The sequence below is a fragment of the Mytilus trossulus genome, chromosome 7 (genome assembly GCF_036588685.1).
Source record: "Mytilus trossulus isolate FHL-02 chromosome 7, PNRI_Mtr1.1.1.hap1, whole genome shotgun sequence".
NCBI lineage: Eukaryota > Metazoa > Mollusca > Bivalvia > Mytilida > Mytilidae > Mytilus > Mytilus trossulus.
Window position 1 is genome coordinate 58,678,658 of NC_086379.1, and position 72,089 is coordinate 58,750,746.

At 32.8% G+C, this 72,089-nt stretch overlaps 4 protein-coding genes across 5 annotated transcripts; all 4 read left to right on the forward strand.

The window, feature by feature from the left end:
* Nucleotides 1–13,545: 13,545 nt before the first annotated feature.
* LOC134726549 (uncharacterized) lies at nt 13,546–15,484 on the forward strand. Its single transcript, XM_063590955.1, has 3 exons — nt 13,546–14,040; nt 15,063–15,440; nt 15,478–15,484. The coding sequence occupies exons 1-3, from the start codon at nt 14,033–14,035 to the stop codon at nt 15,482–15,484; spliced, it is 393 nt and encodes a 130-aa protein (XP_063447025.1). The 5' UTR covers nt 13,546–14,032.
* A 15-nt stretch (nt 15,485–15,499) lies between these two features.
* LOC134727176 (clumping factor B-like) lies at nt 15,500–19,510 on the forward strand. Its single transcript, XM_063591555.1, has 5 exons — nt 15,500–15,601; nt 16,068–16,561; nt 17,113–17,155; nt 18,706–18,807; nt 19,273–19,510. Exons 1-5 carry the CDS (start codon nt 15,541–15,543, stop codon nt 19,386–19,388), a joined length of 816 nt encoding a protein of 271 aa, XP_063447625.1. The 5' UTR covers nt 15,500–15,540; the 3' UTR covers nt 19,389–19,510.
* Nucleotides 19,511–33,412: 13,902 nt separating this feature from the next.
* Nucleotides 33,413–36,327, forward strand: LOC134725414 (zinc finger protein 708-like). 2 transcript variants are annotated; one of them, XM_063589218.1, is made up of 2 exons: nt 33,413–33,560; nt 34,872–36,327. In XM_063589218.1, exon 2 carries the CDS (start codon nt 34,874–34,876, stop codon nt 36,044–36,046), a length of 1,173 nt encoding a protein of 390 aa, XP_063445288.1. In that variant the 5' UTR covers nt 33,413–33,560; nt 34,872–34,873; the 3' UTR covers nt 36,047–36,327. The 2 variants fall into 2 exon arrangements, with proteins under 2 accessions (XP_063445288.1, XP_063445289.1); XM_063589219.1 differs by lacking the exon at nt 33,413–33,560 and adding an exon at nt 33,630–33,661.
* A 15,566-nt stretch (nt 36,328–51,893) lies between these two features.
* LOC134726550 (uncharacterized) lies at nt 51,894–53,244 on the forward strand. Its single transcript, XM_063590956.1, has 2 exons — nt 51,894–51,946; nt 52,259–53,244. Exon 2 carries the CDS (start codon nt 52,264–52,266, stop codon nt 53,242–53,244), a length of 981 nt encoding a protein of 326 aa, XP_063447026.1. The 5' UTR covers nt 51,894–51,946; nt 52,259–52,263.
* The last annotated feature ends 18,845 nt before the right edge of the window (nt 53,245–72,089 follow it).

The window sequence follows — 72,089 nt, forward strand, 5'->3', positions numbered from 1 at the left end:
TTTTACAGAATATATTTCATCTATCACAAAATGACTTAAGCAGAAATCTTAACCATGTAAAATTGCTTATTGATTCGATGTCACCGGACCTAGGGAACAATGCCTCAAAATAGTCGTCAAATGATATCATGAACTGATCTTAATGCAACTTCATACAAAATGTTATTGATTTATTACAAGTACATTTGTAGTTCTTATCAAACTGACGTAACCAGAAAACCAATGGTGGATCAAAAAAGGGGGGATGAAACCCCCTTTTTTTGGAAGATCAAGGCATTTTACATAATGGGGACATAAAGATAAACCCTTCTTTATCCTGATTTGGGATCCCCCTTTAAAACTAGCTGGAACCGCCTGGAAACTTAATCATTGTTGACGCTAACTACGTCGACGTGTGTCATCATCGAAAAGGTAATACTTAGGGAGCTACCATTTGATTTTTAGGGGGGGGGGGGGGGGGGGCTAGGATGAAATTTGAAAAAAAAATAGGCAGGACAGGAGTTTTGAGTAAAAAAAAGGCAGGATGAGACACTTGCAAAAACAAAAAGTCAGGATGACAATTTATGTAAAAAAAAGTCGGGATAAACTAAAAAAAAGAATAGCAGGACCGGATAGAGTGAAATAATAAAAAGGCAAGACATAGATTACAACTAAAAAAAATGCAGGACAAAATTTTTCATCCTAGCCTCCCCATAAAAATCAAATGGTAGCTCCCTTATGTCTCGCCATCAGAGACTTTTTTACGGGCGAGACAAACAACTTGGTTTGAATATGATTACTAGAATATCCATGTATAAAGCATGTATCGCTCTTCTTGATCCAAAAATAAAACATCAAATAAAACAAAAACAAAAATAAGACAGTATGTGTTGATTATGAGCAACCTGACTTTGATAGTGAAGAGTTGTCTATTATTTTTGTATAAATTAGATCCCGTTTACACTGACAAAAAAGAATAGGATCGATCTTCAATCGGACTTAAAAAGTCTACCTATAGAGGTGGTTTTAAGGAGATCGATCTTAATATTTGAATCGAACATTATTTTTTTGGTGTCGAAATGTAAGTTGAGAATCGGAGGTTAATTGCGTACACTAAAACATGAACTCGTGTAGAAACCTTTTCACAATATGTAGCACAATACTACAGACATTAATGATTTCCCGCTCTGTCAGATTAATTATAAATGACACTTGTTACAGAGGAAACTAGAGTGGAATGTTTAAAAGTGAGAGAGATGATAAACATAACCCTTCCCAGTTTCAAATAGCCGTGAGAAATGCTTAATCAGCATTTTCATTAAATGTTATGTAGAGCTATCGTTCCCGCTCTTGTCATATTGTACATGAATTTAAAACGCATGAACATATGTCTTTGTTTTTGTTATAGTAAACTTATTGTTGAAAATAAGGAAACAGTCTTTTTCTGATAATTGTCTTTTCTAACAACGATTTGTCAATACACTTTGTTATGATCATTTTATTTTGTTCAATATATAGTTATATAGTTCATGACAGTAAAAATTATCATCATCATAGCGAACGTATTTTCATACCCAACCACACATAATCTTTACTTTGTGTTAATTGCTTATCATTTATTCTTTCTGCCTATATAACATTTAATCCATGCCTCCATATTATAAGTGATTGGATTATAACTTTCCTGTTTTAATTACAAAATAACAAGTTGTTGAATGAAAAAAGAGACAAAAAGATATGCTAGATATATGTTGCTTATCTTGCAGTAACCCAACGAAACGAAATAAAACATAAAAGCCACCTAGCTATATGTCAACATAGGTCTTGTAACATAAGTAAACGTCAAGTTTGTGTATGCAGTCCATACGTAGTTCTCGGATTATAGCATGTTGTTTGGTGTAAGCCAAGGCTCCGTGTTGAAGACCGTACCTTCACCTATAATGGTTTACTTTTATAAATTATTACTGAGGTGGAGAGATGTATCATTGGAACTTATGCCACAACTTCTGTATATCTAATTCGATTCATAGGCCGTCAAAAATGTAATATAGTTATCTTGAGAAATGTGTCTTCTACTAAGTAAGCGTTCCTTTTAGGTAGTAGCTATTCATCCGGCTACCGGACAAACAGTAAAAATATGTCTATTCATCCGCCAAGCCGGACAAATAGCACTTTAACAGTCTTTTGCTATTTGTCCGGCTAAAAATATAATGATAAAAAAATAGCATCGTGATTTAAGGAGATGAATAAACGCTTTGAGTAGTTATGAGCAATATATAGTCTAAAATTGCATATCAACATCTATGCAGCTAATACACCTTTAAATTAGTTACTTGGCTAAAAAATGTTCAAATTATTTTTATTCATTCATTAAAACAAATCAAAATCCAAATGAATATACTACAAAGTATATATTTTATTTAGATTTTTTTTTATTCTATATGAGTTAAGGGCAAGGGCAAACAAGACTCTCATCTTTTTATTTGTTCTACCTGTGAATTTCATGTAAGGTAAAGAGTGTGACCACTATAGACAATAGCCAATATACATCCTTGATCCCGAAAGAAGATTTTGAATTTATTGTTTTATTGAAGTTATGTTCAAATCAGGTCGTCAAATAATGTTCAGACACGATTTTTTACTTAAATGTTCGGGGATTTTTTACTTATAGAAAATAAGAGAGAACGATAGGCACGTGTAACCTTCCCCAAAAGTAAAAATGATGTACGATAGAAAAATATAAAACCAATGTTGATTAAGTTAAATCGAATAAAAAAGGGGTTACCCCAACCCTGGTGCATGTATAATATTCCGAGTCCAGATATATCAGTACATGTTAATAGATCTCCGTTGTAGTAGAATTTAGAAATAATGCATGCAAGCATATTTGAGTTAGTCATTATCCAAATGCGTTTTGCCTCCATTTTTAGTTTGATTACAGGCTTTATTCCTCTAAGTTTTCGTGTATACTATATAAAATGAGTCTTCAATGTAGCGATTAACTCCCGCACCCAAATGCGTCCTTCCGCTGGCCCCTTAAAAATATGTATACTAGTACATATATACGCTATTATTCTGGGGTCACTATAGCTAATAAATAAAAAAAAATGGTTTACAGTAATCACATTCTCTCTAGTTTTCTTTGTAAATCTCGATCTTTATTTCTCAAAACGTCCATTGTATATGCGCGTTTGTTATCCAACACATCATCCATGACATGCACTTTCCACGCCACATGACACTTTTATAGATATTTAAGATTTTCGCATCCGCAAATGGAAGGCCGGACAAATATAGATTTTCAACTATTCGTCCGGCTACCCTGACGAATAGACACTCCATTCCTTTTAACTAAAATGAACATTGTCATGATTAAAGTATATATCATACATCGCTCGCCGCACTTTTCACGAATAAGTTACTCTCTTTAAATAAAGCTATTATTATTATTATTATTATTATTATTCACAGTAATTTAAACTTCAAAAATGATAAGTAACATGTGTAAATGTGATCTTTGACTGTGAATTTTCAAAATGGTTGCGGCTCGCCTGATATTAGATTTTGAAGAATAACAAAACACATATTCCTTCCTTTAAATCAATGGCTTCAGTATTCACTTCAACAAAAGATAAAAAAAAAAAATCTCGCTCCCAAAATAAAAGTCCAACGAACAATTGTCTATTTTGCAGTCACCGAGGCCTGCAAAAAAGTAAAAACGTTTTATAGAAAGAATTGCTACAGAAATAAAAAAGCTTTTAATTTCGAGATTCTTATAAATATCCTTTAAAGCATTAAACAAATTGTTGTGTTGTTATTAGTTTTTACGTTGTGACCCACACTCAAAAATGTGATACATAATATATATATATATGTCGTGTACAAGTTGCGATTTTGTACAGGTTATAACATGTACAAAAATATTGTACATGTTATAACTTGTATAATGCAAAAATACAAGTTATAACATGTACAAAAGTACCTCATACATGTTATAACCTGTACAAAATATTGCTTAAAAATGGTTTTAACTTGTACACAATTTAAGATAAATCTTAATGAAGTAAAATATACATTTAAATTCACCAATGCTATAAAGAACAACAATAAATAGGCCAGAGCGTGTCTTTTTCTGTAGATGACAATGATCATAAAGTTTAAGAAATATGTTTCATGACTTACAAAATGTATGTTGGCAAAATGTGTTTTCATGTGATTGTATGTTTTATGCATTCCATCTTTACTTAAATAAGTGTGACACTATTTACTAAAAGCTTGCATTTCCTCAATGACAATTACATTCGATACTAGTAGCTAAACTCTTCCAAAAAATTTAAGAACAATGGCTTATAATTTTGGGTAATACTCCTCCCTTTCGTTTTATAGCATGCAAAGACTAAAACAATGTCTTTATATGCTTACTCTGTAAAAGCAAGAGAGAGCTGAAATAGTTTTCATCTGACCACCCTTCATTATCAATATCTTTGGATCTACTCTTCAGCATTTTTGGCCTTCAGCATGACTTATGTAAATTTATAACTAATTATTTTTTAGAAACTATAAGATCAATGCATGAGGTGAATGTCATTTTGATGTTTTAAATATAAATCTTCTACTATGAAAGCATGTATTTGTGGCCTTTGGATGTTGTCTGATCCATGGACGGTTGACCGTTATGGGATAACCGTTTCACAAATGATATCGGATATGTTCCTTACGTCGGAACTCCAATCCCCGTCCCTTTCATAAATGTGACCTACCGAATGAAACTATTTACCGGATTTGTTATCACATAAGCAACACAACGGACGCCTAATCATGTGGAGCAGGATCTGCTTACCCTTCCGGAGCACCTGCGGTCACCCCTAGTTTTTGGTGGGGTTCGTGTTGTTTATTCTTTAGTTTTCTATATTGTGTCATGTGTGCTATTGTTTGTCTGTCTGTCTCTTACATTTTTAGCCATGGCGTTGTCAGTTTATTTTCGATTTATGAGTTTGACTGTCCCTTTGATATCTTTCGTCCCTCTTTGTTGCCTTTAGGACACATACCGCATTTCCATTCCCAATTTTATTTGTAGACACATCTATCCTGGCTATCCTCTTATGTCTTTTAGTGTCAACTAGAATGAAAGTAGTTTACTATTGCCTTCAAAGTGGACACTCACAATTATAATTCATCAAATAAAGATATGTCCATAAATAGTCATAAGAGGATCATAAGACATGTCCTTAAGAAATATCTTATGACAGGCCTTAGGAATGCATCGTAATACTGACCCCTGGACATTAACTGTATCATAAAAGGACAAAACACACTAACATGAAGGAATAATTAAAAAAGTTATGAAAATATTATTGAGGTTAATAACATCTGTTGCGATAATAGAACCATATCCTTATATTTCGATTTTGTACAAGTTAAAACCATTTTTAAGCAATATTTTGTACAGGTTATAACATGAACGAGGTACTTTTGTACATGTTATAACTTGTATTTTTGCATTATACAAGTTATAACATGTACAATATTTTTGTACATGTAATAACCTGTACAAAATCGCAACTTGTACACGACATATATATATCAGAGTTATTGTCCAGCCTTTCCTTTTGTCGAAAAAAAAGCGAGACATAGCGATCTTACATGCTGTCATCGTCGTTGGTGGCGGAGTCCACACATATTCACTCTGTGGTTAAAGTTTTTGAAATTTAAATAACGTTCTTAAACATCCTGGATTTCTTCCAAATTTAGCTTTTCTAAGATCATTAGATAGTATCCCGAAGTAAATTTGGTAAAACAAATCCTGTCCCGTATTTGTTTTGCTTACAAAAAGTTTTAGTTTTTTGCCAGGAAACATTGCGGTCACTTGCAACTAACAGCAAAAGAAGGCAAGACACTGAGTTTCGCGGAACTCTTACGAATCTTATTTTTCCCTACTGAAACATTGGTGCAAACACTAGGGAGAAATTTATTATCTTTACTCTTGTGAAAAATACTGTATGCAACTTATCTTTCTTGCGCTCAGGGCAGTAAATTACATGGAGACATGTTTGGCAGTTGCCTTCTTTTGCGGGCTGACAGAAAGAAAAAAAGTAAACCTGAAACCTGCAAATATAAAATAAAATGGTAAAACTCGTGCATTATTTTAATAGCTCTATTGATTTTACCCAGCAAGATTATTAATGATGATGACAGTGTTTTTTTTTTATATTTAGGTCTAGAAAATATCTCTGAACGCTATACCCAACTCCTTTGCACACGTAAAATTTGAGTCAATGCTTTAAGGATATTAGTTGCTACCACATTAATTTTGTAACTTACCGGAATTGCGAATGAGACACTATATACTAGTATAAATGATATCTTGTACCCTAGAAGTTCACAGATGGAAAAAAAATGACGTCTAAATTATCATACCGGCGTCACACATCAGCGTGAAGCTCCGACGTACGCAAGGCGTGTTAAAAAAAATCATAAACGCTGTCAATGCTTTAGTAATTTTGGATGCATTCAACCTTTCAATCATATCTGTAACGTGACCACAACAAGCTTTGAATTTCAGTGTGTATTGGGCGTACGAGAAGCGTACATAAGCGTTTATCTGGCATTCAAGAAACTATGTTGGCATATGCTTGGCGCTTGTCTAACGTAGATGGAATGCACGCTACGAAGGAAAAAAGTTTCTTGACCGTATTTTAGACGCATCCTGCTTGTATATTGGACGTTCTTTTATGGGGTGTGTGTTACACAAACACACCGCATACGTTTTAATTAAGGTCGAACAATCTTGAAGCGTAAACAACGTGCCATTAACTTGTCTCAAACTTATCTGTAGCGCGTTAAACACGCTTGTATCGTTTGTATTACGTGCGTGTAGCGTACATGTATACGGTAGACACACGTTTGAGCTGGATGAAATTTTTTAAGCTGCATACAAATTTCCTCGAGTTGTAGCGTTCATAAAGCGCATACCTTTGTTTTTCGACATACTTCAAACTTATGCAACGAGCGTTTATCGATTGCTTAGGGTTCTCTGGCGTGCAACCAATGTGTACTGAATTTGTCAATTTTCTCTGTACGTTTGGTGCGCGCCGGCATAAGGAGATTGGGTGATCTGGTTATGCTACACGTACATAGAAGTGACTCTGACAATGTTGACAATATTGAATGTATAGAAGTGCTTATTAAGAGATGGGATTCGTTTGGGCACAGAAAAATCACCTCATCATTTGACAAACTGAAACATAACCGAATAAAACTTTCGAGGTGAACAAACAGTGGTACATTATAATACTTTAAATTTGACAATTATAAAGCTTTGATTTATAATGTTTGCATTTTCATTTTAATGTTTGAAAATTGTGTCTGTGAAACGATGTAAAATTGGCTCGATCGGGACAGCCAAAGAGGGAGGATAAACCTTAAAAAAATATTTTCAAATTCAGAGGGCCTTTCATCATAAGTTCGCCAATTGTCAGTTTCCCTAAAACTCAAAACATATATATAGTTTTTGAAGAGTCATAAAGCAGGAAATCGTCAAAAAAATCTTTCTTTACTGGCACACCTAAGTAATCTAACTCCGGTTTATAACTGTATTCAATATATATCAGGCGCTTATTTATTGGAATGTAACAAAGATCTAACAGACCACAGTGAACAGACTGTGGATTCTGAGGAGATGCATTGCATACATGAAAATTTCCGGATAAATTTTCATTTTCTGCATAAAAAATGAACTTCCGCTGTAAATACATGAAGGTTTAACAGAGAAAGTTTTTGTATGATAATAATTTGAAGACACTGTAAAGAGGGAAGACATTTTTTTGGAGTAATTTGATGACGAAGCAATAACATTTAGTTCTAATACCGCGAGCCATAACCATCGTACGTGGTCAACGGAAGTACATTCCTTTACTTGACATAAATCAACATTTTCGGGATTATTTCATTCGTAGGCGTTTTTATTTATAATTTAGAGCAAACGATGCCCAATGATGGTTCAACAAAGTATCAAAATTCCTAAATTTTATTGAATTCCACTAAGATCCCACTAAAATATATGAATAAAAAAAAGGATGATGCTTTGGACCAATAAAAACTTATGTTTGATAAAGTCCTTTGAATTCTAAGAAGACCCTCCCCTTTATTGACCAGTATATATAAAGGCCGGAAAAATATATTCTTTGCGAAATTATTTCATTCCATGTTCATTCCTATATTCCATAAAGTGTTTCATTATAAGTTATTCCCGCAAGTGTTAAAATTGTGAAAGACGAAACAAAACTCAAAGTTGCAAGTGAAGAAGATCATGGCAATGGAAAGACAAGAATTTGATCGTCAAAGGTAAGTTTTTAAGTTCCTGACACAGACCTTATGATATATTTTTTTTATACCTGAAAACCTTTAAAGTGAAATAAACTTGATACTAGTAAACAAAAGTATATATTCAAATAAATAAATAGATAACTCAAGATGTATAAAATCCCCATTTTGATACCGCTATTTTGAGAAAAAAATCAATCTTCAAAATGAATTTGATGTGGCCTGAGTGCTGATTTCCAGATTTTGTACTGAAAATAGTTTAAACTGTTAAACCCTGCATATCACAAAGACTGAAGAAATATGATACTACAGCTTTTATGGAGTTTTGAATTCGAAGTCCAAACGCATTATCAACATGATCAATCTATCAAAACATGTAAAAATAATCTTTCATATGTTTATCTGTTGACATCCATGTTACGGAAATAATTATTATTTGGCAAAATGAGAGCAAATTTGATTTATTAAAAACAACATTATTTGAATAAACCCCATCTTGAAAGAATTGAAGAATATGTTTTCAAAATAGAGTCATAAAATAGCACTTATTATATAAATATATATCTTTAATCGAAAACTGTAATCAATCTATGAAGAAGAAATGCGCTGATAACATGCTGATTATTAAAATGGTGTAATTATTGTTATCTGTGAAAAGAATAGTTACTGACACAATATAAATAGATAATGGAATTAAGTCAAAACACAAACAAATTAAATAAATTTTCAAAGAGTATAATTGTCTGTAAATTAACACTGTTAGACCGACGTATGTTATCTGTTCATGCATTTGGAAATTTTATTACAAATTCACGTGCCGTTGTAGTGACATGATTTATTATATATAAGTCATCAGAAGGTTAATCCAACATGGCATACATACACTTCATAAAGGTGGTTATAGTTTTTTTGTGTCCTAGTTGCAACACTAGTCTATTTTTAGAGTTCGAGTATAGGTAGATAGCAACAAAAATGAACTATAAACATATAAAAATGCATCAAATATTACAACCAATAGGGCTACACCATAGAACATTACCAAGGAAAAAATATTTATTGAGACAAGTTTAAGTATCGCATAAAATATATAAATATACAAGGACGAGGATGTGTCTTTAGAGGGCTTATGAATTGCCATAATCCTGAGACGGCTTCAATAAACAGGCTTTTATAGTACAATCTGCCATTTTTATAAAAACAGTTTAAAAAAGAATAACACTTTTAATTTCCTATTTTTAACGGAAAATACATATCAAACTTTATATATTAAATGAAAGTTGAAATACTACTTATAAAGATGTAAAAACACAATTGACTTCATTTTATCTTTGACTTCGGCATTATCGGTTTGACGAATTATAATATCCGTTACTTAGAGTGCATTTCTTTCTAACACAAACGATGCAAACGGCTAAGCGCGCACATGTTTTGATTATTTGTTGATCAAGTTTGACAAACTATGCACCCGCTTAACATCTACTACAGTTTGTCTTTCATCGTTTGTTTGTAAAAACGCTACCTTTGTTACTAACTTCAACCTTGAATTTCAGTAAGATTATAAGAGAACATCGGAACAATCTGCAAAAAGACAAACAATGCAATGAAATATTCGCCCTAGTGCCTATCATATCGTATAAACGTAACACAAATATGACGTTTACAAAATTTAGGTTAGACAGAAATGCACTCTTAATCAGCATGAGATGACAGATTGACAGCTCCACTTTACCATGTTAACTATTTAATAATTGAGAAAAAATTTAAACTATTCACTTAAAACAGATTGAGATGAAGTACTATAAATCCTTAATCACAAACTATAAAACTTTAAATCATCATATAAATCTTAAAAATCCAATCGTGACAACGAAATATAAAATAAAATATCTAGAACAGGGACTTTCTTACGGAAACGCATTTGTGACATGCATAGACTTATGAATAGACTTATTAAGAAGGGATATAATTACGATACTGTTGTCAAGTCATTAAATATTGCATATTTTTGCGTTAATATTGAGTCACGGATAAGGTCTTTGCGTCGGAACTAAACACATTTATTCTAAAAACAGTTGTTGGCATGACACGGGTTATGTTTTTCTCATATATGTTATGATGGTATGATACTAAACCCCTAACGGGAAGGATTGTGCCTGATGTTCATATGATGAAATCATAATCTTTCAGTCAGTTTAATTGAAGTCTGGAGCTTGCATGTCAGTTAATTGTTTAGGGGACAGCTGAAGGACGCTTCCTGGTGCGGGAATTTCTCGCTACATTGAAGACCTGTTGGTGACCTTCTGCTGTTGTTTTTTTTATTTGGTCGGGTTGTTGTCTCTTTGACACATTCCCCTTTTCCATTCTCAATTTTAGTATAATGATAACGCAAGACAAACGATACAATATACAATACTAATAAAATAAAAAAACATGAAGAATAATGTTGAACTATATCATAATGCCACTGGATCTTATTCCAGAATTGAAGTGGAGAAACACATCATATTGTTGAAAACCATTTGCAGAATATGCGGAACACGTGACCTACACAGACCAACTTTTGACAAATGCGCTTTCACACCTGAAATAAAGGAAGTATTTGATGTAGACATCAAAGAAGATCAGAAGGAAATTCATCCCACGGCTTTATGTCGTTCTCATGAAATGTTACTTTTGAAATGCAGGAAATTAAAAGCAGAAGGCCGCTTGAATGAATTTAAAACTCGGGTAAATCCTGTATGTTTTAAACCTCATAATGATGACTGCAAAATTTGTAATATCAAAAGAGGGAAAAAACGAAAAATAAACAATTTACAGCCGGAAGAAGACAAAAGAAAGAGGGTGATTCTGCCTAGTAATGAACACCGGGAAAGAGAATCAAGTCCAGAGGGTTTGACGGAATCAAATGCTTCTTCAGGGAACTCATTAGAATTTCCAAGAACAATTAACACTAAAAATATGCTCGACATATTCAAAAAAATGTCGAAAACCGGACGGTCATCTTTCTTAGATCAACTTCTCCCTCTTTTAACACAAAATGAGATTGCGTCTTTAGCAATAAACCTCGGATCAAAACAAGCAAAACTTCTAAAAGCAGACGCTGAACTTATGTCTCAAGATTCCCTGGAAAAGACCAAAATAATAGATTTCAATCCAGATGAATGGCTTTCAAAGCGAAACAATGTATTGCTTAACTTCCTAAAAGGAATCACACTGTTCGATCCTAACAGATCGACCGAACCACAGAAAATAACGCTATGTCGTGCTGTAGAACACGTTTATGGTTTAATATCGCAGAAATTGGTAGCACCACTTTCCTTTCTTTTGTCTCTGAATATATATGCAAGAACGAGCAGCCGGTCTGTTATTGACTTAATCGCAAAATCATCGCCCAGTGGATGCTATAAAACATTACAGAAATGGATATCGAATGCAGGAAACGAAGTCCAGCCATGTCCACAAAGACCGTTAATGTTCGGTTTCGATAATGAACAAATTATAGGCTACAAGAGAGGTATAAGTGCGGAAAATCGCTCTAGGTCATCTATCATAACCACTCAAGTACATGTTATAATGAAAAGTTCAGCTGATAATTTAGATATCCAATATTTAGAAAATCTAAAACCGAAAAATTATTTTTCAATAAATCATTTTGAAGACAAAATTAAGCACGCAGAACGTTTCGATCTTCAAGAAAAGCAGCGAGTAGCTGAGGTTGAAAAACAAGAATTTAAAAAAATTGTGAGCAACATTCAAGACAACGATTCTGATTACTACCAAGAACTCGAATCGATTCACTTGGAACATCTTCAACACTACATTCAGACTGCCATTGATGCAGTTATTACAGATCGTATGACATCGCGATCATCAACAGACGATTTTGAGGATGAAATTGACAAACAGGATTTCCATGAAAGTAGGAAAAAGGATATCCTCATTTGCACTTTATGTGGGAGCGAAAATGCCAGGAAAAAATTAATATGTGAAGGATGCAAGAAAAAAAAAGGTATAAAGGAAGCAAGAAAAAATAGCAATTCGCAAACAACAGCAAAGCCTAAGAAAAAAGAAAAGCCTGTGTTGACAGAAGAGCTAAATTCTAATTCCACAGAGAGAAAAGAAAACACAGCAAATTATTCAAGATTTTCATATGTATCCACCAACCATAAAGGGCCTACTGCAGTAAGCATGGGAATGCCTACATTTCAGAACCCAAATAGCAGTGAGTCTGTCGCAATGATACTAAGACACATTGGAATGCAAGCTGGCATTAAGCGATACGGTAAAGATAATGATAGAGACTGGACTTTCGTCTGCTGTGACGGAAGACCACATAGTCTCTTCCAGAAGATATTGAATGAAGCTGTTATCTGTACACATTGCATTAATAACAAGGCGTGTTCAGATAAAGCCTCTTTTACATCAAAAGAAGAGTACACGCAACACCACAAACGCCAACATTCCGATTTACAAAGTGCGTATCAAAAGGAATTCGACTGGCTTTATCTTAGAATAGGCGGGGGTCATTTTGAAATGAATGCTGTCAAGGCCTTTTTTGAGTTGAACTGGATACCATATCTTGAAAAGATGTGCGAGCTCATGGGATTTAACAGCCCAAATGCGAAGAACTTTGCTAAAACATGTAAGGATCATCATGTAGCATGGCAACTTCTTCTTACATTTCACACTTCTGCTATGCGCGAAATGGTTGTACCATTTATTAAGCATATAGAAAAAAACCAAGGAGATTCCTCAGCAGCTAACTTTATATCTTTTTATAAAACAGTATTGTCTCATATTCCTAGACATCAATATTTACATTTACAAGTATGCAGATTTTCGCAGGCATTGATAAATTTACGTATGGGAATGAGGCGCAATAATGCCAAGCTAGTCGCTAGTGCAAAATTTCACTTAAAAGAATTGTTCTACGGTCGACATCACCCACATTACCAGAGCATTGAACTTTTTGACACCGTTCAGTACAATACAATGCCAAATGTGGTGAAAACTATTTGGGATAACAACATATCTTTTACGGTGAGTGGAGACAGCTCAAAAGGACAAGATTTGGATTTTCTGCTAGAAGAAAAAAACAAAAATGTGAAACAATATCTGCCGTCAGGATCAATTCCGTCCGACGAGACATGGAAGGCAATATGTTGCAATCTAAATTTTTTGAAAAATTAGAAAGTAAAGTTTCTATTCTCCTTGGGTTAAAAAATCCTACTGAATTTGGTACGAAAGAACTTGACATTGATAACGCCATTAACAGTTTTAGACCTGTATTACGGAGGTACATTTCATCAAATGAGAAAAGCTTTGTCTCACTTAAAGGACTAGAACTACATCCAGATTTGTTACAATTTTTACCAATTTCTACTGGAAAACGTTTGCAAAAAATTAAATCGGAGATTTTATGCCAACCCATAGAGATTGTTAACAATGAACCCGTATATGTTACAATAAATGAAGAAACCGATTATCAACACAAGCTTTCAAAGGAAAGATTAAGCATGAAAATACAGAAACTTATCGACCAATTATCATCAGATGAACTTTTGCAGAGGCATTATCAAACTATTTTGGATTCCTTAAAAAGTCCCCTAATCAAACGTGATGTCTATGTAACACTTTATTTTGAATTGAAAGACGTGGTAAGCAGCACAACATCAGTGTTCGTGGAGTAGATGGGAACGAGAACTATGATTTCATATATTATACATCATACATGGCTAGGTAAAATAAGTACAATAATAGCTTAACTGTTAAAAAAACCCGTAGTTATGCTTATTGTGATGTTTGTGTGTATAACTTATTACAGAATTTACTAGAAAATTCTAGTGAATTTTGTTATAAGTTTAACACATAAACATATTTTTTCGTCAACAAAAACGGAAAATGTCTATTGGTGATATAAACAAGTGTTATTTCGATTTTGAAATTTATATATACACTGATGATTAAGGCCGAATAAAATATCATGTATTTCTAAAGTCACTAAAACTACAAATCAACATTAAAAGATAATACTTATTTATTTTTGTTTAACGATAGAAAAATTTGATATAAAGATAATTATCAACAAAATCAATTGCACATAAAACAATAGATATGTAAAATCATACGACGATTAGCGCGGTGAAATTATCAGTTTTCTCCTGGTAAATGTACTTTCTTTTTCAAATCCCAATTCAGACACAAACCTCAGTAGCTGTACCAACATTCAAAACACATGATCGTCCCTCTGCTCATTGTTATACATTAAAGTTTTTAAATGTTGTTTTTAATAACGTGAAAAGAGCTAAAGAGTAAAAAAGGATACATAGAATAAACGATCGCTCATCATTTTGCTCATAAAAAGTATATGTTATACGATTAAAAACTTAAGACTAACGAAAAAATGTAACGTTTTATAATTAAAAAAAAATAAATAATGTTCTATTTTTTCGATGACTATATATGTGCTATGGTCTTAATATGATTTTTTTAACATATAGCAAAAAACAAATCCATCTATACCACTGTACACGCTGTGGATATAATTTTGTTTACACAATTCTAAAGAAATGTTATTGATTACAAGAATGTTCAATCTGACGAATAAAAACATGCGTTTAAAATAATTAACCTACTTTTTGACATATATGTATAATCTTTATCAAACGATACTCACTTATATATATATACGATCTGTAGTAATTTATATATGCATGGTCTTTATTAATTATTTATAAAATCTTTTTGTATTTCTAAATTAGGTATGATTCAGAGAATGATCCTTCTGAGGATGAATTTAACATTGATGATGTTGAATCGTCTACTCCAAGAAAACCTAGAAAACCCGGCGAAAGAAAAACTTATGATACGCTGCAGAAAAAGAAAACATCAGAAATATCCAATGAAAGAAGAAAAAAATCGACTGCTTTGCGTGGTATAAAACAACAATTTAAAAGACTTAAAGAATTGAAACACCTAAATGTGACTTTTGCGTTCGTGTGCTTCGATTTGACACAACAACGTCAAACTATTAAGAGAGATGGGAAAGGAGCCTATTATGATAATTTGCTCAATGGTAGACCTATTGTGGATAAAAGGGACATACAAAGAAAAAAACAGAGGGATGGGTTGACGGAAACGTATTTCCCTCATGAGGAAAATTTAAGAGAAACCCAGTTCATAACACCTACAAAGTTGTCGTGTGGTCCAGGAGTGTCCCGAAATATTGCCAGAGAGCAGATGGAGACACTGCAAGATGTAAACATTCAGCCAGGTCATGAGAATGACTCTTACTCACATGGTATGATTACTGTCATAGTATAACGTTATGCTGTTTATATTACTACTCTAAATTATTGCTTTCATTTTTTTTAATACACGATCTATTTTTAGAAAGTGTTGCTTCATGGAATTGTGTTTAATCAGGTATTAATGAATTCCATAAACATTTGATTTTAAGAAACGTATATACCTTCATTATCGTTTGCAAGAATTTTGCTTACTTCGCCATGTTCACATATTACAGACGGAAACCTTTCATTTGACAATTATTAAGATAAGAACTCAAAACAGTATAATCAATTGCAGGACGTCCGATGGTATTACATGTATTACATGACAAGCAAATATAGAGAATCAGTTATTTTTGTATCTGCATATATAATATACCATATGACAACATGTACTAATATGGATGTATTGATTAACAATTTTATCTTAGATAAGCTGAAATAATCTGAATATTTCCATTTTTTTTTTACTCATAGATGTAGCAACTCCACAAAGGAAGGTCACAAGAAAGAGAATTAGGACCGTAAAAAGTAAACGTACGAACATTATTGTTGCAGTAGCTGATGATGATAGTGACAATAATGATGTTGATGTGAATAACGATTCAGCTGTTGATGCTGTTGCTTTTGATGCTTCGAAAAATAATAATGAAAATGAAGATGGAGATATCGACGACGTTGACGACGGCGCCGATGATGACGACGACGATGAGGATGATGATGATGATGATAATAATAGCGATGAGGATGATGATGATGATAATCATAGCGATGAAGATGATGATGATGATAATCATAGCGATGAGGATGATGATAATGATAGCGATGATGATGACAATAAGGATGACGACGGTGACGACGACGACACCAATGATGATGATGATGATTTAGCTGCTACTACTGATGATTTTAAATTTGACGACGACGATGACGACAGCACTGATAACGTGAATTTACCACGACTTTACAGAGTAAGTTATCTTAATTTGAATTTTTGAAATACTAAGGCTTTTCTATCTCAGAAATATATGACCTTAGCTTTATTTGGGAAAACTTTTAGGTATCTTGGTCCTTAAACTCGTACTTTATTTGGCCTTTCTGATTTTAAACCACCGAAGATAAATTCATAGTAGTAAAAATAATGTATAGTGGAAAAACTATTGCATATTATTATATTTTTTTTTCAATAACAAAACTATATTATAACAATACATTGAAATGATTTGATCTATTACAAAAATATCTTTTTCATACATTTTTGGACATACTTCATATACACATGCATTCGATGCGGTGACCAATTTAAAGAATAAAAGTAAAGAGAACTGGAACAAGAAAACAATACGTCACTTCGTATTATGAACCTAAATAGTTTGCCAATACAAATTAAACAAACAAAATTAAGTTAATATAACAAGTCGTTTTTACCAGAAATTTCACAGACTTGAAAAGGCATATGCATGCTAGTGGTACCTACAAAACATAGACAAGAATTGAGCATACTTCTCCATTATTATTGCAGAATAACTTATCTAATGTGAAAAATACAGATCTATCGAAAAGAGGTAAGTCTTTTAATTACAATAAATGTGCGTCCCTGAGAGAGGTATCTGAATCATTTATCTAATTTTGTCTTAAGAGAAAAGGTATGGTAAAATATAAACGACTTAAACTATTACGTCGAAGAACAGACATAACTTATGTATGTGCCTGTCCCAAGTCAGGAGCCTGTAATTCAGTGGTTGTCGTTTGTTTATGTGTTCCATAGATATAGGAAGATGTGGTGTGAGTGCCAATGAGACAACTCTCCATCCAAATAACAATTTAAAAATTAAACCATTATAGGTTAAAGTACGGCCTTCAACACGGAGCCTTGGCTCACACCGAACAACAAGCTATAAAGGGCCCCAAAATTACTAGTGTAAAACCATTCAAACGGGAAAACCAACGGTCCATACTTGTTTTTCGTTCATTTTTTTACTTAAATAAGGCCGTTAGTTTTCTCGTTTGAATTGTTTTACATTGTCTTATCGGGGCCTTTTATAGCTGACTATATGCGTTTGGGCTTTGCTCATTGTTGAAGGCCGTACGGTGACCTATAATTGTTAATGTTTGTGTCATTTTTATCTTTTGTGGATAGTTGTCTCATTGGCAATCATACCACATCTTCTTTTTTTATATAACATCGGCATTCGAAAAAAAGACAAAAATGAAAATAAAATTAAAAAATTGAAGTTGTAGAAACCATTAATTCGTCATATTACGCACTATATAGTATACTCAAAACGTAGCTGCTCAAGAAGTACTTAGTTTGATTCTTCTTTGTGTGTGGAGCAGGATCTGTTTACTCTTCCGGGCCACCTGAGAACACCCTCAGTTTTTTGTGGGGTTCGTGTTGCTTAGTCTTTAGATTTCTATGTTTTGTCGTTTGTACTATTTTTTAGCTGTTTGTCTATTTCTTTGTTAGCTATGGCGTTGTCAGTTTATTTTCGATTGATGACTTTGACTGTCTCTCTTGTATCTTTCGTGCCTCTAATGTACATTTCTTAATTGTATTTTATAGCTAATGATGACAAAATGTATTTTACTGATATATGTTCGACCAAGTACGATATAATTGATTAAATCATTCATGCCTCTGACAGTTGAATATATGCCATTTGTTAAAATAAAATTAACGGTCCGAATTTTCTTGCAACAGATGCGCATTTGGACAATACATGTCTCTTCAGTGATGATCGTGGTCAAAATATTTGAAATCCAAAGCTTATATAAAAGATGAAGAACTATAATCCAAAAGGTCCAAAAGGTATAGCCCAATCCGTGAAAGGAATCGGAGCTTTGCATGAGGGAGATACATTCCTTAATTTATAACAATTTCTAATATTTTGTTACAGCAAATTTTAATAACACAAAAAATCTGTTCATGCCAGTACTGAAGTACTGGCTACTGGGCTGTTGATACCCTCGGGGACTAATAGTCCACAAGCAGAGGCATCGACCCAGTGGTAGTAATAAAATTAACGGTACCAATTTTCTTTAAAATGTTTCTATATTAATTGTCATACTTGAAAGAAAAAAAATCTAAAGATTTTTTTTATTTATATCCCAACAGAAAAACTGAAAAAATTATTCAACGAAAGAGCCAAAAAAACAGAGCTGAATGATGCCGAATCTGATCATAGTCACGATAAAGACGGTAGCACCTCTACAGAAGGTAATTATTTCTCATACTTAACAATTCGATCATAAAAAATGTAGTTCGTATGGTTAAAATAGGATATGTATTGAAAGCTCACTAAAGATGTCTGTAAAGCATATGTGAACTTTCTTAGTTGTAGGGGAAATCATAAGTTATATTCGTCAATTTTTCTTTGCTAAACACTTGAATATGCACATTACGATGACGAAACTTTGGAAACTTCAACTTATTCATTCATTCACCATGTTCACTAGCAATTGTATTTCGGTGAATCCACTTTTCAAATTTCTGAATATAATATGAATATCTGAAAAAACTGCTTTAGGAAAATGTAAATTCATTTTCTCATTCGAAATTGATTACTTTCATTCGCTGTACGCGCCTCCAATATTGTATTGATCAAGAATATTTTTGAAAGAAACTACTTTGAAAACTTTATCATGAAGTTTAATTAAAAAAAATATTTTTGCCGTTTTTCAGAAAATACCTGTCGGTTTTGGACATATGTGGACGACGAAGATCTTGAGGCACGAAATGCTTTCCAGCCTAAAACTGGGAAAAGATGTAGAAAGAAGACAACGGTATTAGACATTTAAATTCATGAATTCAATTTAGGTGACACCAATTGAGTGGTATCATTAAATACAATTTGAAACTCTAGAATGCTTTTGTAGTTGTTTTATAGTATTTATTTTGTATATTTGTTCAATATAAGTAAAGTCGCAAACTTCATAAAAAAATTTAAAGTAATTATTTATTTTATCTTTATTTAAAAGAACGTGTTTTATAAGTTATTTTGTGAATCTGATAGTTGATATAAGCTTAAAACAATAAAGACAACGGCACCTGTTTAGTTTATTCACCAACAACATTACAATGTGGATGTAGTTAATTATAATATCAATTACAGTACCAAATGTATAAATGACAAGCTGTCCTAGCAAGTTATGTAATAAAAATAAACTCAAGCATTAACAATTTAGTGGTAACAAGGTCATTATTGTTTACAAATTGTAAATTTCGGTTAATGGTTATTATTGCTGTGAATAACTTGAAACATGCGTATCCGTTTACAGTTTTTTATATGATTTCTAATGACTCTTAAAAGATTTTAAATACGCATCAATAACAAAATTGTTAAGTTTTAATTTTAAGATATCGACAAAGTATTTCAGTCCTTGTGGTTTCTTATTAAAAATCAAGCTTCATTCAACAATAACTTTCGTATTTTTGTTAGGACAATTAGCTACTTGCATATATTAATGGAACTTAAATAAAAATCAATATTGAATTTTTAAGTTCGTACGAATTAATTGTAAAAACGGGATTATATAAAAGATTTTAATAAAAAAAAAAGGAAAAAAAGGAGAAAATGAATAAAAAAAAATCATTAAATGCAACAAACAGCACAATGAGCGACAGCAAGTTTTTACTGTCATGTTTATACTTTAACCAGTCAATTAAACTTAGTTTATCTAGTAATTGAATTGAATATAAAGAAGAAAATTATTATATATATCTATTACTTTTGATTTATTCATTTGCCTCAAAAAATTATCTTATTTCTTACCTTAGATGTGTATTTGTATTATTTTGTGTAAATATTATTATCCTTTGCAATATGTACAAGACACATTAATCATAATTTGTACAAAATATAATATACATATGTGAAGTTGTTTTTTTGTTTTGTTATTTGTTTATTTGTCACATTTAAATTTAAGAAAGATCTTTCCATAAGTATTTTTGATGCATTGTTAATAATTGTTATGCCATGTTAGACTGAATGTGCTGATTGATTTGAAATAAAGTATATTATATTTCATTATAAACAACATAGAAATTATCAAATATTTTGCATCCAAGTATGAATTATTTTAATCAGCATATATCATATAATTAAACAATATATTTACACATTGTGTTTGATCAGTATATTACACACTTTGATGGGGTTAAATACCATTAAATAAATCATTTCATTACCAGTATTTTTTTCAGCTATTTTCTATACATCCGCAGTTGTTTTTATTCTTATAATGGTATGACGTAATTGTAATCGTCGTCGTTGTCCCACGATAATAGTAAATAGTTTCTAATTAACAACTTGACTTTGAGAGTATTTATAAATCTCCATGAAGTTGATCCACAAGGTTCCATTCTTAAAAAAAGGAAAGTTGTAATTGATTCGAGGGTTCATGTGTCAGCTACTGAGGATAAAAGAGCACACGTACAATTCCACCTGGCAGACCAATTATATCATAGTGTGGTTTCAAACGGTGTAGGCTGATTTTGAACAAATGGTATAAGAAAGTAATCTACGTAATGACCAACAAGTTCAGGTTTGGTGTAGGCTGATTTTGAACAAATGTGAAACCTGAACTTGTTGGTCATTACGTAGATTACTTTCTTATACCATTTGTTCAAAATCAGCCTACAGTGGAGATCATTTTTAACATCTCATTAGAACTGTCAGAATAATCTGTCATAGAACTGTCTTAAACTGTGATAGAACAGTTATATACATAGAACAGTTCTACCTTAGAACTGTTCTAAGTAGAACTATCAGAATCAGAACTAGGTAACCTGATAAAATCAGCTCTAGGTAGAACTCTGAGGATCAGTTATATGGTAGAACTGTCAGTATCAGTTTTAGGGTAAAACTGTCTAAAACTATTCTTGTTAGAACTGTCTAAATCAGTTCTAGATAGAACTGACCAAATATATTCTAGGTAAATACTGTCTAGGTGTCAGGATCACAGATCTACAAACTGACATAGAACAGTTCTTCTGACAGATTCTGTTTGATGAGAGGTTAGAAGTTATCTTCACTGTACACACACATATATATATATATATATATATAGAGAGAGATTTTGATAGAGTCTCAATTTGAATTGACATGATTCATTTGTCATTGAGCAATTACCGAAGAAGGATATCTGTTATCCGAAATATCTAATATTTGTATATTTTATAGTTATTTAATATTTGTATATTTTATAGTATAACATCACCATTAAATAACTATAAAATATACAAAAAATAGATATTTCGGATAACAGATATCCTTCTTCGGTAATTGCACGATGACAAATGAATCATGTCATTTCAAATTGAGACTCTATCAAAATCTTGATTTATACAATTTAAGCGAACGCTGGAACAATTTTAAAATTTCCAAACACACCGCAAAGACTAAAGAAATATGCCAGAAATAAAAATAGGTATTTACGATGTGAAATGGCACAACTCTAGATTTCCAAAGGTTGTGACAGTTGAAACTGATCCACACCTAGATAGATTGAATGTTGATTGTTGCTATTTTCAGACACTAGTAGAGCCCAGGTGGTCATGTGGTCTAGCGGGACGGCTGCAGTGCAGGCGAGTAGGTGTTACGATATCACAGTAGCATGGGTTCGGATCCCGGCTAGGGAAGAACCAAAAATTTGCTTACATTGTTGGGTTCCTGTTTAGACGAGTTGTATATTTATATATATATATACAACTCGTCTAAACATCAACCCAACAATGTTAGATCTGTAGATTTGCTTGCGCAAATTTTTGGTTCTTCCTTCGCCGGGATTCGAACCCATGCTACTGTGATATCGTGACACCAAATCGCCTGCACTGCAGCCGTCCCGCTAGACCACACGACCACCTGGGCTCTCAAAAAAAGAGCTTTCGGTGGCCATATGTTACCTTTCCACGTCAGTTTTAATCTAGCGGCGTACTACAGTACATGATATATAAGGCATGAAGATGTTATTGTTACAGATCAGCTAAATTATCTATAGTAAAGGATCCTACAAATTAATGTAAGATACAGTCACAGAAAATAATTATATTCATAAGTACGTCTGAGTCAGTGACAACCCTATAACAGATGTATCCATCGGATCGCCATCAATGATGGTGATACATGGCTGTGTACATAATGTATATACAACTCGTCTAAACATCAACCCAACAATGTTAGATCTGTAGATTTGCTTGCGCAAATTATTGGTTCTTCCTTCGCCGGGATTCGAACCCATGCTTCTGTGATATCGTGACACCAAATCGCTTGTATATATATAAACGAGTCTAAATTGAAAACTACGTTCAAACCTATGATTGCGTTGGATAAAAACCGCCATTTTTATACGTGTGTATGTAAAACAAATTTTCCAAAAGACCAGAAAGTGAAAAAGTATATTTAAACAAAACGCATTTGACTAACAGGTCGAACAACTGATGTTCTTTAACCCTGCTATTGCCAAATAAAATTGATCACAACATGTAACAAAATGGATCTCAATATAAATTTAATTATAAACAGAAAATAATTAACTTGTGGCCACGATGTTATGCAACAAGCATAAGGTGTCAATATCATTGTGTACACTAGATCCAGATTTCAACAATAAATGATGTTAGGGATCGTCACGGTATTTGGAAGGTCATAAAACATGTAACCTCATTTTTTAGATAGACTCTTGATATATATACTTAAGATACTACATCGTTTCCATCAATATCATTGGGAAAATTAAACCCATGGCAACAAATGTTTACTTATCTCGTACTCAAGAAACTTTATTTTGTGCTGTGACAGTTCAAATAAAGTCAATGTTCCACGAGTTAATGTATTTCTATATTTATTGAAATTCATTTTAGAAAATAAATTAAATAAAATTAATGTATTTGAAATTGATGGAAAATTATAAACAAACAATAGGTGCGGCAATTGGTGCAGTTCCGTCACCTGGAATCTGTGACATATTTATGTTCGAAATAATGCATCTAGTTATTTCTGCATTTCAATATAAAGACAAAATATTCTATCATGCCATGATGGCATATATAGAGACGATCAAATGTCGTTCTTAGATGATAATGTAATTAAAGGTAAAAGATTTACAACATATGGCATTCTTGACCTTGAAATCTATTTTAAAGAAACAAATTCTTATCTGTTTCTGCACATAAATAGCTGTCACTCACAGCATGTATTTAGACGATTTATCTAAGGTAAAGAAATACGGCAAATTAGAAACACAAGTGACCATAACAAATTAATAAACAATCGAACTTATTTTCAAATTGAAATTATAAGAAAGGGGTAATATGATAGTATTACTTTTTTCTAATTCATATCAGTCTTCACATTTAAAAGATACGTGTAGGCTACATCGTTCATTGATATCTTCGAGAAATAATACCTATGGCATATAGCCTTTTGGTTTCGTTTGGTTTCGTATGATATCACACAGATGCTTACTAATCTACATCAAGAAGTTCTATTGGTTGATGTTGAACGAGCCTATGACAGTTTCGACAAATAAAATTTAAAAGTCAATAATTGTAGGACTTAATTGATTTGAGCTTGAGCTGATGAATAATTTATAACTGTATTTTGAACTATTTTTTAACATTAAAGACGTTTTTCGCCAATCAAGTGTATTTATAAATTTGTTGAGAATCATTTTAGAAAACAATGTATTTTAATTTGATGAAAACATTTATAAACAAATAATAGGTATGGTTGGACCCCTGATGATGGCAGATCTGTCATTATAACTAGTGTCACAGAGCTATTCTAAGGCATTAGCTTTAAAAAGTAATGTTCATATATACATATTTAATATGCACAAGTTCACATATATATATATATATATGAACACTTCCATTACATTACATTGTTAATATAGAGACACGTCCATTCTCTATCACTAACTATCTTCAATCCTCCCGAATCTCAACATTCATCCACTTTTATTATTTGCTAAGGACTTTGCTACTTATATGAATTTCTCCAACATTAAATCGTCATTCATCTCCAGGTCACAGACGTTTAGGGACAGAATATAAACAAACAGAAACATTAATGTATAATATACGGCTTCTAATTAGAAATGACTACAGCTTAAACACAGCGGAATCATACATCAAATTTAAAGGTCCATCCGACAGGCTGCTAAAGATAATAAAAACAATAAATCTACAAATACTAAACACGCTTGACCATAGTAAATTAATATGGGCAATTAAATGCCGATCTATTATAAGAAATAAATGTGCAAGTTTCACCCTATGACAAGAGATCTATTGAAGAAGAATTAAAATGTAATTTACATATTTGATTATATAAAAAAAAATGTATCTTAAAATGAATATCTCAAGCTAAACTAAAATGATGTCGTGTCCTTTAATGCAATGTGATATGCCTCGTGGTTGCATAGGAGTTTTTTTTATATCAAAATACTGAAATCATTCCAACTAAGATGTTCCAAATCAATTAATTGGAAGAAATCCGAAGTAAAACTGAGACACTATAATACCTTACACACCCACCATTATGTGCGGAGTTAATTCATTTATATGAAATCAAGTTCGATTTATTGAAGTTTAAACATTTTCAAATATCATAAATATATCAATATATATATTAAACTTCATAAACTCATCCAAAAGTTACGTAAAATAAAAAAGATCCCTGCCACGACATAGTATATTTCAGTAAAATTGTTGTAGTTTAATAATTTTAAGGGAAACAACCAAAATCCATCTTATACCACATTCTAAGTAACCAAGAGTTATCTCCGCTGAAATATTGTTTTATTTTGATACACGGGTTTCTTTAAACATTTTTCGACGCTATACTATTATCAAAATCCTTGCACATGATACCTTTCTAAAAAGCTACAATATATTTCTTCCTACAGAAATTACTTTGAAGACTGTGTTGAAATGCATTATGTCAAAAACTACGACTTTAAGAGAATGACATGTCGGAAAAGCGTTTATTTTGTATTTAAACCTTTGATGCGGTAAAATGAATATTTTTTGCAAATGCTAAACTGAAAGTTGATCATTTCTGTATTAGAAAAGCTACTTGAGGTCAGTAACAATGATGTCGAATTTTACTAAAATGGTCGTCATAACTTAAATTACTTATATTCGTAATTTAGCAAAACTATATTACATCTTTTCGTAATATTGATTATTACGTCTTTTTGTAATATAGACGTTATATTACATAAAGCTGTAATATTACTTTATTATGTTATATTATAGGTTTAAGTAATATTACTCTTTACAATAATCGCCTGGACTGTTTATGCCATAAAGAGTTGGAAGATGAATTTCATTTCATCATTACATGTTCAGAAATTAATAAAACTAGGATCAAAATGTTTAATGAAATTTCTAATATTGTCCCCTGTTTTAATTCCATGAGTGAAGAAAATAAATTTGATTTTATATTTTCCTGCGAAGAATGTGATATTTTACTTATCATTGTTAACTACATAAGTGAAATGTATAATGAGAGAAACAATTATAATGTCAATATATGAACTGTGTAATGTATATTATAACATATTTTTTGATACATGAGCATAATATTTTAATACATAACTTTAAAGAGGAGGCATGCTGTCAAAACTAGTATTATAATTAATACTATTGATCTATGTTTTTGTTTTTCTTTCAATGCTACATGTTTGTAGTGTAACTGTTTATTGACTATCGTTTTGTAATTTTAATATGCCTGTTTGTTTGTTGTTTTTGTTGTGTATTTTAGTAACAATCCTATTGTTTGGATTTCAAACTAATAAAATTCTTATTCTTATTCTTATTCTTATTCTTTGATAACACATAAATAAATAATACACAATTACATAAATAATTTGTTATGATTTGCAACCCCCGCCCCCTGGATCCGCAACTGAGCGGGTACGGTATATAGCTCAATACATTTTTTATAGTTTCATCCATCGATAATATCCGTTTGTTGATAACAATTTATCACAAAATATACCTCAGAGGTATTTTTATCGTTCGGCTGCTGTCCTGTTGACATATGTCAAATATCTCCAATATTAAAAGTCTCTGGATCATAGTGGGTGCCATATTGCCTATTTGTTTTCTTTTCTAAAACGTGCTTTGTATATATAAATAAGAAGATGACGTATGAGTGCCAAATGAGACATATTTCAAACAAAGACATAATTCAGTAAAGTAAGCAGTCATATGTTCAATGTTTTGTTATAATTAAAAGTTTTAACATTTTTAAACTGTTTCAAGCCAATTCCTGATAAAAAAAAAATGTACCAATTAAATTGTTGATTAATTACAGAGGATTATTGGAAATTTATCAAGTAAATTATAGGCCTCACTTGAATACCTTAGTTTTATTTATTCATAATTATATTCATATTTCATTTTTTTAAAGATCTGGTTAATCCGTTAATTATTTATCTTTCAGATATAATTTACAGAATCACTTTATGTAATGAGAAATTTATATTTCTTTTTACAAATGAAAATATGGTATTTTATACTTCCAAAATCTGCAGTGAAATTTTAATAAAGCGAAAATGTATTTTATAGACAATAGACAATAGACAATATTTTATTCGCACAAACACATTTACATTAAATGGTTATGGCATACAAAATTAAGACAATAAACGTACAATAGTTAAATTGATTACAATTATATTAGAGTGACAGTGGTATTCACAGCAAAGAAGAAAAAAGGCTATAAATATCAACAGTTAACACATTATTAATGTTCATGAACAATTGAAAAAAGAACACAAACAAAAATTAGGTTGGCATTGCATATTAAAAGAAATACAAGTTATACAGATGTTCTTAATAAAAGACAATCATTAATATACTTTATGGTGATTTTTATAATGACTGGTAGACTGCTATTTAAAAGTACAGTCAAATGCTTAAGTGTTATAGTGGACTGCAATTTAATAAAATTGAAATTAAGATTTTTATTAATATTTTGTATATAGGTATCCCTTAATGATGAATAACATGGACAGATTGAGAAGAAATGGTATTCATCCTCAATTTCTTGTCTGTTACAGGATAAGCAAATGCGTTTACTTCTTTCAATGTTGGTATAACGCCCTCTTTCAATTGCTAGGGAATGTGCACTTAGTTTAAATTTACTGAAAACTGATCGGTCAGTTTTGAATTTACATATATCAATATATGGGGGCCTTTTCCTAATTATTTTAGTATGACAAAAGAAATTTAATTTTTCACATTTATTGATAGAACAATTTATAATTTGATAAGCCTGGTCATAGATTCTTTGTTGGATACTATTTATGTGATATTTTAAATTAAAAGTATCAAAAGTGAGATGACCAAAACCTAATTTATTTAACCAGTCTTTTACAATGTTAACCCATTTACTTGTTTTCTCTACATTATTATATATTTTATGGACTAAAGTGTTAGGCGAGTTTACAATATGGTTTAGAAATTTTATAGCTGAAAGCTGAATTTTAAAGTACAAAGGGATTCTGTTTGTCTCAGTTAAACAGGCTACATTTGTTGTTTTGCACTGTACACCTAAAATTTCTTTAATAAATTTAATATGTAAATGTTCAAATGGATCTGAATCTTTGAACACTTGGCTTACACCCCAAACTTCACTCCCATAAAGAGTTATTGGAACAACTAAAGTATCAAATAATTTTTCAAGCATACTGCAGGAATTATCTAAAGAGACTGTTTTTTTAATTTTAAACCAAGCCTTTCTCCCTTTTTCCATAAGATTTTTTTTTGAATGACTTAAACTTCCTGAACAATTTATAGTTATTCCAAGGTAACAAATAGATTTAACAGTCTCAAGATGTTCTTTTTCTACTTTAAAATAATTACAGTGAGATTTTCCATTAGAATTGAATATTATAATTTTTGATTTTTGTTTGTTAACATCAAGTTTCCATAGGGAACAAAATTTAGCTAACTCATTTAGTGCATTTTGTAGCCCTTCTTCAACTTCGGGGGTTTCAGATAATAAAATAATGTCATCTGCATATAATAATGATGTTAATTTAACATCTCCTATAATAATTGGTTGAGTGTTTGCATGATCAAGGTCATTTACAAGGCCATTTATATAAATATTAAACAAAGTGGGGCTAAGTACATCCCCTTGTTTTACTCCATAATTTGATATAAATTCATGGCTCATACCATTTTGAAATTTAATTCTGCATTTGTTGTCATTATACATTGATTGGATGACATTAAAAAGCTTGCCTGGAAGTCTGTTTTGGAGTAGAATGTAGAATAAACCCTCCCTCCAGACAGTATCAAAGGCTTTTCGCAGATCTATAAATGCTGCAAAAACTTTCTTTTTTTTAGTTTTATATTTGTCTACAATAGACTTTAATGAGAAGATATGATCTGCTGTTCTAGCTTTTTCTTTGAAGCCAATCTGATTTTCACTTATCAAATTATTAGTGTTAATAAACTTCATTAGTCTAGTGTGTATAATTTTATTGAATAATTTTCCCAAATTAGAAGTCAATGAGATACCTCTATAATAAGAGGGGTCAGATTTATATTCGTGATAGTTGACTTAAGTTGTATTTGTATTATAATTTAAAAAAAATAGTTTTATAGTCTCTCATAACTCTTTATAGAGTGGCTCTTGTTGTTAATTTGTGTTTTAAAAAGCTGTATATTTTATATGTGACAAGTGGTGAGACTTTAATAAAGTATTTGTCTTGTCTTGTCTTGTAATGAAGATCAAAAGTAATTGGCAATAAATAAATCTATCATCCTTATAAATATCAAACATCTAATATACACATTTGTGTATTCAATTATGAGGTCAAATACTTGTGTATTAAGAATTATATGTATATTATTGAGTGGTCTGTATAATTATGTAAGACTGAGGTTGATAGGTAATGTGGTCAATTTGATTGGCAGTTTAGGAGGTGGGGCATTGTTATTAAAGGTCCCCCTTGTCTCTCCCCTTACCGAAATAATCAGCATCCTGCACATAGTTGCTGCAGGTCTGCTGCGAAGTTGCTGCAGACTTGCAGCGAACACAGAGTCTGTGTTTGCAGCGTGTTTGCTGCAAATACGCCGCAGGTCTGCTGCAAACAATTTACCATGCAAATGAGTGTTTGCTGCAGACCTGCTGCAAACATTTTTATGCAAATGAGTGTTTGCGGCAGACCTGCTGCAAACATTTTTATGCAAATTAATCTAACTCCTGTGTGTTTGCAGCAGACCTGCTGCGTGTTTGCTGCAGACCTGCTGCAAACATTTTTATGCAAATTAATCTTTCTCCTGCGTGTTTGCAGCAGACCTGCTGCAAACATTTATATTCAAATTATTTTTTCTCCTGCGAGCTTGCGGCAAACTTGCAGGAACTACATAAATGATTATACAATACTAACCAATTAAGTCATGTTGTGTATATACATGACATTATCTTTATTACACAGTAAATTCTAAAAGTTTGGTTACATACATACTATAATATTTCGAATAATTAATTATTTGCATAATTATCATATAGTAAAGGTTTATTCCTTTAAAGAATAGTCTTAAGATTTCTTGTTGTTGAAGTAAGTGCTAAAATGAGTTGAATGCATATCTAAAATAAGATAAAAGGTTTATTTGAAATTTATTTTGTAAATAAATACTGCTTTTTAATTAACATTTTAATATAATTCAACTTGAATTAGAACAACACAATATTTTAAAATAAGTTATAATCTCCAAACATTCTTGACTCGTGTACTGTATTATAGTTGATGCGTGTTTGAAAATGTTTTTCAAAACTTCATGCATGTATTTATTGAGGGGACGAATTTTATATATTTACACGTCTATGAAGAATCAATACTTACAACAAATGTCTTTGAAAACTTTTCTATTAATTTCCAATCTAAAATACTCCCTAAATACTAATCCATTGTATGATAACATGACTCAAACACCTTCAACATTTTCAAATTTTAAATCTGTAACTTCCAGGAAGTTACCAATGGGCATGCTCAGTCATTTTATGTAATTCTTGCAATGTTCTTGCAAACATATAGAATTATCAAAGATTCCTGCAATCTAGCTGCGAACATCCCTTAAATTCTAGAGTTTCCTGCAATCTTACCGCAAACATAAAAGTTTCTGCAAACTTGCCGCAAGCTTGCAGCAAAAAGCTGCAATGTTTGCAGGAGGTTCGCAGCTAGCTGCAAACTTCTGCAAACATTATTCAAAGGGTTCCTGCAAGCTTTTTGTTTGCAGCAGACCTGCAGCAAGTATGCTGCAGACCTGCTGCAAACATTTCAGTTCTGTAAGGGTCAGTCTGATTGTTTAGTGATAATGACAGTGTCAATCATACTAGTTGAATCAATACCCAGTTACTTAATCAAAAAGTTTTTTAAAAAGCCTGCACATCAAAACACCTTAATGACATACATTCTTGAATGAACTGCTCCAATAATATACCCAGTTTTGTTCAGTTTATATGTGTATTATGCGCACATACATGATAACCATAGGGAACTATATTTCAGTGTGAATACATTTAGTAACAGTAGCTAACCTGTCCTGTTGTTAGGGAGGCCAGTGCCTAAGTAAAGATTTAGAACAAGTTCTAATCTTTCCAAAAAGGGGGTCCATCCCCCGGAACCCCCGCCCTTCTGGAGCGGTTATGGTATATAGCTCAATTCATTTTTTATTGTTTCATCCATCGATAATATACGTTTGTTGCTAATTTTATCACAAAATATACCTTAGAGGTATGCTGTCCTGTTGACATATGTAAAATATCTCCAATATTAAAAGTGTCTGGATCATAGTGGGTGCCATATTACCTATAATTTTTTTCCTAAAACGTGCTTTGTATATAAAAATAAGAAGCTGAGGTATGAGTGCCAAATGAGACATCTTTCCAACAAAGACATAATTCAGTAAAGTAAGCAGTCATATGTTCAATGTTGAAAAGTAAGCTATAAATGGCCCAAAAATTACTTGTGTAAAACAATCCAAACAACAACAAAAAAAGAAAACCCCGGCCCAATTAAATATATCAAAGGAGAAGACATCTATCCCATCAAAATATATATATATATTGTATAGGAGCCTGTATTTCAGTGGTTGTCGTTTGTTTATGTGTTACATATTTGTTTTTCGCTCATTTTTTTTTATATAATTAAGGGTGTTAGTTTTCTCGTTTGAATTGTTTTACATTGTCATATCGGGGCCTTTATAGCTGACTATGCGGTATGTGCTTTGCTCATGGTCGAAGGCCGTACGGTGATCTATAAATGTTAATTTCTGTGTCAGTTTGGTCTCTTGTGGATAGCTGTCTCATTGGCAATTATACCACATCTTCTTTTTTTATTATAGATCCAACGCTGCAATTTTCACAAAACATATAAAAATTTCCCACCTTGTCGCACATACATATGGATAAAATTATTACATCTTATTTCCTAATTATATATAATGCATATTGAGCAAAACTTTGGTTAGCTTGCTTGCTTTGTTTGTATATTGTACAAAATATAAAATATACAAGTTAAACTATGCCTATATATATATATATATATATATACGAGTCTAAATTGAAAACTACGTTCAAACCTATGACTGCGTTGGATAAAAACCGCAATTTTTATACGTGTGCATGTCAAACAAATTTCGTTGTAGAAGGGTCTAAAAACAGCACAAACAACATTTTCCAAAAGACCAAAAGAGTGAAAAAGTATATTTAAACAAAACGCATTTGACTAACAGGTCGAACAACTGATGTTCTTTAACCCTGCTGACTGCCATTGGCGATTGCCAAATAAAATTGATCACAGGTTGTAACAAAATGGATCTTATTATAAATTTAATACGTCACAGAAAAAAAAAAAAAAAAAATATATATTGTTTATAGATGTCGATCTTATTTTCAAAGCTTGTATAAACAACTATACAAACAAAGCAAGTAAGCCAACCAACGTTTTACTTTGCAGGTATAAGAAATCAGCTGTAATGATTAATTCAGTTTGGCAAAAGTACAAGCCTGTTAAAAAACGAACAAACTGAAACTACAGTAATGTTGCTGACTTCACTACCTTGAAAACAAAGGGAACTGTTTGGAAGTCACATATACTGAAATGTGACAAAAATAAATACTAACACTGCCATGTATGTAAATATTTCTTCGCCTTTTTGACGAACACACAATTCAAGGATCACACATTTGCCTTTAATTATCTATACGAAAATTTATGTACTCGTGAATATTAGCACTCGTCTGGCTGTTATCGACGGCTTATTCTTACACTAGTAAGTTTGTCTCATGGGTAATTGTGTTTTTCGCTGTTGTTTCGTTGCTGTCTGGTAGACGAACACATGAAATATCTGTACCATCATCAAACATGTTAATGGCTATATATTGGGTAATTCAAATCCTATTTTCTTCGCATAGAAACAACTCGTCGTTAATCTGAGCATGGAAGTAATACTTTATATCACGAACTATAAATGAGTATACTCAAAATGAAAAACTAAGCGAAATTGTGAATCCCACATTGCACGAAAAAAAGTGTTGCATTTCAGTAAATAACACGTGTTCTTGGTTGATTGTAAACACGTAGTAGTCCATCATTCATTGTGACTCATTTATTGGATTGGTCAAAAACCTAGGTAAAAATAAATTGCGTCACATGTTAATAAACAATTACATGTGCGAGAACATAAGTATGCTAATTTATTCATTTCCATTTAAGGTAGTGGTCCCGACCTGTTAAAGGGTAGTCAAGCAGACAATTTAAATATCCACATAGTTTAAAAATAGGTAGAAATGTGTATCGTTATCTCTAGACACAAACTATGTACATGTATACACACACGTTAGACTAGAAAGTACGCACAGTACATGTACTACTTCCTGGTAAATCTGTCAGCTTAGTTTATCTCTTCAGTTGGCTCAACTAATATAAGTTATTATTTAGGTATGTATTTATAGAATATTTGATTTGTTATACTTGTATTGATTTGTCAATATATGTGGGATTTGGAGAAGTATCCATGATGCTAGGTAACAATGGCTAAGGTATGTATTTACAAATATACATTGTCGTGTTTATTTTTGAGTACTGACAAATCAACCTTTCGGAATGTAGGGACACCGTATTTATAGACACGCCAGGATTTAAGACTGTATGTTACCCTCCATACGGGTCTTAAGGTTAATATATTGCTGTCGCATGGACGTTCGTTTCACATCTTCTTTTATTTTATTCATATCTACAGATCAATATATCGGAAACATACAATGTTGTCTTTAGAACTTAATGTGCGATTACAAAATGCTGTAACATATGAGACTTGTTTATGTAATAACCCTGTTCATGTACGTTAAAAAATAAGGCGAAATGTTGCTGGTAGCCACTCGTCAGCAAAAAGTATTTAAGAGCATTAGAACAAAAATGTCCTTAACGGAACATTCACAATCGTCTTATTTAATGTATAGATAAGATTTGTTTTTAAAAAAAATCATACGGCATTTCAAATAGTAAAAAAAAATAATATCTTGAACCTTAAAACGCATTTTACAAATACATATAATCCGTTGGATGTCTGATATGAACAGATTGAAAACTTAGTCTTTGATGAATGTTTTTGTGTATTATAGTTATAATTGGATTTGAACTATCTGTCAATAACTGCGAGTACCCTAAGATCTATATTAAGTGTCTTTTTGTTGTAGGGATGAACAGTACCCGGCCACGTCCACTCTATGCTTTTGTCTTATGTATTTATATTTGTATCCATCTGATGAGTTAAGGCTTTTTCAGCTTATTTTTATAGTTTGCTCTTATGTCGTACTGTTACACCACTGTCTTAAGTTAGGGGAGGTTACGGACCTCGTTAAAATGTTTAGCCTCGCCACATTCTGTATGTATGTGCTTGTCCCAAGTCAGAAGCCTGTAATTCGGTGGTTCAGTGTTGTTTGTTGCTGTGTTATATATTTGTTTTTCGTTTTTTTTTGTTTGTTTTTCTCGTTTCAATCGTTTTACATTTGTGATATCGGGGACTTATAAAGCTGACTGCGGTATGGGATTTGCTCATTTCTGAAAGCCTTTCGATGACCTATAGCTGTTAATTTCTGTCTTATTTGGTCTCTTGTTGAGAGTCGTGCCATTGGCATTCATATCACATCTTCTTTTTTGGAATACACTCGTAAACGGGCGATCATTAAATAAATTATTCTTATAATATTAAATATTTAATAATAATTATACATGTTTTTATATTGATAGCAATGGATAGAACTGAACCTTTAAAGTTTCGTCTCAAACACAGGAAATCAATTGATCAAGCCCAAACAAATACCTCATACAAATGTGGGGAGTGCGGATTTAACTTCGGTGCAAAAAAAGATTTGCAAAAACATTTATCTAAACATAGGGAGGAAAATTCATTAATTCTAGAAAGCTCCTTACCAAAACTAAGTAATTGTGGAGCAAAAGTGTACGAATGTGATATATGCGACAGGATATTCAGCGAAAAAGTTTACCTTAAATTACATACCAGAATACATAAAGGATTCAAGCCATACAAATGTCCAGATTGTGATGGGAGATATAACGATTGCATCGAATTACAAAATCATCGTAAGTTGCATACTTATATTGAAAAAACTAAGACATCAACCAAACCTTTAAAAGAAAAGAAAACATCAACCTCAAAAGAAATAAAACTTAAATCAACCAATGACAATGAGATGATGTACAAATGTAAATGTGGAAGACGATATTCAAACTTGGTAAAATATAAGTCCCATGTACTATCTCATAAGGACAATCCTACAGACTTAAAGTGCTATCTTTGTGAAGCTACTTTCAGCAGAAGACGAGCTTTACAACTGCATTTGAACGAACATGCTAAAGAAGACCATACAGAGGTGTACAAATGTGATAAATGTGACCAGAGATACTTTTCTAAATGGTGGTTTGATAAGCATAATTGTTCATATGTAGAAAGTAAATGCCCAGAATGTGGAAAAACGTTTAAAGATAAGTTTCGTTTGAGAAATCATATGATTTTTCACTCAAACAAGAAGCCGTTTCTTTGTCAAGTTTGTAAGAAGAGTTTCCACTTGAAGCATCAATTAATAGTGCACGAACGGATACATACTGGAGAACGTCCATTGTCATGTAACTTGTGTGGTAAAAGTTTCAATCAGCTAAACGTGTTAAAACGACATGTCCTTAACATACATACAAATCATAGATCTAAGAAATGCCCCCTCTGCGACAAAGGGTTCAATAGTGCTGATCAGTTAAAGAGTCATATGATAGTCCACAATCCTGAACCAGTTTTATGTTCATTTTGTGGGAAATGCTTTAAAGCTGTAGTGCATTTGAAAAATCATGTAAAGAGATGTAGACTTAATCCAAAACAAAACACGAGTCTAATCACTTTAGGAGAATAGAATGTCAAGAACATAATTATATTCGGAGCCTTTTTAAGCTGACTATGCTGTATACATTTTGCTCATTGTCGAGTGCCTTATGGTGACAATATAATTGTAAGGTTTATAATTATGTCATTTATCTCAATGGGAATGATGCCAACTCTTATTGTTATATATAAATCGTAAACCTAAGATCTTGATAGGCCAATTCACCATGTGGTCGTTGTTTTATATTTTATTGATTCTTTGTTTATGTATCCCTCTTGTAAGCTTTTCATAAAATTACATATCACGTGATATACTTGCCTCAATTTTGTTGAATGGAATCCTCAAAGTATTTGTGTAGAATGTAAATTATATCAATTAACTGTTGAAATATGTTTTGCCTGCATTTAATTTTGATATAGATTTGGAAATATTGAAATTAAAATTGCAATACTATAACATGTAAACTACTAGTATGCAAAGTTAATGAACTATGAATGAAGGTAAATTATGGCCTATAATTTTGAGGGAAAAGCTATTGCAATGCTAATACAACTACCTACATAAAAAAATATAATTTATTTATCCTACGTAGTTCACCTTTCACTGACTTACAAAAAACAGAATATATGCAATATATATAAAAAGTTCAATTATTAAATGATTTGATGCAAGAAAAATTAGCAAAGACGTACAAATAGAGGAGCATCAGTCATTTTGTCAGTCCCAATTTATACAGAAAAAATAGAATGTCTAAATAACAACATTATATAAATATAATTGTAGTTGTTGGTTGAAATGATGTCTCGTCCAAAATGTAACCAGAAGCTTTCAGAGCGAATTTATGATAAAGACTTTCAGATTTATAAACCCAATCATAGACATTGCTATGGCACGCCGTTATTATATTTATTCAATTTCGAGATATCTTATTTAGTTAAATAAGATATCTTATAAACTAATAGAGATATCTTATATATTAAATGAGATATCTTATATACAAATAGAGATATCTTAAATATTAAAAGAGATATCTTATATACAAATAGAGATATCTTATATATTAAAAGAGATATCTTATATACAAAGAGAGATATCTTATATACAAAAAAAGATATCTTATATATCAAATAAGATATCTTATTAAAATGTTTATAAAGATATCTTATTAAATATATAAGATATCTTATTTAAAATATAAGATATCTCTATTAATTTATAAGATATCTTATTAAATATATAAGATATCTTTTATAATGTTAATAATAGAGATATCTTTTTCACTTAATAAGATATCTTTAAAAATAATAGAGATATCTTATAAACTAATAGAGATATCTTTTTTACTTAATAAGATATCTCTAAAAATAATAGAGATATCTTATGAACTAATAAAAATATCTTATTTACTTTCAAATTAAATAAGATATCTTATAAAAATTAAAGATATCTTAATACCTAATAAGATATCTTGTTAATTAATAGAGATATCTTATTAACTTATAGAGATATCTTATTAACTTATAGAGATATCTTATAAACTTATAGAGATATCTTATAAACTTATAGAGATGTCTTATAAACTAATAGAGATATCTTATAAACTTTTAGAGATATCTTATTAACTTATAGAAATATCTTATTTAATTGGTTATACAGATATCTTATTTAATATATAAGATATCTCCATAAGTTTATAAGATATCTCTATTAGTTTATAAGATATCTCTATTATTTAATAAGATATCTTATAAAGTATGTATTTTAAAGATATCTTTATAAAGAAGTAAGATATCTTATTTACTTTATAAGATATCTTAATAATTAATAGAGATATCTTATAAACTTATAGAGATATCTTATAAACTAATATAGATATCTTATTTACTTTCAAATTAAATAAGATATCTTATAAAGATTAAAGATATCTTAATACTTAATAAGATATCTTGTTAAATAAATATGATATCTTTAAATTTGAATAAATATAAAAACGGCGTGCCATACATTGCCGTATTAGAAATTTTTCCAAGACGGAACGTTAATACATATGTTTATTATACCAATTAAATAAAGGCAACAGTAGTATACCGCTGTTCAAAACTCATAAATCCATGGACAAAAAACAAAATCGGGGTAACAAACTAAAACCGAGGGAAACGCATTAAATATAAGAGGAGAACAACGACATAACACCGAAACGTAACACACACAGAAACGGACCAAGCATCAGACAAAACACCCCGAGAATAACAAATATAACATGAAAACCAAATACAATTAAAACATAGGATTTCTACAGAACATAACTTTATAATCATCAAACAAACTGATACATTTGTTTCTAGAGGCGACATTCTTGTTTCTACTTTCACTATGATGGCATACATCTTACTATTCAAGATTCAATTCATTCAGTTTCTTAGAAACAATAACAGGTTGTAAATTTTTTTATCCGCACGAATAGTTCCCATTACAACAATGAAAATGAACTGCACAGTAAAAGACCAAGCATTGTAAATAAACACATTATAGAAACCAGAACTAAATTTAATATATACGCCAGACGCGCGTTTCGTCTACAAAAGACTCATCAGTGACGCTTGTATCCAAAAAGTTAAAAAGTCCAAAGTAAACTTACGAAGTTGAAGAGCATTGAGGACCAAAATTCCTAAAAGTTTTGCCAAATACAGCTAAGTTAATCTATGCCTGAGGTAGAAAAGCCTTAGTATTTCAAAAAAATCTAAAATTTGTAAACAATGAACTTATAAATATAACCATATCAATGACAATTCATGTCAGCACAAAAAGTGCTGACTACTGGGCTTGTGATATACTCGGGGAAATAAATCTCCACCAGCAGATACATTCAATGATATCTGCTTTAATTTTGACTTATATGGTCATCATAATAAAGACTTTCACACAAAATTCAGAACATTCACCTGCACTTCAAATGCTTACGCTTTAATTTTTTTAAACTTTTTGACATCATACAGCATATTTTGTAAATAGTTAAACATTATAAACAGAGGAACAAACAATCAGTATGCCGAAGTTTCTTTTGACAACATAGTTTTAGAAATCTGAGGTAAACACTTTAATTTCATATTCTTATATATAAAAAGAATAACTAACATACCATCTCTCTACGTCACGATTAAACTTATACCCTGAGAATTTGACATATACACTGTCATGTCAGTACCAGAATCTATGTCAAACGACATGATTCTATTTGAAATTATCAATTTTCATCACATTTAAGAATAACTAACATACCATCTCTCTGCGTCACGATTAAACTTATACCCTGAATTTGACATATACACTGTCATGGCAGTACCAGAATCTATGTCAAACGACATAATTTCAATTTGAAATTATCAATTTTCATCACCTTACAATATGTTGTATAACGAAATCAGAGATCATTATTTTAATTAGATTGCCCACCTTAAAGGCAATATATCAACTTTAGCTAAAAAGAGGATATACATTTCCCAACTGTTTTGGTATTCAAGAGCTTGCAACTGCCACTCAGACTATAAAAAACGTCAACAGTGTCTGAGCAGAAAGTTGATTAATTAGGGGTATGTCAAAGAACGTCACACCACTGCTGGTGGACGTTTCGTCCCCGAGAGTATCACCAGCCCAGTAGTCAGCACTTCGGCGTTAACATGAATATCAATTATGTGGTCATTTTTATAAATTTCCTGAATATAAAACTTTGAATTTTCAAAAAACTAAGTTTATAGTTTTCATTATTTTGTCTTTGCTAATTATTACTTTTACTGTTGAGTATATATATCTTTAGTAATATTTATTTGAAGTGGATCGGTACTTTTACATCTCGTGATTGTGCTTTGTATTTTTGTAATTTTGTCTTTTGTATTGCTAATGTTCTTGTCTATATGCCTTTTTGATTTTCTTTGTAGACATATGTGTTTTTAAGACAATAACAATTAAAACCAAAGATAAAACAAGGACTCACGAAACCACAGGACATTTACATCTAGTTATAAATAATAATTAAGAAACAACACGAACTCTAATAAAAACCGAGTGAAATTAGGTGCTCCGGAAGGGTAAGCATTTGCTGCTCCGTATAAGGCACCCGTGTTATTTCTTTATTTAGTTAATGATGGAAGGTAATTATGACTGAGGAAGAATATCATATATGATTTCTGACACACTTTTGTCATAATGGCCAATGGGCTAATGATGGCGACCGTAAAATTTCTTGAGTGATGACCTTAATTTGTTTGATTCATATAGCATTATCGTTTAACAAAATCAACGTACGTACTTTGAGCTAGCTCTAAGATAACGTATCAATTAAGACACAGAAATGGAAAGTTGACTTTAGGAAAACTAAATTTCATCGCGTTTGTCATAAATTTTGGTATTTAATCTTCCATCAAAAGTAATTTCGAGGAAAAGGTCTAAATTTGAAGCAGATTTATCTGTGTCGGTTGTATCTTTAATTTCAAGTTCACTTGGATATATCCAATGCAAGTGATCACCGAATCTATTATAATTAAGAGACAATGCATCATCAATATACCGAAAGGTGGAATTGAAAGACGGCTAATTTCTAACAAATCTACAAGTAGAGAAGCTCAATTGGTACCCATTGGGAATTCAATAGTCTGTTGGAAGACCAAACCTCCAAATTCAACAAATATGTTGTCAATTAAAAAGTCCAGCATTGCAGTGATGTTCTCGTCGGCATATTTTTTCCTGGACTTTATATAATTTTTCACAAAGTTCTTTCAGTCAAGCTTTAAGATTAGTATGTGGAATACTGGTATAAAAAGTTGAAAAATCAAATGGTTTGAAATCAAACAGCATATTCTGAAAATAGTTAATTTCAAAGGCAAACATTATACACAGGGGAACAAATGATCATTATGCTGAAGTTTCTTTTGACAATATAGTTGTAGAATTCGGAGGTAAACAATTTAGTTTCATATTCTTGTACATACATAGAATAACTAACAGACATTCTCTCTGCGTCACGATTAAACTTATACCCTGAATTTGACATACACTGTCATGTCACTAACAGAATCTATGTCAAACGACATAATTAAGGTCTTTCCTCTCCGCGAGGAAAGACCTTATTGTTTTTCGCATGTTTTTTTTTTTTTTTTTTTTTTTCATCCAGCATTTGTTTGACATGGCCTCCCCTCGTTTCTATTGGAGTTATCAAACCCAAATATGGACCATCGGTAGACCTCATTATGAAGTATTACCAGATGAGACTGTGTAGGATTTCATCATCCCCTTTAGAAGTTATCTCCCTTTTATTGATTTTTTTCAACATGGCCCCCCCTCGTTGTTTTTGAAGATATCATGATCTTATTTGGACAATAGGTACATCTCATCATGATGTATTACCATATGAGGCTGCATAGAATTTCATCATCCCCTTTGAGAGTTATTTCCCCTTGAAACAATTTATTTCCTTTGCTAATTTCTCAAAAAATGTTAGAGATAGAATCGATTTGAAAACGGCAACATGTACAGGAACAGATGGCAATGTTAATGAACATATACAATCATTTTGTTATTTACCCTTATAAGGAGTTATTCCCCTTGAAAAATTGTGTACAATTTTAGAAAAAATCTATTTCGAGAACTGGAAGTCGTAGAGACTTGGGACCTTCACCAATAATCTTTAATTCATGTGACCTTTAATATGCACCCAAAGTCAAAGGTCACAGAGTGCAAAAAAAAATTACGCTGCAATTTCAAGCTTACATATTAGGAAAACGATAAGAGTTTGCTGCCTACATACAGCGTATAAAATGTTCCTCTCGACGAACTCTACATTTTATATAATACTAGAACAAACCCGCGAAATCGCGGGCATATACAGCTTGTGAACTGTTGTAGGATGATTTTTGTAAAAGATATATTATGTACCGAGAATAACATAAAAGGTATCTCCCTTTTTCCAAAGTCCGATATATTTCCTTTCTGTTAAATTCAATTATATTCGTGATTCTGGCCTACAACCACAATGCTTCTCCTTTGCAAAAATGCTTCTTTTGGTAAAAGTCAAATCAAATTAAAAATTTTAAAATTACACCGTTTCAAACATGAATTAAATGTAACTTTTTATATATATACCCTTATTAGTCTAAAAAATGCTTCTATGACAATCCATCAGTCCTTTTTTTTTGAGAGCCTTATTAACATGCCAATGGTAGGATTTGAATCATGTATAAATGACTAATACCGAAATCCCGGGCTTAAAACCACGAAATCCCAAGATTCAGAATTTAAAGAAATTAATATCCCGAAATCGAAAAATATATTCCCGGATCTCGTAAGGATCAATCCCCAAATCCCGAGCTTAAAAACACCCGATCCCGACGCCTCGAAAAAGGTCCTGCCACCCTCTAATCTCTACCTTACTTTCAATTTTGCCAAATCACTATTTTCTCTTTTAACAATATTTTTTTATGGCCCAATTATGGGCATTATGTTTTCTAGTCTGTGCATCCGTGCGTTCGTTTTCGTTTGTTCGGTCGTCCGTCCGTCCGTCTCTCCCACTTCAGGTAAAAGTTTTTGGTCGAGGTAGGTTTAGATGAAGTTGAGCATGTTTTATTTATTTTAATATATATGCAAGTGGTATGACCCCTTAAATAGTAAACATTTCAAAGAAAACAGTAAACAGAATCAGGGACTTTCTATACTAACATAGAAAATCCCTAACAGAATACAGAGAGTCTCTATAAATTAAAGTAGTATAATCGTAGTTTACATGTAGATAAACGCGAAAAATATTTGTCCTCTCTAAGGAAGTATAAGAGTTGTGATTTTGCGATCTAAACACCATGATATGGAGAACGCTTTACGATTGGTTGCACTTGTGTCACATGTTTTTTTTTATAATATAAATGCAACTGGTATGACCCCTTAAATAGAGAACATTTAAAAAAAACAGTAGACAGAATACAGAGAGTCTCTATATATTAAAGTAGTATAATCGTAGTTTACATGTAGGTTAACGCGAAAAATAATTGTCCTCTCTAAAGAGGTATAATATATAGTTGTGGTTCTATATTCCCAGATCCCGTAAGGATCAATCCCCGAATCCCGAGCTTAAAAACACCCTATCCCGACGCCCCGAAAAAGGTCCTGCCACCCTCTAATCTCTACCTTACTTTCATTTTTGCCAAATCACTATTTTCCCTTTTAACAATAAATGTGTATGCCCCACTTATGGTCAATCTGAATAATCATAAGAATAGATGACAAATGCGACTATGCATGTTACCTATAGGACACAGAGGCGATTTATTGAATTTGTGGAAGGAAGAGAAGCGACACACAAAATGAGGTCTTCTCGTTTAATTAATAGTATAGATACTTCTGGAAAAATAAACGGAAGAGGAAATTGTCTATGAATAAAAGCCGGGTTGATGACGGACACATATCCGGACTTCTTTTTTTTCGTTTTTCTCCCAAAATAACCGAAACTGAATAATCATAAGAATGGATGACAAATGCGACTATGCATGGTACCTATAGGACATACAGTCACAATGATCAATTTATTGTGGAAGGAGGAGAAGCGACACCAAAAATGAGGTCTTCTCGTTTAATAGTATAGAAGCCCAAAAATGTCCGACCGTCTGTTCAAAAGTTACAACGGGATGATTCTTAAAAGTATAGTATTTTGTGTATATCTTTTAAAAGGTAACATATATCAACCTACTATCAACTGCAAAGATGATCAGTATTTCAAGACCTTCAATTTGAGGTCAATGTCAGGTCATGATGAAATTTCACCTTGACCTTCACAGTATACTATGACCTTGACCTTGTGATATTTGAAAGGTCAAGTGGTCCTGAGTTGAATGGTGGTAGTCCCATGTCTCCACGGCTTCCGGTTCTTAAGTTTGGTATTGCATCATATATTTGATGATTAATTGTGACCTTGGTGAACTTTGAAATTGTCCCATTTCTTTTTCTATAGTGTTGTCCTTCAACTGCAGATCATTTACCATTTAACAGATTTGAGATATCTATTGTCGTTTTAGAGATAATGCAGTTTGAAGTTTTTCGAGCGGCGGCAAGTATTTCTGAAACAACAACAGCTAACCACTTAAAATGTTTAAGAAATTGAAGAAATTGACATAGTTATATGTTTAACCAAATACCAAAAACATTCTATGGAAAAAAAACACCCAAAAATAAATTTGAAATTTTCATGTTTTGCATTGACTTTGTGAGTTTCATAACTTCTATTTATATAGTTGATATTGCATCATTTTTTGCACTTTGTCAAATGGGGTCATCTGATATATAAAATTGAAGGTCTCAATAAACTCTACTTAAAAATGAAAATTTTAAACCTCTTTTTCATCCCAGGTGGAAGGATGGGGTCATTTAGTGCAAAAATTCAAATTTCTCAGATGGTAAGGTTGTCGCATATCAAATGAAAGAACATAAAGCGTACATTTCAAATTTCAAATTGACGTCCCTTAAAAATTGGTTGGAAGGGGTCATTGAGTGCGAAAAAAATAATTTCTTTTACAATAGGGTTGTTGTATATCAAATGAAAGGTCATGATGTGTACATTTGAAATATCAAATTCCCAACCTCCAAAAATTGGTTGGATGGGGTTATTAAGTGCAAAATTTAAACTTTTTAGAACATGGCGTTGTCGCATATCAAATGAAAGCTCATCTACCATGTGTTACATATATCATACTTCCGATCTCAAAAATGTAGGCGGATGAGGTCATTAAGTGTAAAAAGCGAAAAGTTTCAGAAGGTATGCTTGTCGTATATCAAACGAAAGGTCGTACAAAGAACATAACGAAAACATCACTTTTACAGGAAAGACCTTTCAATTGTTTTACAAACAATTGAGATACTAGTTTGAATTTGAAATTATCAATTTTCATCACCTTACAATATGTTGTATGACGAAACCAGAGATCATTACTTTAATTAGATTGCCCACCTTAGTGGCAATATGCCAACTTCAGCTACCTGGAGGATATACATTTCCCAACATTTGTGGTATTCAAGAGCTTGCAGCTGCTACTCAAGACTATTTAAAACGTCACCAGTGTCTGTGCATAAAGTTGATTAATTGGGGGTATGTCAAAAAACGTCTCGTCCCTTTTCTATAGAAATTCACCAGAAGATACATAGACGTTGTGGATAAATATTCCGAAATAACGACACAAATAGTACACAATTTCATTGAAGTAAAGAATCTAGAAATTGACAATGTTTATCCTCTTAATAACATATTATAAAAGTTTTCATTAGATTTTCTTTGTATTTTATTACTATTACTGTTGAGTGATGTTTTAGTAATATTAATTTGAAGTGGATAGGTACTTTTTCAGCTCGTGATTGTGCTTTGTATTTTTGTCTTTCGCATTGCTAATGTTCTTTGTCTATTTACCTTTTTGTTTTTCTTGGTAGACATGTGTTTTTAAGACATTAACAATCAAAACCAAGGAGTAAACAAAGACTCACAAAAACAAAGGACATTCACATCAAGTTAGAATTAATAATTAAGAAACAACACGAACTCCACTAACAACCGAGTGAAATCCGGTGCTCCGGAAGGGGTAGCACTTCCTGCACCATATACGCCACTCGTCGTGTTATTTCTTTGTTAAGTTAATGATGAAAGGTAATTATGACTGAGGAAGAATATCAGATATGATTTCTTACACACTTCTGTCACAATGGCCAATCGGCATATCATGGCGATTGTAAACTATCTCGAGTAATGACCTCAATTTGATTGATTCATAGCCATCTTGTCAACGTACTTTGAGAAAGTGGTATTCCTCGTTCAATAAAAACAAGAACTAGCTCTGGAGTAACGTATCAATTAAGACACATATACTTCATATGCTGGTGTCGCTTGGATGTTGCTACACATAAATGGAAAGTTGACTATAGAAAAAATAAAATCATTGCGTTTGTCATAAATTTTGGTATTCAACACTATCAGTAGTCATCTCTAGAAAAAGGTCTAAATATGAGGCAGATTTATCTGTGTCGGTGGTATCTTTAATTTCAAATTCACTTGGATATATTAAATGTAAGTGATCACTGAATTTATTTTTATTTAGAGACAGTGCATCATCAATATACCGAAAGGTGAAATTAAAAGACGAGGCTAGTTTCCTTTTTCTGCTTCATAGGAATATAAAAACAAATCTGCAAGTAGATGAGCGCAATTCATACCATTGGTCTTCCAATCGTCGTCTGTTGGAAGACCAAACCGCCAAATTCAACATATATGTCATCAATTAAAAAGTCCAGCATGGCAGCAATATCGTCGTCGGTATATGTTTTGCTTGACTCGAAGAACCCAGACTTCATCCTTTGGATCAACACCAAAGGAGATTTGAACCGATTTGTGGTTTTCCAGCATCTTCTGCTTCTTAAGCGTACTTAGTATATATGTAGGATTTCCAAGTGTGTTGTTTATCCCAAATTCCTTAATCAGGTAGTGAATGTAGTGTTTCTTGCAAACAAAAACATATTAGTCATGGAGGCTATACAACTCTTCTATGACATGAGGGTCTATAAAGATGGAAGGAGCTTTGGTGCTCATTGAGCATTTAAGCTTACTTACTCTTATCTGAATCAATTACCTCACTGATTTGTCCCACTCTGAAAGAGTGAATACCTCAACATTTTCTTTTTTTGCCCAGTCTTTTGCATAACCCTCAACAGAATCCATTAATAGTTTAAAGTTCTGCTTCCAATAAATTGACTGTGGCTCTCTGTATTTCAGTTATAAAGTTTTAACGCAATGTTGACTGCTGTACCCCTTATTGACATTTTCACCTATTATATCTGTTTTTTTATCATTCATGGTTATCAATTTATTGAATATTATGCGACTGTCATACAAATGAGAGTGAGAGGCTTTGCTAGGTTAAAAAAAAACCGAGGTTTAATCCACCATTTTCTACATGAGAAAATGTCTGTACCAAGTTAGGAATATGCCAGTTGTAATTTTGAACTAGTTGAATTGCCAAAAATAAAAACAGGCATCTAAATGTAGATTATGGAGGATCAAACCTGGTTTTTTTTTGGCGCTTAACCCCGCACATTGTTGACGGTCTCATTAAATGCCGTTATATTTTCAGTAATGCATGAACTAAACAGACATAACAAATAAAATAGTCAAAATATGTGCGCAGCAGTCATCATCGTGTAAAATTTTAAATGAAACAATTTAAGAGAACTCAAAAACATCTATCTACAAACTCATTCATCGATTCGCGTGTCTGACGTCAGATTTTTATTTTTCGTCACATATTTTTGTCATTTAATGTTTATACAAACAAATTTAAAACTTCACATGGTCAATGTAAGCATACAGGGTTAAAAGATCAAAAGTATGTAAGAATTAATTTCGGAATTAGACCCCGATTTAAAATAGTCCAAAAGGGTCATGATAGAAATATATCATTATCATTATGACATATTATAGAACAATAACGTACTGACGGGATATTTTAAAGTACAGTTAAGAACCAAAGAAACAGAAAAAGTCGCATATACAAAACACACCAGCAAATACTGACAGATAATACAAACACATGGACGGGATGTTTAAGTACCGTGCCACGTTAAATTGATATGTCATGAAACAATCCAACAGTAAAAGTAAAATAAAAAATAGAATAAAGACAAATGAAAAAAACAATATATCACGTCATTCTGTGTTCATATAAATACGACAGTTCTTGTCCATTCGTTTTACTATTTGATTTTGCAATGAGATTATGGAATTTCTTTTTGAATTCAGTATTTTTGTTTTTTTTAAATTTTTTCAGTTTACATTCAATCTTTTCTGATTGGGTTAATTTAAATAGGGATATGTCCTCCTGAACTCAAATATTGATAAACAAGACACTAGGCTTACTCCGCCTCATTGAAAGACTTCACATTTTAAGGGTCAAAATAAAAACTCATAACACATCAAACATATGGACAACTGTTCTTTTCTTGACATAAAGGTTGAGGATGAACACGGATGCGGCCACCTTCATTTTAGCCAAAAATAATTTGAAAAGTGACATGTTATAGCATATTTGATGATTTTTCATATTTAAGCTTGAATTGGAGCGTTTGTAATGACTTAATCAGTTAAAATCTTTCACAAATACTTATTGAATCAATTGAAATAGACACTAAAGTGTTTGAAAAGTGTTCAAAATCTTTCGTGAAATGAACTTGAAATTTGAGGCCAAAATCGGCCCTTCTCCTTTCGTTGCACCAAGCTAAAATCCAATAAATGAGGGGGATGACTAACTTTTCTATTTCTTAAACATAACACAGAAAAGACGTAAAGACATTTGACAAAATCAGATGAGAATTAGAAATATAACAAAGGGGCGGATCCAGGATTTTGAAAAGGGGGGCGAAGATTTCAAATGTCGCCGAGCGGAGCGAGGCGAAAATTCTTTGGGACCCTTTTTGGGCTAAAAACATAAAATAAGTGCTTGGGGCATGTATATTTTATAGTTGGCGCAAAGTGTAAGGATTGGACATTTTTTATGCTGTATTATCCCTATTAATTGTCTATCATTAAATTATAGTATTAATCCAAAGCTATGTACTGCTATATTTGATGTAAGTTTGTCAGTAAAAAAAAAGACATGGTTACAATACGACCGACACGAGTTAAAAAAGACAAACAAGCAATTTTTATCCAAATGTTTGATTGATTGATATGTTTCACCCAACATAACATAGAGAAACAAAGTGAGGGGTTCCAAATCTACTAAAGATTACGAAAGTGTCTGAAATGACAACGAAGTTAGAATGACGGTCCACAAATGGAGACATAAAGGTCACGCCCAGCAGGCAGGTTACAGTCTGGTCTTGAAAAAGTATTCAATATATATAAGACCGGCGAAACAGACATTCCAGTAAGACATGCAAACCCCGGCCACAAAAAAACTACGTCCGTTTTTATTGATCATGTTCATTTCATGCTAAATAATTTTGTTGGAAATTTTCGTTTTTAATAGCAAAAAAGTGGATAAGACTATTGTTTTCAATCCAGATACGGCCAGAATTTTTGTTTTAGGCAAGAATCAGAGTCAATTGTTTCTCTCTCAAATATATCAGAATGCCTCCTCAAATCAAATGGTTTCGTACCTGAGACTTGAATTTTTTCCAGAGCTTATACTAAAATTGAGAATGAAAATTGGGAAAGTGTCAAAGAGACAACAACCCGACCATAGACAAAACAACAGTAGAAGGTCAGGTCTTCAATGTAGCGAGAAATTTCCGCACCCGGAGGCGTCCTTCAGTGGCCCCTAAACAAATATATACTACTTCAGTGATACTGAACGCCATGCTAATTACCAAATTGTACACAAGAAACTAAAAATAAAATAATACAAGTGCAACAGAGGCCAGAGGCTCCTGACTTGGAACAGGCGCAAAAATGTGGCGGGGTGACTGGGGATCATTATTCAACTTTTTTATTTATAAAACAAGCTGGGGCATTTGGGGTTAAACATGTTTTCGTAGGTACATTTAATTGTGGAACTTTTTTTCCATGAAAGTGTAATTGTCTATAGAGTATTTTATTACTTTCTGTTTGGTGGAATAGTGAAATAGGAGTCAATACGTTCTTGATCAATCCTGTGTCGCTTTGAAGAGTAAAGAATTGTCGTATAAAAATTAATTACTCTGGAAATGGCAAAGTTCACGAAGTCTAGTCTGATTAATGATTTTCCAAAAAAAAAGAAAAAAGTCCGCGCAAAAGGGGGGGGGGGCGTACGCCCTCTACGCCCCCTCTGAATCCGCCACTGAAAACTATTTCTGTGTCATAAACATATTATGTCTTGGGTATTTCAAAGGTTACATGGTGACTAAACCTTGTACACAGATCTAGACTAAGGGGAGAAATTTGATTGGTTAACTTCCAATGATGGTTATTTCTTATATGCAATGAAATGTTATGTGAAACTTTTTCTATAGAAGTGGACAGGATAAAACTTTACTCATGCCAAGTATTTCTTTATTTGAAACAAAGATAAATTCTGCACCATTTTTTGAAAAGTGCAAATTTAACAAAGACTAATATGGGAAAATCAATGGTGGTATTACACCTTTAGAACATATATAAACTTCTAATTGCTTCTTCTACGTCATTGTGGTCTCTGATGGAAAGTTGTGCAATGTAAAAGAATTTAAGTCCTGTACTTAAATTCAGTTATCACGGTGCGCTGTACTATTACATTGGTTGGTCATTAGTGAGTTTAAGAAAACTCAAATTTCATTGGTGGTTAGTGAACCATACAATTTGACGTCACGATCCTTTTTTAATTCGGGTCCAACAGGAGAGGCTGCTTAAATAACTTGTTGTTATCAGAGGAAAATTTTATTCAAAATATTCAGCAAAAAATTGTCAGGGAGTATTTTATGCTATATAATATTTTTTGAAAGGAATTGTTATAGCTGTACGCACATTTTAAAACAAGGAGTCGTGCAATAGAAAAGACAAATATTGACGTTGTTTATCCAAAAACAAGGATCGATACATGTACACGTGTGTGGTTCGACCACATGGCTGAAATCAAAACCAAATTTTATTTTTTTTTCTCTTTCAAAGTTAATTTTATTTTATTTTCTTTAGGTGCCAACAGTTTGGTTTAGATTTGAGTCTCTTTCAACGGGGAAAAGTAAAGTAGTAAAAACTGATGTTTACCGTTTGAAACAAGGATACATGTAACTGACATACAGAAGCACATGGCGAGCACATGGTTTATTGAATTTTCTTTCAATGATTTTTCGTTGCCGTTGCTAATTTTCAAATATAAATAAATGGTAAATAATGCTTCTTGGTAACATTTTAGGACTACCAGAATTAGAAAAAACATTTTATCTGGCGAGTTTTGAAATAACCTTTCGTGTTGGTATGCGAACCAGAGCCATGGCAAATATTCAATTCGTTGATTAATTGTGTCCATTATCATGTGAACGGAGAATATCATCGTGGCTACACGCCTACATTAATGTGTTTCAATACTTGAATTTATAAGACGCGTCCTGGTCCGCATACTTAATTTATTTATTGTTTATTTACACACTTAATGGAATATTTTATGTACCCAGAATGCTTTGTATTGTTATTAAATATGTAGTTCAACGTACTGAGTTCTATCACTTAAAAGCTGAAGCAAACTTTATACATGGTTTCAGATGTGGGAACGTATGCATTACATGTATGCATATTATTGCAAACTTCTGTTCGAGGAACAAGAATCCACCTTAATAATAAATACACTATAGTCGCCGTCAGCTAAAATACGTAGCAGTTATCGGTTAAAATAATCTAAACTATCAATCGCGTTCACTCGAGATATAGGTTTTATCATTCCATTCATAAATCGCAAAAAGAAAAACCACTACTGACCTACCTTTTAAGAGATCACACTGTAATAATCCTGACCTTCACATTTTCCAGAATGTTTTACATTGTAATTCCGCCATCTTCGTTTCTTTGAGGATCATTTGTTTACATGTGAAATTCGTTACTTGCGCAGTTTCCTGAAATGTTCTTTTCATTGATGTGATGCGGTTTCCCGCCCTTTATGCAAATGTTATGAAATTGAACTCCACGGAAACACTTCCGGAAAAAACAATGGCGGATTACACCATTCAAAATAGTCTTGGAAAATGTGAAGGTCAGGATTATCACAGTGCAATCACTTAACAGGTAGGTCAGTAGTGGTTTTTCTTTTCGCGATTTATGAATGGATTGTAAAAAACTATATTTCGAGTGAATGGTTGATAGTTTAGATTATTTTTACCGATAACCGCTACGAATTTCAGCTGACGGCGACTATAGTCTCCGTTGTTTCGCCTTCTATGAAAGAGTTTCACCGGTGTACAAGAGGTCAATTGGTACTTAATGTAAACAATAACATCAACATAATAATTATCGAATATAGGTGTTCTTGATGGATAATGGAGTACAGAGTTACTTGAATTTCACACAACCTTATTAATCGTACTGTCTTCTTTTAAATAAAAAACCGGTCACAGCCTATTTAATTAAATATAGCTATTGTGTGCATTTTGTGATACATCAGTATTTTGCTAAGTATATTAGTTACACATGTGTGATATTTTCTACTGGACATTTAATCAAGCAATAATCAATCTGGATTAACCGAATATTCAGACAGCGTTTTTTAATTCTAGTTATTCTTTTAGGAGTCATGTCAGCACAGCTCAGGCGGTCTGCCAGGAAAAGGAAAAATTTGCCAATACTGGCTGCTGCATCAGCAAGGAAAAGGGCTAACCAGAGAGTACTTGACACTATGTCAGTAACTGCACCACAGTTGCCAACAGTTGATACTGGTACACCATTCATACCCATTACTAGTTCTACTGGTACATACCCAATGTTGTTTTCACAGACAGGGGCAGGCATATATACCAGCGCAAGTACAGGGCAAGTCGATTTGACAAGCACAGCTAATACCCTGTTATACTCAAGAGTACCACTACCAGACCAAAGAGTGTGCAACACTGTTACCAGTCAAGATCCTACAGAACATTCCTTAGGTAATACTAATGGTGCCTCAAGTTTTACAATGCCATTTAGTACTTTTGATCACCCTATTCAGATACCCAGCATGCATGCAAATATTGCTTTTAATGTTTCTCAAAGTATCAGAGAAAAAATTATGAAAAGTGAATTTATTGATTTAGGCATTTTGTTAATTAACAGTACTCAGCAGTCTACACAAAAGCTTGTTTTTAGAGGAGGTGAATTTATTGTGCAAACAGAAAATATGCAAAACAAAATTGGGTCTATTGACCAATGGACATCAGCATTTATCATTTTTGTTAGTATATATTGTACTGTGCATTCAGGTAGATTACAAGAATTACTTAAATACATGTCAGTTGTACATTTGGGCGCAAAAAGAAATCCTAATAATTTAGGTTGGAAGCTATATGATGAGCAATTTAGGTTGCGAAAAACACTGGATCCGGCAAGTTCATGGGCTATAGTAGATCCAGAGCTTTGGTTATTATATATGGCTGATAGTATTGGCACACAAAATTTGGAAGTAAATGTAGTTTCTTCTGGTCAGGGGCGGATCCAGGATTTTGAAAAGGGGGGGGCGAAGATTTTAAATGTCGCCGAGCGGAGCGAGGCGAAAATTCTTTGGTACCCTTTTTGGGCTTAAAACATAAAATAAGTGCTTGGGGCATGTATATTTTATAGTTGGCGCAAAGTGTAAGGATTTGACATTTTTTATGCTGTATTATCCCTATTAATTGTCTATCATTAAATTATAGTATTAATCCAAAGCTATGTACTGCTATATTTGATGTAAGTTTGTCAGTAAAAAAAAAGACATGGTTACAATACGACCGACACGAGTTAAAAAAGACAAACAAGCAATTTTTATCCAAATGTTTGATATGTTTCACCCAACATAACATAGAGAAACAAAGTGAGGGGTTCCAAATCTACCAAAGATTACGAAAGTGTCTGAAATGACAACGAAGTTAGAATGACGGTCCACAAATGGAGACATAAAGGTCACGCCCAGCAGGCAGGTTACAGTCTGGTCTTGAAAAAGTATTCAATATATATAAGACCGGCGAAACAGACATTCCAGTAAGACATGCAAACCCCGGCCACAAAAAAACTACGTCCGTTTTTATTGATCATGTTCATTTCATGCTAAATATTTTTGTTGGAAATTTTCGTTTTTAATAGCAAAAAAGTGGATAAGACTATTGTTTTCAATCCAGATACGGCCAGAATTTTTGTTTTAGGCAAGAATCAGAGTCAATTTTTTCTCTCTCAAATATATCAGAATGCCTCCTCAAATCAAATGGTTTCGTACCTGAGACTTGAATTTTTTCCAGAGCTTATACTAAAATTGAGAATGAAAATTGGGAAAGTGTCAAAGAGACAACAACCCGACCATAGACAAAACAACAGTAGAAGGTCAGGTCTTCAATGTAGCGAGAAATTTCCGCACCCGGAGGCGTCCTTCAGTGGCCCCTAAACAAATATATACTACTTCAGTGATACTGAACGCCATGCTAATTACCAAATTGTACACAAGAAACTAAAAATAAAATAATACAAGAGCAACAGAGGCCAGAGGCTCCTGACTTGGAACAGGCGCAAAAATGTGGCGGGGTGACTGGGGATCATTATTCAACTTTTTTATTTATAAAACAAGCTGGGGCATTTGGGGTTAAACATGTTTTCGTAGGTACATTTAATTGTGGAACTTTTTTTCCATGAAAGTGTAATAGTCTATAGAGTATTTTATTACTTTCTGTTTGGTGGAATAGTGAAATAGGAGTCAATACGTTCTTGATCAATCCTGTGTCGCTTTGAAGAGTTAAGAATTGTCGTATAAAAATTAATTACTCGGGAAATGGCAAAGTTCACGAAGTCTAGTCTGATTAATGATTTTCCAAAAAAAAAGAAAAAAGTCCGCGCAAAGGGGGGGGGGGGGGGGGGGCGTACGCCCTCTACGCCCCCCTCTGAATCCGCCACTGTAACATCAAAACTAAATACATGAATTTGTGATAAAAAAAGTACCGTGACACGTGACTAGAGAACACCCCAAGTTATTGGTGGGGTTTGTGTTGCTTATTCTTTTCTATGTTGTGTCAGGACAGTGTCATGAGTGTGGTACCCTTAAATGAACATATGCATTAAGAAATAATTCTTTCATGCCATGCTCTATGCTCATTTTAACATGGGTAGGCATTATATTTGTTAATATCTTAATACCGAGCGTAAGCGAGGTATTAAATGTTTACAAATATAATGCCTATCCATGCTAAAATGAGCATAGAGCATGTCATGATAGAATTATTTCGATTCTAATAGGAATATTTTGAACTTTTGTACTTCGAAGCGGACCTATAGGTGACGCTCGAAATGTCGCCATTTTGATTTGGTGAACAAAAACGTTATAAAAAAATCAACAGTTAATCAATAAAAAAAGAACAAAAACATTTAAACTTACTTTTAGAATGTTTTTATTTAATTTCCTAGCGAGCAACACCATAAAAAATGTCCATTTTGATCTCTGGCGTTGTTCAAAATTCATCTGACGTTGCAATTTCAATTGTGATGTCAATCACGTGCAGCCCATGTTTTATTTGAATTAGAACATGGCTTTGTATCCAAAGCTAAAGAAAAACGTCATATTTGAATATGTATTGTTTGCCTCCTATTTGACTAGAATATAATAATTTACCCATAATGCGATGATATGGTACGGTTGCCATAAATAAATATATACATATAAATAACATTTATTTTGAAGTCACTAAAAATACTCACTATATAATCAACACGAATGTTAAAATGTTTCATAGTACAAATTATGACTATAATTTAAAAACTGCTGTATTAGAGGCAAAGCATGGCATACATGAATATGAAACTTGCAACTAAATATCAGTATGCTGTGATGAACATTTAGCTGAGGAAAATATAAGGGATTTGGTTCAAGATATCAACTATGACTCAGCTACCAAATGTGGTGCTATGATGTGTATAAGACTCCAGTATTAATAGAAAAAGTTAAAATTCCATTTTGTTCAAAGCATGGCTGAACATTGGACTCAATTAAATGCAAGCATTCTGAGAGTATTGCAAGCCAATACTGTGTGGAATAAATAAAGTAAGTCGTATATGTACTTTGCGTTGTGTTTACTTGCGTATAATATTAACAATGGTGAAGCCCGTATAAGATGTAAGCAACGTCACAAACATGTGAACGTAAATACGGGAAACGTTACGTTATGACGTCGAACTATTCTCAACATACTGGGGCCCACAAAGTGTATTTATGTACAAAACAATAGAATAATACTTTAAATGTTCATCAATAAAGAAAAGAAATTTAATTTTACACTTGTAGGAATAACTGTCTATTCAAAACAAAAAAATAGGAATTTGAATTAAACTTTAACGAGTCCATGATTTTATTCTTTCCTTTGCACGAATTGATGCCTTCCGCAAGGGCAATGTTCTCGTCATTTCTTCGTTGTTTGGTTTTTCCATATATTCATCAGATGGTGTTACTTCGTTTATTTCTAGAGGATACAGTTGTCTTTTGTAAACGGCCATCAATTCCAATTGTCGAATCGAATCCTTACCTGTTAAGAATTCAATTTACTGATACAAAATGCTATCTTGATATGTTAACTTGTCATGGTGTTGACTATATAACAAATACCAAGTCAATATCTTCATTCATGACGAAAACAAGTATTAAAAACTGAATATTTGAGTGAATTTTCTTAGTACAAGAGATCTGGACAAAACCATTAGACTGGAAGAAAAATTTGTTACATGTCATGTTAAAACATTTCTGATTATAAAATGAATATCTTCAAGCATGAAAAAAAAACTATTAATATTGAAAAACAATTATTTGAATGAACTTATAAAGTCCAAGGACCATAACTCTGCACAAAATCATCACACTGGAACAAAATTTTATCTTGAACATGATAAAGCTATAGTCAGGTTAAAAGATTAATATCTTCCAGTATGACAAAAATAAAGTTTTTGACACCATTATCTGCATACAATTATCAGACTAATAACATTATTTGATCTGTAATTTGTCATGATAAAACAATATGTATACCAAATTGCATATACTGTCTGTATGAATAAATGTTTTTTTTTTATATATCTCGTAGCTAGTTCCCCTTTAACTAATTGTATAAAACAGTGTTATGACAATAGAATTGCTAACAGTGATGAAATAGAAGAAAACAACAATGAAAAGAAATGCTCAACAGTTATGGATTTTTATATGATATATATGGAAAAACTTATAAGCAAGAACATGATAACATAGGTGATGAATTAAGCAAATATGAAGCACATGATACAATTAAAAGTAACCTGTATACGATGAAATAATTTAACCTGGACATGATGAAATAACTCAACCTTGACATGATTTTAGGTGGAACCTAATACTACAGGGAGATAACTCTGTAAAATCAGCTAAACGTTTTATTTACGTTGTGTTGTTAAGGGAATTTTAAGTTTCTCAATGATCGAAATTAGTGTTTGTCAAACTGCTATGTAACCAGTGTAATTATTCTGATAAAATGGTTGGTTCAAATTTTTTGAAATTTTTAGTTGTTTTTAAATGGTCAAAGCCAATACTCTCTCAAAATTTTTTGAAAATTAAACGAGCCAAATTAATTTCAATGTTGTTTTCTACCATCTCTTTACATCTATCATTAGGATTTTTCCTCCTTTGTCTCACAAAAGTTCTTGATTTCAAATTTACAATAGTGTCCTTGTTGATGGCAATAGATTCTTCCTGTCCTGTTGGTTTGGTTGCTTTCAAAATCTGTTCCCGATGATGTTGCACATTCAATCCTGGAAGGACAGACATGCCATTTTCTTGGCAGCAGCTATATTAATTTTTCTGAACAAAGGCTCCTCTCTGGTTTCTATCATCGATACATCGAATTTATTGAGGGCTTCATGGGTATCAGTAGTATCCTTAATTTCAAATTCACTGGGATATATGGCATGTAAGTATTGGCTGAAATATGGGTTATTCAATGATAGAATAATTAATATCATCAATATATCGGAAAGTGAAATAAAATAATTTCCTAAGTTGCTTTTTCTTTTTGTCTTTAAGAAGGTTCTGAATGAATTATGCTTCATAAGAGTTCAAAAACAAATCGGCCAGAAGGGGTGCACGATTAGTACCCAGTCGATCAAAAAGTTAAGCATTTGTATTATTATCTGGTGGATTCAGTGTGGTTCTTCACTAAATATGAATTATTGTTACCCAAAACAAGACATTTGTATCTACGATTCCCATTTTTATAGAAAAAGATCTTTTAATTGAGAGAGTGAAGTCGAACTTTCAACTTAGAACGGGGAAAAGTAGTGTTGAGCGTAGAATAACCAAAAGCCTTAATGTTGCTGCACAATTGCAAACATTGTGAGAAAAGATTAAGCAGTAGATCTTTCGAATGTTTGAGAATCCACATCTGGTTAACACCACTATTAGAATATGTCTCTCACAATATTTTTGAAGCCCATCTTTAACCCTTTCTGCGCTATTCGCGGCATATGCCGCGATGAGGTGCTCCGTCCCCGGCTGATATTCGCGGCATAAGTCGTTTCTGTTGTTGTTCGGTTTCGCCGGCATCGTATGTATATCACCTGGAAGGCATCTAGATTTTAGTCAATCTTAAAGGGCATATGTCTAGGTCGATTGAGCTAATATAAAAATGGAACTTTCTTTGGGAAAATATCGCAGCCGGCAGAGAAATAAAAAGTGAAAAAAATATGACGCCAAAGTGGCGGCGTTCATTGACGACGAAGAACTTGACGATTTCATACATGAATATTTTGGTGAATCAGACGACGAAAGTGAATTTGAAGTTGATCTGTAGAGAAATAATTATAAATAAGGACATACTGAGCGAAATAGTGTTTGAACAGGATAAAGACATAAATATTTGGAAAGATGTGGGATACAATAGTTTTACAAACAAACTTAAACGCGGATAGGAGACTTCAAAATGATGAACTAAAACCAAATTTTCGTATCACAAAATGGCGACCAACTTCCTTAGACAAAGGAAAGTGTTTGTCTCTTTGATCATTTCAATGGGATTAACTAGAAAAGGTGACCTAGATGCCTTTCTGGTCTACAGATGATGTTATTAACACTGCATTTTTCAGTAAAATGATGGCAAAAGATAGGTTTATGAATATTCTTGCCAACTTACATTTAAATGACTATTATCTTGATGATACAGACCGTCTTTACAAAGTGAGGCCATTCATTACTATGATGAGAGAGACATTTAGTGTTTATACACCAGAAGAGAATCTTAGTTTCGATGAAGGAACATGTCCCTTTAAAGGGAGGGTAAAACTCAGGGTATATAATCCTATGAAACCCAACAAGTTTGGTATAAAGTTGTAATAATGTTGTGAAGCGATATCTGGTTATTGTGTCGCGTTTGATATTCATGCTGAGCGTAGCTGCAGTATTTATGCTGATACTGTAGATGTTGGACAGAATTGAAAATACGGATTTTTTGGGTTATTAAAATTTGCTGTTACAAGATATTAGAAATTATTATTAATTAAGGAATGTATCTCCCTCATGCAAAGCTCTGATTCCTTTCACGGATTTGGCTATACTTTTTGGACCTTATGGATTATATCTCTTCATCTTATATAATATGTTACAGGCATTTTTCAAATTTAGGCATTTTGTAAAATGACTGAATTTTTAGGCATTTTCTAAAATGCCTAAAGTTGGCAGGCATTTTGTAAAATGCCTAAAAAATCTAGTCATTTTGTAAAATGCCTGAATTTTTTAATGAAAATTTCACAAATTGCCTGGTCTGTTTCAGGCAAATTGTGTAAATATGAAATGCATGAAATAGATGATAAAAATATATTGTAAAGCTATAAAAAAAGGTTGTGTAAAATTAATTTAATATTATTCTTTAAAAATGAAGCCTGAAGGTCAAGTTTTTATGTTTTACTAGTTTTAATGTCTATAATTAGAAACTCCATAGAGCAACAACTTTAAGTTAGTACTCACTCTGTATTACATTAATAATCTTCTTTTCGTTATGGCAGAAGGGTATGTCTTTCTTACACCAGAACAAAGATTTTCAAACAAAGATTGACAAACCAATTAATTAAAAATGTTGATTCTAATCAGAATAGTGTTATATGGAACAGAAAAAATATGAAACTATTTTGAACTAAATTAAGATTGTTATAAAAGGATATTCTTATGATTATTATAAGGTAGGTGCATTACTTCTGCTGAGCTATAACGTATTTAAAAGTTTTCATAACAAACGGTAATAAGAAAATACGCAAAATGTGTCTGTAGTTCTAGTGGTAAGACTAAATGTAACATTAAACGTTGTCTTTGGAAAAACAGTGTTTTCATCCAAACATTACACGTAACAACAAATAATTGTCATCTTCAGTGTTAATGTAAATGATTCAATTACAATCATAAATATGTAACTGTTTAAATGGCATGCTATATCAAATGATAGAATAAAAGTATCTATTTTATATTTCCAGTCATTAAATTTTTAGTACATTCTATTTATGCAGTTTTAGTCTTTAAGGCATTTTGTAAAATGCCTTACAATTTGTTCAGGCATTTTATAAAATGCCTGAAAAAAATAGCCAATTTGCAAAATGCCTAAATCATGCAGGCATTTGAGAAAATGCCTAAAATTTTCAGTTATTTTACAAAATGCCTAAATTTAGAAAATGCCTGTAACATATATAAACTTCGGATTTCAAATATTTTGGCCACGAGCATCAATGAAGAGACATGTATTGTCGAAATGCACATCTGGTGCAAGAAAAAATGGTACCGTTAATTTTAATGTACTGTGACAAGTAACCCCCAGGGCATATATTTTTCATTTTTATATTATGCTGTAAATATGTTATTTCCTTGTTATAGATAAGATATATGTTTTGAATTGTTGATAATGTTATTCATTCTATATGAGTGCTAAGTTCCTATGATAATATAACTAAACTGTTTGTTTATTGTTCATTGAAGAGATATTTTCATAAAATAATCCAAGTCAGGAATGTTTTCATTTTTGCCTAAATTGTAAACATCAAGATTTTTGTTAAAATGACTTTCCATATATTTTTATGTTTACCTAGTCATGGTAAATGCTTTAATAATTGTGTTGTGTATTGACTTGTACCAACAAATGGGTAGAAAATGAGAAATGTTGTGATATTTAGATTTTGAGACTTGTTGTTGTTTTGAAAAAAGTTCCCGTACTTTTTCATCTGTAACTTTTTCGGGATCTACCCCACTTTAGACATACTTTCTGTCAATTTTGGACAATGACAGCCAAACTTACTTATATACACTCTTTTCTAAAGTCGAATTGAGTTTGAGAATTTACTTTTCCCCACTGAAGGTTATGCATTTTGCTTAAACTTGTCGATCTTCGTTTCTGTTACAGACAACATGTATCGCTATCCGCCATTACTTCAGATGAACGGCTAGCGATTTCATTGGTTGATTAAAAGAATAAAGTATTTTACCTTAATTTTTGTAGAAATTGTTATAGAAATGTTTTATTTTACGATTAATGTTAGAAAATGTAAAAGTTTATATTTTGATAACTTTGTATTCTTTGTCGATTCAACTTGTTAAAGAATGGAGCTTTTTGATTGGCTATTGGTTACTGTGCACCGTGCAAGATGGGGCACTTAAGGGTATCGTGCATGCCCCTGTGCGGTACATTTGCACTGTCGTGCAGTGACGGGTATTATATAACCTTTCGAAAACGCTGCACTGACGTCACTTTCACGCCATTTTATTAGGGATTGAACCGCTGCCAAAATTTTATTAGAAAGTAAGGCCAATTTTTACGTTTAGAAACTTATTTATTTAACTAAATTTTCTTATTGGAAAAAAATGTAATTTTACAGAGATTTTAATGATAATTTCTAGAAGTTTATTTTCATTTCAAAAGTAACTTTTAAAGGCTGTTTTACGAATTTAAGGTTCAAAATTTCATTGTTTTGGAATTGTAAAGTTTTGTTTAAGTACATTTTACCGGAAAGTTAGATTTTTCTATTTAAGAGTCCAAAGCCAATCAAACTATTTTTGCGTTTAAATTATAGACTGTGTTATAGGATTTTAAAGGTATATCTGAGAGTTCTTTGTTACACTTTTATTGTCCTCTATTTTACAAGACATACGCTACTAGTAAAGTCTCTAGTACATTTGTCTACATTTACGCAAATTAAATAAAAATTAGATAAGGCAATAGGGACACAAAACATCCGCTACTAGTAAAGTCTCTAGTACACTTGTTTTGTTTAAATAACTATAAACAGGGAGATTAGTTAAAAGACATACTCTACTAGTAAAGTCTCTAGTATTTTGTCTTGATTAAAATAATTGGAATAAGGATAAAGGGCTTACGCTACTAGTAAAGTTTCTAGTACATTTGTCCTGTTTAAATAACAGGTACTGTATAAATAGGGAGATTAGTCAAAAGACATACACTACTAGTAAAGTCTCTAGTATATTTGTCCTGTAAAAGTAATTAAGATAAGGATAAGGGTCTCAGGACTACACTGCTAGTAAAGTCTCTAGCAATTCTCTTGAAGTAAATAAGAAAACCAAGTTACAGATAAACACTATTTTGAGTAAACTTTGAGATAAATTATATGGCATATGCTGCTAGTAAAGTCTCTAGCACAATTGTCATAATAGCTTAAATTTGTATAAACTGAGATTAACTGATTTTCTCTTCATAAATCTATTTGTACATTCATTTACAAGTAAATACTTGAAAACCTTTAGATCTAAGGCATACGCTCTAGCACAGGGTCAGCTAGCACACTTGCCTTTCTAAATTTTATACACCTGATAACGCTCTAGCACAGGGTCAGCTAGCACACTTTCTGGTGTATTAAACATAAATATTTAAAGCATATTAAACACAAAACCTTTTAGAACTTAGACATACGCTCTAGCACAGGGTCAGCTAGCACACTTGCCTCTAAATTTTGTACACTTGATAACGCTCTAGCACAGGGTCAGCTAGCACACTTTCTTGTGTATTAAACTGTTGAATATTCTTATTGTTTATGTAAAGTTACCAAATTAAACTCAGAAGTTAGGTACTCAGTTAAACCTTTAAGTGATATATATATACCTCAGATATACCTTGTTTAATATTAGACATACGCTACTAGTAAAGTCTCTAGTACCCTTGTCTCTTTGTTATATGTAATATTTGCTACTGGTCTCATTGTTATATACCAGTGTCAGTGTATCTGAAGAAAACCCTAGTCAAATAATAAACACACTATTGTTATTCATATTTTTATTGGTTAACTGTAGTCCTTAATAGTCCATTATATATATTGAAAGTGACCATAACATCATGCCAATAATAAAGTATTGAACTTGAAAACGTATTTCCCTTTACTTTAGATTTTAACAAATCTAGCGAGACATAGAGTTTGCTTTTCCAGTCATTATATCTGGTTTATTGTGTCACCTCAGTTGGTTCTGATTTTAAGATTTAGTCTTGGGGCAAGGTCTTGTGTACGTTCATTGTTTGGTAGTTTGCTGACAACCTTATTTGCCATATAGCTCTTGCGCGCTACATTTTTGGCATCCTCGGTGGGATCTGCTTTTCATTTGCGGATCCAGTGATACGAATATCTTTTAATTATGGTAAAAAGGATGCCATCGAGACTGACACAGATTGTAATATGTACACAGACTTTTCAGAGCCAGAAACTGACGACAGAGATGTTACAGTAATACCAAAAGTAAGCGTGATAAACTTGCCCAGCACTAGCTCTTTACCAATTAGTTCAGATATCAGACCAAGAAGAAGTTTGAGACTGTCCAGGAAGAGAGAAGTCCACACAGAGAGTGAGAGAGAAGAACCTGAAATGCAAAGTCATGGTGACACAGCTGGTGTTTATGGTATAATTAAAGGGGCATTTCAAGAAATGACCGGTCAATTGGTGACAGCAATCCAATCAGCATTCAAGGGTTTCCACGGTGATACCAAGTTAACTGAAAAGGGGGAGACTAGAAAAGCAAAGAAAAGACCAACAAAGTCCAAAAGTGACCCATGCAGATTACATCCTGTGATGTCCAACTTTGCCATCCAGTCAGACAGTGATGATAGTTCAGATGAAAGCAGCTATGAAGATTCTATAGAAGGCAGTATAGACACATGTTACATAACAGAACCCAAAAGAAAACCTGCTATGTCTAGTAATGTTAAGTTACCTGCTTATACAGGCAAAGAAAAATGGGAGGTGTACTACAATAGATTTGAAGCTGTTTCTAAACTGAGTCATTGGGACGACAACACCAAATTAGCAGAGCTACTTCCTCGTCTACAAGGAGAAGCAGGTGACTTTGCCTTTGATCAACTTGCCCAAAGAACATTATCAAGCTATACTAGATTAACCAAAGTGATGCACAACAGATTTGGAACTTTCGAGACCAAGAAAAACTACAAAACATTGTTTAATAGACGAAACCAGAAATCTGACGAGAAACCAGAGGCTTATGCAGCAGAGCTGAAACGGATTTATGACAAAGCTTACAAAAACAGAGATATGAAAATTAGGCAAGAGGACCTGTTACAAAGATTTCTGACGGGACTTTCTGACCATGACAGTAGGGTCCATGTGGAGCTATATAAAGAACCAAACACCATTGAAGAAGCAGTGCAAGAAGTTATCACTTTTACTGAAGCTATAAGTCCACAAGAAGACCATACAGTAAGCAAATTTAAGAAGCAAGTTAGGCAGGTTAAGGGAAAACAGAAAACTTACAGTAAAAAGGGCAAAAACAAAGGAAAGAAACAAGATGACCAATCACTTAGTGAAGACAGTGACCAACCTAACCCTCCTAAACCAGGATTCACCACTGTAGATATTGAACAAATTAAAGATATCATAAAGAGAGTAAACAAAGAGCAAAGGAGAGATGAAAACATACAGAAACCAAATGGGTACCAGGGGAACTCCCATTTTAGCTCCACACCAAATTATGTACCACATTCTCACCGTTACAATAGAAGAGAAAACATAAATACTGCAAATCCACCAAGTCAACAGGGGTATGGTAGTCAAGATACAAAGACAAATTTTGCTTGTTATTATTGTGGCCAGCCAGGACATTTTGCCAGGAACTGCTTTAGTAACCCAAAAAGACAACCCGACTTTAAAAGAAGCCAACCATGGAATGAAGGAAGAACGAGGGAGGCTACTCCACCAACTCTAGATTTTAGGTCAGGGAAAACTGAGTCTTTCCCTGAAATAGCTTTAAACTAGAGAGGGTCAACTCCAATGACCAGGAGCTGACCCAGGGTTTTCAGGAGAAAGGTCAAATTTTGAGAGAGGAGAATAAAGAAGTGTCACATAGCAGCAGTAGTTCAGTAGAGGTTTTGAGTAGAAATAAAAGTAGTTTTAATGAGGTTATTGATTTCTCACAGGGTGAGAATGAAAATTTATGTTCAAGCTGTGACGACAGCAGTGAACAAAACTTGATTAGTCCACAATTTATTGGACGTCAAGTACTCCGCAGCGAAGGAGTTTATATTGAGGGTCATGTGCAAGGCACTGAAGTGAATTTTACAGTTGATACAGGGGCCTCTCGAACAGTGTTATCGAGAAGGGCTTTTCAACAAATACCATTTGCCAAAAGACCCCTCTTAAAGAAGTCAAATATGCTGGCTAGTGCCAATGGCAAACCACTACATAAGTTAGGGAAAGCCATTTTTGACATCAAATTAGGAGATTTACCTTTTGAGATTGATGTTGTAGTTGCAGAGATTGAGGACGAAGCCTTGTTGGGTCTTGATGTACTTATGAAGGCAGATTGTGGACCAGCTAATTTAAGATTAAGCGAGGGGATTATGCTGCTAGGTGATACTTCCATTCCCTGTCAACAAATTGGCTTACTTGACAGAGTAAGAAAAATTAGAGTAGCTGATAATTTTTCTATACCGCCCAGAAGTGAAATGCTTATAGATGTTTTTATAGATAGATATGAAGATGACCAAATTTTAGGATCCTTTGATTTTGTTTTAGACCCCACTGAAGATATATTACAGAGATACCCCGTTGTTATGGCCCCTACTATAGTTAACATTGAAAAAGATGTAACCAGTTTAGTTAGAATATTAAACCCTTTTGATACAGAGTTTACTTTATATCAAGATACAGTTATTGGAGAAGCTGAAAGCTTGATAAAGGAACCAGAAATTTTAGTTTCATGCGAAGATAAAGCTGAAGTCAGTAATTTTTCAGTAGTTAGACGTATTAAATTAGGTGACCATAAACCAGTTCAGTGGGAAACCAACACTGGAATTATTAGGAACATTTCAAAGAAAGAGACTGCAGATGGTGGGAAAAGTGGTATTGTTCCTGATCACTTACAGGATTTATTTTTAGAATCTACTAAAGAACGTTCAGCAGAAGAATGTGATATTATTTGTAATTTATTAAATAAATTTTCAAATGCTTTTTCTAAAAATGACATGGACCTTGGTTTAACTAATTTAACAGAACACTGTATAGAGACAGGGGATGCCAGACCAGTAAAGCAGCCACCAAGAAGAGTACCTTTGGCCTACGCTAATGAGGAAAAGAAGTTGTTACCAGATTTTACAACAAGGGATTATCCAGAAATCGCACAGTCCATGGGCATCTCCACTGGTTTTGGTTGTGAAGAAGTCTGGTAAGCTGAGACCATGCTGCGATTTCCGCAGGCTAAACAAGCTAAGTCGGCTCGATAGTTTTCCTATTCCACGCATACAAGACTTCCTCGATACTTTGAGTGGTTCCACCATTTTCAGTACTTTCGATTTGATCAGTGGTTTCAATCAGATCCCCGTAAAGAAAGAAGACATCCCTAAGACTGCATTCGTGACTAAGTATGGTCTATTTGAATACAAAACTCTCCCCTTTGGTCTTTGTAATGGGCCGTCCACCTGTCAAAGACTAATGGAATTAGTTTTAAACGGTTTACAGTGGCAAACTTGCCTAATTTATCTGGACGACATCATAGTCTTCTCCCCTAGTTTTGACCAGTATATTGAAAGACTAGAAGAGGTGCTCCTAAGAATTTTGGAGGCAGGGTTAAAGCTGAAACCAGAAAAATGCACTATGTTAAAGTCAGAAGTTGCATTTCTTGGTCATGTTGTATCAGGAAAAGGGGTTCAACCAAATCCAGATAACATTGCCAAAATTTTAGCTTGGTCAGTGCCAACAAATGTAACTGAAGTCCGTCAATTAATTGGGATGGGTAGCTATTATCGTCGTTTTATTAAAGATTTTTCTTCTCTTGTGAAGCCTTTAACAGAGCTCACTAAGAAGTCAAATGCATTTATCTGGTCGAATGAGTGCCACATATCTTTTGAACAACTTAAAGAAGTATTTATGAGTCCAGAAATAATGGGATATCCTTTAGACAAGGGAGATTTTATATTAGATACGGATGCAAGTGATTTTGCCATTGGAGCAGTTTTGAGTCAAATTCAAGATGGAAGACCCAGAGTGATCGCTTATGGCAGTCGTACCTTAAATAAAGCTGAGTGCAATTATTGCATTACAGACAAAGAATTGCTGGCAGTCCGGTATTTTATAGAATATTATAGGCAGTATTTATTGGGTAGAAGTTTTATGGTCAGGACTGACCACCAGGCCTTGATATGGTTATTTAGCCTTAAAGAGCCTAAGGGCAGGATTGCCCGGTGGATTGAAATACTATCCGCTTTTGATTTTACTGTAGAATATAGACCAGGCCCCAAACATGGAAATGCAGATGCTATGTCACGATGCATAAACCCCCGTGAGTGTGATTGTCCCCAAACAGACCATATGGAATATTTGAAATGTGGTCCTTGTGCTAAATGCACAAGAAGAGCTCGTGACATGGTGACTTCCATGATTTCCCCCCCCCCCCTTTTTATAGAAGAAAAGAAAGTTTTTAAAAGTCTTAATGTAGTAAAGACAAGGAAACAGACAGAGGAAGCTTATACTTGGACCATTTGGAAAGCAGGACATACTATACCAGAGCTAAAGAAATTACAAGAGGAAGATGAAGCCATTGGCCATATTTTTAAATGGAAAACAGATGGGAAGAGACCTCCATGGAGAGATGTGGAAAGTTTGAGTCCAGCTACCCGACATTATTGGCACCTTTGGGAATCCTTATTTTTTAAAGAGAATTTACTCTTTAAAGAATTATCTAAGCGAGATGAAACTGTTGACCAAATACAGTTTTTAACCCCACAGAAATTGAAACCTGAAATTTTTGCTCAAATGCATAATTCCATTACATCTGGGCATTTGGGAAGGAAAAAGACAAAGGCAAAGCTTTCCCAGAGATTTTATTGGTATGAGATGAGAGAGGACATCACCATATGGTTAGCAAAGTGTGATATTTGCCAGGCAAATAAACCTCCAGTAAAAGGATACAGGGCCCCTTTAGGAAGTATCATGGGATAGATTGGCTACTGATATTTTAGGCCCTCTTCCTGTCACACCAAGACATAATAAATATGTTTTAACGGTAACAGACCATTTTACAAAGTGGGTCGAGGTTTTTCCTGTACCGGACTCCACTGCTGTTACCTGTGCCTACTTGATTTTAAATGATGTTATATGTCGTTATGGTTGTCCATTTGCCTTACACTCTGATCAAGGTCGCAACTATGAAAGTGATATTTTTCAAGAGCTGTGTTCTATGTTAGACATTAGAAAAACAAGAACCAGTGTAAGAAATCCAAAGGGTAATGGTCAAACAGAGCGATTTAATCGCAGTTTACTGTCTATGATTAAATCTTATTTACAAGGTGAACAGACAGACTGGGATTTAAATCTCGGTTGTCTTGCAAGTGCTTACCGGTCTACTCCGAATGAATCCACAAGTCTTACTCCTAATTTGTTGATGTTAGGAAGGGAAATCAGGTTTCCAGTTGAGGTGACACAAGCTAAAGTTTTGGTTCAAGGTGAAGTCCAAGTCAATCCAGGCGATTTTGTCTGTGAATTAAGAGAGAGGTTGCAAAAGGCTCATAGTGTTGCTAGAAAACATTTATCAGAAAATGCTAAAAGGAGTAAAGATTACTATGACCAGAAAGTAAACTTTGTCATTTATAATATTCTTGATAAAGTTTGGTACTTAAACGAGACAAGGAAGGAAGGCATAAGTCCAAAACTGCAACCCTTATACTTGGGACCTTGCCTTGTTACCAAAAAGTTGAATGAAATTAATTTTTAAATACAACTAGATGCTAAGGGAACCAGAAAAGTTATTAATCATAACAAGTTGAAACCTTACATTGGTGAAAACATACCCAAGTGGATGAAAATAGTTGAAAAACAAATTTCTGAACTGTTGTTAATGGCCGGTTAAACTCCATTATCCTTTGTCTGTACTATACCTGAGTGATGAACTGAAAGTATAAAAATATTTTTTTTTGTAAATATCAGTAGAGATATCAAATTTGAAATAAATTTGAATTCATGATTTTTATGAATTCTTCCAAAGAAATCTAACTTGACAAGTTAGGGATCAAATTTATATTTTGCTTAGCAATATAAAAATTGTAAAGTAATTAATTTTATTTTAAATAATATAAACTTGGTGTATGAAATTTTTATATACCGTTTAATAAGTATGTAATATAAACGTACCTTCTTTTGGCTTAAGGGTATAATTATCTCCCCTGTATAAAGCTAAAATAAACTTCAGATACACTGCCAGGTTATTTCTGGGACCAGACCTATTAAACTGGACAAGAGTTTTAAAGGTCCTATACTCTTTTTAGATGAGTTTCCAGTATGATGCCGCCAAGGCCAAGAGAAGGGCAACCATCTGTCTTCTCTGTACTGATTCTCCTGCTTATATGGGCCAGAAGCATAGAGTTGTAACACACATTTTGGTGAACCATGTGTCAGTTTCAAGAACACCTTACTTCTGCACACTTTGCCAGTTAAGATGCACCAACATGGATACTCTGAAACAGCATGTGAACTTTCATAGGCCTCATCAGACATTGAAGGATAGCTTTTCAGCCTTGCCAGACAAGGACTACTTTCTTATCTCAGATTCACCTTACTTCCCGCAGGCAGGAAGAGATTTTAAACTGTTGCCTAGGCAGAGACCCGGTTTGGGCACTACAATAGACCCAGTAGAATTGAGTTCAGGAAGCAGTACTGGTGGAGTATCGCCTCCCACTGTACCAACATGTGTGATCCCAGAACGGCCAGTAGGAAGGGCCACTGTTTACATACCATCTTTTATGCCACCACCAGAACCAGAACCAGTCCAGTTTGTAAATTACACTTCTCCATCTGATATTTCCTCATCTCTACCTCCACCTCCTTTCGACTTCAACCCAGGACACTGGTCATCACCCTCCATCCAAGCTTCACCACCCTTGCCAACAGAAACCAACATTGTTCAGGAAATAATACAGGAGAACCAGGCTGCCCTTGTGGTTGACCTCCAATACACAAACACCATAGATTTTTTTGATTTACCAGAATCGCCATTGGTATCCACACCAGAACTGGCCTCTCCAGTGAGGAACATCATTATGAGAGACAGAGAAATAGGGGAAGAGGAAAATTTGTTGCCCCAGCTGTTAGGTGATAGCAACCCACCTGTATAACCCTCAACAAACCATCCAGCCACGGAATGGAATGGTGTTCCTCTTAGCCAAGGTCCAGAACTTCATTCATCCTCATCTTCCTCTTCGTCATCATCTTCATCTGATTGCTCTGCTCTGGTAGAGGTGACACAGTCAATATCCACTTTACTAGAGAACACTGCGGCAGAGCATTCAAAGACCAGAGAAAGTATTGGCCAGTTGGGCACGGTTATTGAAAGTCTGATGTCACAGGTACAGGGTTTGAGATCAGTGGTGAGGGAGCAAGGGGATGAAATCAGGAGATTATAGAACGATCGACCGAACACAACTACCATCGTAAACAGATCCAGAATTCAGCAAAGGCGCCGGACGCCGACACCCAGCAGACAGAGATTTGGCCATCCACTTCCACCTGCAAAAAGAAGAAGATAAACTTGTTATATTTAGGGTATTATTAATTTTGGGTAAATATTTAGGGTAAAATGGTGGAAAATCATGAAACTAATTTGAAATTATATAAGGGAGAGTAAAGTAAATTTTTCTTAAATGTTATCCAGCTAAATAATGGTTTTATTCAATAGATTTTATAAGTATTGAAAATTTTTCAGAAATCAAGTTTATAATTGTTTAATTCAAATTGTTACACTTTTAAAAATAAAACATACCTTTCTGTTCAATCATTTTCTTTTAAATTCATTAGATCAATAGCATTTCCTGTCATTCTGAAAAATATAATTTTAGATTTAGCTATGTGTTACTTATAGCATGGTAAAGGGTCGATCATTTATTGTTGTGTATTTTAAAATTGTATGTATTTAAGTAAAGTAATATGAAATAGTTAATATTGTATTGGATAATGGTTGTGGATGTACCTAGATAAATGGTGATACATTATTAGAAAAGAAATTTTAGAAATTATTTTTACTGTTAAATTATTATAGTAAAGTAAAGAAATTATTACTTAACTCATGAGTTTCTTATAGATACGTACCTTTACTTTTGAAAACGTCTCTGCTTTAATTTATTTATGACTAAACACTAGTCATAATTTGCTGAAGAAATATTTTGGTGACAATAAATATAAATTTTTGATATTTGCAAGATAAATATTTGGATGTAATAAATTTTGGAAAATGTGGAAAGCTTTTCAAAGGTGACATGATACAGGGAGAAGATGTTTTCTAGTTAAATTATAGACTGTGTTATAGGATTTTAAAGGTATATCTGAGAGTTCTTTGTTACACTTTTATTGTCCTCTATTTTACAAGACATACGCTACTAGTAAAGTCTCTAGTACATTTGTCTACATTTACGCAAATTAAATAAAAATTAGATAAGGCAATAGGGACACAAAACATCCGCTACTAGTAAAGTCTCTAGTACACTTGTTTTGTTTAAATAACTATAAACAGGGAGATTAGTTAAAAGACATACTCTACTAGTAAAGTCTCTAGTATTTTGTCTTGATTAAAATAATTGGAATAAGGATAAAGGGCTTACGCTACTAGTAAAGTTTCTAGTACATTTGTCCTGTTTAAATAACAGTTACTGTATAAATAGGGAGATTAGTCAAAAGACATACACTACTAGTAAAGTCTCTAGTATATTTGTCCTGTAAAAGTAATTAACATAAGGATAAGGGTCTCAGGACTACACTGCTAGTAAAGTCTCTAGCAATTCTCTTGAAGTAAATAAGAAAACCAAGTTACAGATAAACACTATTTTGAGTAAACTTTGAGATAAATTATATGGCATATGCTGCTAGTAAAGTCTCTAGCACAATTGTCATAATAGCTTAAATTTGTATAAACTGAGATTAACTGATTTT

Coding starts and splice junctions, on each gene's coding strand:
- LOC134726550 (XM_063590956.1), top strand. CDS start 52,264: ATGTCAGCACAGCTCAGGCGGTCTGCCAGGAAAAGGAAAAATTTGCCA.
- LOC134727176 (XM_063591555.1), top strand. CDS start 15,541: ATGGAGACACTGCAAGATGTAAACATTCAGCCAGGTCATGAGAATGAC. Junction 17,156..18,705: donor TACAGATCTATCGAAAAGAG/GTAAGTCTTTTA, acceptor ATATCCCAACAG/AAAAACTGAAAAAATTATTC. Junction 18,808..19,272: donor CGGTAGCACCTCTACAGAAG/GTAATTATTTCT, acceptor GCCGTTTTTCAG/AAAATACCTGTCGGTTTTGG.
- LOC134725414 (XM_063589218.1), top strand. CDS start 34,874: ATGGATAGAACTGAACCTTTAAAGTTTCGTCTCAAACACAGGAAATCA.